Consider the following 61907-nt stretch of genomic DNA (forward strand, 5'->3'; position numbering starts at 1 on the left):
AAATATGTTAATATTGCATAATTTCGTCTTCTAAAAACAATGCCACCATTTTTGGTTTCAAATTCCGAAGTTGAGATTTTCAACCGATTTATTATGAATGAAGAAATATATATGACAACCTATATAATATGGGTATCAAAATTAATGTTTTGATGAGGAGTTACGTTAAAAAATATAAACTCTGCCGAATATTGAATCTCTGGCCCGATATCGATTTTTTAAATCCGCTGAAATGGGATTTTGTATGTCTGAGCGTAGAAAAAATGTCCAAAAGTACTGAAAATTGTTTATTATTACAACATTTTGTCTTCTTAATTCAACACAACCATTTTCGTCTTCAAATTCCAAAGTTGAGATTTTCAACCGATTTATTAGGAATGAAGAAATATAGATGATAACCTATACAATATGGGTATCAAACGTCATGTTTTGATGAGGAGTTAACATATGAAATATAAACTCATTGGAATATTCTGTCTGAGACCCTAAATCGATTTTTTTCACTCGGTTGATTGGAGATTTTTTATGCTATAACCCACAAAACTTCAACAAAATGTCCCAATTTGACATAATATTACATTATTTCGACTTATAAGTGCAACGCGACCATTTTTATATCCAAATTCTAAAGTTGAGATTTCATCCGATTTATTATGAATGAGGAAATATATAATATAACCTAGGCAAAATGGATATCAAATTTCATGAATTCTTATGGACATTCCATAAAAAATATAAACCCAATGATATATTACATCTGGAAGCCAAAATTACTTCATTAATGGAACGGATCTGAGTTTTTAGCCTACAATTCAGGAAAATGCATTTTAATGTCGTAATAGTCCAAATAAAATACCTTAAAACATGTCAATAATGTTTATTTTTAACATTAAAATTGATTTCCGGTTTATTTGAGCGTATATTCTAAAGTTGAGATTTCATCCGATTTATTAGGAATGAGGAACTATATAATAAAACCTATACAATATGGGTATTATTTTTCTTATAGAGCTTAAAGCAATCTAGGAAAAATATAAACCCAACGGAATGTTACACCTGGTGACAGTTTTAACTCCATATATGCAAACAACCACCTTTTTTAGCCTAAAATCTCGTTTAAAGTAAAAAGCAAGAACATAAACTACCTGAAAATATCGTAATATTGCTTATTTTCAATATTCAAATTAATTTTGATTATTTTTGTGGCTGTATTGTAAACTTGAGATTTCGCCCGATTTATCATGAATATGAAATTATATAATAAAACCCATGCAATATGGGTATCATTTTTCTTGTAATGTTGATGGGATTCTAGAAATAATATAAACCCGACAATATATTTCACTTGGAAGCAAAAATCGCTTCATAAATACAATTAAACATATTTGTTAGCCTAAAATCTATTAAAATGTCTCTTAAAGTCAAAACCGTAAACATAAAATACCTGAAAACATTGTAACATTGCTCCTTTTTGATTTTTTAATTATTATTGGGTATTTTTATGCTTATATTCTAAAGTTGAGATTTCATCCGATTTTTTATGAATACGAAACTATATAATAAAACCCATACAATATGGGTATCATTTTTCTTGTAATGTAGATGGGATTCTAGAAAAAATATAAACCCAACAAAATATTACACCTGAAAGCAAAAATTACTTGATAAATGCAATAAACTTAATTTTTGGGCCTGAGATCAAACAAATACCCGATTTATGCCCTCATAATGACTTTATTCACCTTAAAACACTTCCGTATTGCTTATGATTAATATTCAAATTAATTTTGAGTATTTTTGTGCCTGTATTGTAAAGTTGAGATTTCATCCGATTTATTATGAATACGAAACTATATAATAAAACCCATACAATATGGGTATCATTTTTCTTGTGGAGCTTAAAGCAATCTAGAAAAACTATAAACCCGACAAAACATTACACCTGGAAGCCAAAATTACATGATAAATGCAAATAAACAATTTTGTAGCCCCAAATCTTTAAAAATGCCTTTTAAAGTCAGAACCGTGCGCCTAAAATTCTTGAAAACATGTCAATGTTGTTTCTTTTTGCCGTTCTAATTAATTTTGAGTACTTTTGTGCCTGTATTCTAAAGTTGAGATTTCGTCCGATTTATTATGAATATGAAACTATATAATAAAACCCATTCAATATGGGTATCATTTTTCTTGTTATGCTCAAGGCATTCTAGAAATAATATAAACCTCATGAAATATTCGATGTGGAAGGCAAAATATGCTTTAATTTCCCCGCCAAGACTTAATCATATATTTTAATGATTATACCCTTTGTTATTTGTTTTGTTATACATCACTGTCAATGTTCTTGAATTGTCCTTGTCCTTACATTTTCCAAACCCTTTATTTTCATTCTTCAGGTCGTCTTCCTTTTGCCTTGCATTTATTTACCTTTGAACTTTAGTTGGTATTGTTTTTTTTTCTTTCTCTTTAGTTATTCAAACACGTTTTTCCTTTGCTTCCAATTTAGTTAACAATTTCCTTCCCATTTTTTCTTTTTTATTTTTGTTGGGTATTATATTTATTTACACTTGGCTTGGCTTTCAAGAAAAATAAAAAAATAAATAATGGATAGTTAGACGCCATCAAAGAATGGTTTGCTAACAACACAAAGCAATTTTCGTGTTGTTGTTATCGTCTTCTTCTATTTATTGTCAAATGACAACAACAACGACGACGGCATTAGTCTGTCATTTAAAGCTGTGTTGTTGTCTTCTGGCTTTGTCCTTCTCTTTATGACACTTTTTGTGCATTTCGTCGTTGGTAGAGATGATGACCCCATGAGTTTGTTTGGTTGGTGGAATGGTATGGGTTCGTCTGTTTGCTTCGAACTTCAAAGAGCGGCCACTCCCCAACCTCGATTGCTCTAAATCTCTTCTTCAATTTCTATGACAGACAAGCTTGTTAATATTGACAGTCAAAGCAAGTGTGGCGTATGGAGCTCATTGGTGGCCCTCTGGGCACCCAAAACTAACACGTACACCTCCCCTCCCCCGCTCCTCATCTTCTACCTCTACATTATTATATTTAGCTCTGGCCTGGTGGTTTTTCTGCTGTTGGGGTTTTGGAAACCATTCATGTGTATATAACACCTCTCGATTCTTTTTTAGATGTTATCCTTTTGTTCTGGTATCCGTTATATACCATATAATATGTGTTGGTATGTAAATATGTACATACCCGAGCTATTATGTACCGCAGTGTTGTGTACACATCAGTTACCGTATTGTGTGTTTGCATATTGTCAAATATATGTGGCGCCACTTGTAAAACTGTATTTTCCGCTAACATTTTAGTAATCTATTCATCCACCAGCACTACCAGTCGGGCTATTGTTGTTGCTGTTTGCATAGAGTCTCTGTGTGACAATTCCCCCTCGGATAAATCTCCATTTGACAATGGAAAATAACTGCGATGGAAATTGAAGCAATATTTGAAATACTCAACTGATAATGGCTAGCAACACCCTATTGTTTGAGGGGAAGAATGCAATTCCATTTCAAAATAAAGATAAATAAGATTTCATCAACCAGCTATTACTGGTAAAATCTGACGAAGGGTTTATCTTCAATAGTGATATACCTTAACAGCTGACATCATAGTTTGTTGGACAAACAAAATAATAAAAAAACTCAAATAAAAAAAGGTGTGAAAATTATGAATTTATTTGAATAGCCAAATAAAACTTTTATTTTTCAATTTTTTTTTTTTTAAATAAAATTTTATTTTTCAAAATTTTCGGACCTGCATTGCTACAAAAAATTCCAAAAAAAATATATTTTATCCCCTTTTAGATGAAAGATGCAATTTTGCCACATTTTGGGTCGCTATCGGCAAGTTGAGATTTTGCTCCGATTTATTATGAATGAAGCAATATACATCAAAACCCCTGCAATATGGGTATCAAACTTCATGTTACGATGAGTACAAAAAACCAAAATTATAAACCCGATGGAAATCGCAATCGGAAGAGCTATATACGATTTTTGGGGGAAATATACCAAATTTTTGGACTTATTCATATCAAAAAATTTCAAATTCATACAAATCATCTAATTTTTAATCCAAAATAAAAATTTGCCACTTTTTGGGTCTCTATCGCTACGTAGAGATTTGCTCCGATTTATTAAGAATGAAGTATTATACATCAAAACTCCTGCAATATGGGTATTAAACTTCATGTCACGATGAGTACAAAAAACCAAAATTATAAACCCGATGGAAATCGCAATCGGAAGAGCTATATATGATTTTTTGATTAAATTATCAAAATTTTTGCACATATTTCACTTCAAAAATTTTAATTTATTTATAATTTATCTTATTTTCGACGAAACATGCAATTTTGCCACTTTTTGGGTCTCTATCGGCAAGTTGAGATTTTGCTCCGATTTATTATGAATGAAGCAATATGCATGTTAACCCATGCAATATGGGTATTAAATTTCACGTTATGAGGAGTATAAAAAACCAAAATTATAAACCCGACACAAATCGCAATCGGAAGAGCTATAAATGATTTTTTTGGGGAAATTTTCAAATTTTTAAGACTTATTTTACTCAAGAAATGTTTAAATCTTAATGATACACCTCATTTTTGATAAAATATGCAAGTTTTCCACATTTTAGGTCTCTATCGCCAAGTTGAGATTTTGCTCCGATTTATTATGAATGAAGAATTATACATCAAAACCCCAGCAATATGGGTATCAAACTTCATGTTACGATGAGTACAAAAAACCGAAATTATAAACCCAAAAAAATTCGCATAATCAAAAGCTATATACGATTTTTGGGGGAAATTTACCAAATATTTGGATTTATTTGACATCAAAAAATTTCAAATTCATAGAAATCATCTAATTTTTAAACAAAAATTAAAATTTGCCACTTTTTGGGTCCCTATCGTAAAGATGAGATTTGGCCCGATTTATTATGAATGAAGCAATATGCATGTTAACCCATGCAATATGGGTATCAAACTTCATGTTACGATGAGTACAAAAAACCAAAATTATAAACCCAAGAAAATTCGCATAATCATAAAAATTATCTAATTTTTAATCAAAAATAAAAATTTGCCGGTTTTGGGTCCCTATCGTCAAGTTGAGATTTTGCTCCGATTTCTTATGAATGAAGCAATATGCATGTTAACCCGTGCAATATGGGTATCAAACTTCATGTTACGATGAGTACAAAAAACTAAAAATATAAACCAAAAGAAAAAATCATTTAGATTGGCAATATGAGATATTTTGTGCTCCAACTAACCTATTTTTAAGGAAATAATTTAAATTCGGCAAAAAAAAAAAGATTAAAAAAGTTACTGAAATACGTAACAGAGGCTTAATACACAAACCTGCAAACTTTTTTAAAATTTTCCGATCTGTTAAGAAAATTAACGATTTTTTATGAACGAAAAAATATATAGAAAAATGACATAATTAGTTTTATTTCTCATTATTTGACATATTTTCCATAAGAAAATCAAAATTTGAAGGTTTCGAGCATCTAGTGTCAAGTCGAGATTTTGCTCCGATTTATTATGAATGAAGTATTATCCATGGGAACCCATGCAATATGGGTATCAAACTGTTAGTTTTGATGAGTACAATAAAATAAAAATATAAACCAAAAGAAATAATCATTTATATAGCCTATACGTGATATTTTGTGATCTGCCATCACCGATTTTTAAGAAAAATAATTTAATTTCTGCAAATAATGCTTGAAAATGTTACCGAAATACCTAACAGAGGCTCAATGCTCAAATCTGCAACATTTTTAAAAATTTCCGATCTTTTGAGATATTAACCGATTTTATATGAAAGAAAATATATATAGAAAAACGTCATATTTATTTTTATTTCTCATTATTTGGCACATTTTTCGTAAGGAAATCAAATTTTGTAGGTTTTAAGCAACTAGTACCAAGTTGAGATTTTGCTCCGATTTATTATGAATGATGTATTATACATCGAAACCCAGGCAATATGGGTATCAAACTGTTAGTTTTAAAGAGTAGAACTATATAAAAATATAAACCCGGTTAAATAAATACTGATTTTCGATATATAACTCCAAATTCACAGAAAATCACAATTTAAATTGAATATTTATCTGTTTTTGTTGTAAATAGTTAGAAATGTGTGCTGAAAAATCTTGAACAATTCATTATATGAAATATTGGAGCTTGATAATTCGATTTTTATCACTTTTAGTTTAATATTACAATTTTTAGATTTCAACCAATTTCTCCGGAATGAAGAACTATATAACAAAACTATGCAATATGGGTATCATTCTTCAGGATTTAATGAGACACAACGTGGGAATGTATAAACCAAGCGGAAAATTTCAAGATTTTTCATATAATGTGATTTCTGATGCGAAGTGAATTCTGATGGGGGTTAATTTTAGAATGCCACTATTAGTCAATTATATTCATAGTAAACAATTACAAATGAGCTTATTTGTCTTATTTTTACTTCTTTAACACATTTTGTGTGTTTTTTCTTTAATATTCCCAACTTGAGATTTTCATCCGATTTATTAAGAATGAAGAAATATATAGTTTAGACCCCACAACATGGGTATCATATTAAAGGATTTCATTAGAAGAGTCTAGGAAAACTATAAACCCAATGGAAAACCTAACTGAATGTCATAAAAATTGAATTGTTAGTTTAAACCCTAGAATATGTGTATCATATTTTAGCTTTTCATGAAAGCATTGCAGGAAAAATCTAATCCCACCAGAATTACATATCTACCTTAACTACTTCACTCATTTAATTATTTTCGCAAATGCTTATTTTGCATATTAATTTTTTAATCTAAATTTAAATGTATATTGTCAAAGGAAATTGTTATGCTAATGAGTTGTTTTTCCTTATGGCATAACGTCATCTCTTAAACATTTATGGCTACTATTTTTTTTTTTTTGCAAACTATTAAATATGTCATTTTATATACTCCAGATACATTAGCAAATTTCTTTATAGGGTAAGGTATGTGTGTACGTACATATTCCGCACTTACATTTCCAGTTTGCATGTGGTGCTTAAGTATACAATTTAAATAAATTTATTTAGTGTCGGGAGGGGGGTAGGAAGGGGGATTCCATTTAGCCTAGCAGTGTATGGTGTTGACAGTTAAAAAGGATATTTGCCTGAAAATATTCATTTTCATTTTGTGAAATTGCAAAGAATGTGAAAATGTCACTCAATCATGTTTTATGACTTCAGCTAGCTATAGCTGGCCATAACGGTGCGATAACTTCAAAACTACGTAAATGTGTTGATGTCATTTGTATAATATATGTATATAATTGATGTCATTTTGAATATATGATGGGGTTGGTATATTACGCAGGATTGCAGGAAAATTAATTTATATTACAGTACACTTGAGGCTTAGGTCATTGTTTTTATAAAGGTCCGTTAATACTGCTCTATATTGCTCAAATTCCTTCAAGTTGTAATATATTGCAGGATTTTAGCTACTTAATCGAATTTTCACAAAATTTTGTCAATATTATAAAGTTGAGATTTTCAACCGATTTATTAGGAATGAAGAAATATACCTCCCAACCTATGCAATATAGGTATCATAGTTTAGCTTTTGATGAGGAGATTCTTAGAAAAATATAAACCTGCATATAAAAGTAATTTCGATCGGCAGAAAATGATAAAATTTAGTTTTTAATGTGAAAAATTGAAAATTTTGTATTTATTTTTTCAGTGATGATTTTTCGATTTTAAATGTTAAAAAATTGGTCAACATTCATAGTTTTTATCCGAAATCAAGTTTTTCGTGGTTTTCTGTTCATATTACAAAGTTGAGATTTTCCTCCGATTTGTTAGGAATCAAGATTTATATAGATAAACCCAAGCAATATGGGTATCAATGATTAGGTTTTGACGAGTACGACCATAGAAAAATATAAACCTCATTGAAAAAGTAACTCAATTTAAGAAAAATGTAAAAAATATTTTTGAGAAAGTAAAAAATATTTCCTGAGCTCTATGTATTGAAAATTATTAAAGAAAATAGGCGGAAAATGCATTTCTAAATCAATATTTGGCCATTAAATGAAATCCAAGTATTATTTCCCCGAAATTCTCAAGTTGAGATTTTCAAACGATTTATTATGAATGAAGATATATATATATATATATATTTGAAACCCTGCAATATGGGTATCATTGTTTAGGTTTTAACGAGGACATTCCCAGAAAAATATAAACCCAAATGAAAATGAATGTAGAAGTCACAAAAAACTCTAAAATCGCTATAGCCGAACATAATTACTTCAATTATAATTTTCTATAACAAATGGGCCATCAAAATACCGGAAATTTTTTATATAAATCAATATGTGTCCACTTATCAATGTCTGAGTGCTTTTTCGTCAAAATTCCCAAGTTGAGATTTTCATCCGATTTATTATGAATGAGATTATATAGTTGAAACCCCTACAATATGGGTATCATTATTTAGGTTTTAACGAGGACATTCCCAAAAAAATATAAACCCAAAGGAAAATGATTATGGATGCCACAAAACACCTCTAAAATCGCATTAGCCGACCATAATTACTTCAATTATAATTTTCTATTACAAATCGGTCATCAAAGTACTGGATATTTTGTTTTTGTTTCAATTTGTGGTTACTAATTAATGATTGCATGTTATTTTTCCAAAATTCCCAAGTTGAGATTTTCAGCCGATTTATTAAGAATGAGATTATATATAGTTAAAACCCAGCAATATGGGTATCATTGTTTGGCTTATAATGTGAATATTCCGGGAAAAATATAAACCACAATAAAAAATTAGTTTGACCACACAAAACTTCATAAAATAAAATCGGAAGATGGAAAAATGTTCATTAATCATTTAATATTGGGAATTAATTATAAAATTTCGTGAAAAATGTATTTTAAGGCCATGTTTCCATCACTTTACATAATCTGAGTATTTTTTTCGGGAAATTTCGAAGTTGAGATTTTCGCCCGATTTATTAAGAATGAAGAATTATATGATTTTACCCATGGAATATGGGTATCATATTAAAGCATTTTAAGAGGACATTCTCGGAGAAATATAAACCCAACCGAAAATTTAGCTATATAGCATAAAATCGCAGAAAATCCGTTCTGAAGGGAGTAAATTATAATTTTTCATTTTTTTATGGGAATTTTTCATAAAATTGTTCGAAAATTATATTTTTGTATCAGTTGCTGCCCATTTTATTCAACCTGAATGTTATTTTTTCGAAATTCAGAAGTTGAGATTTTCGACCGATTTATTATGAATAAAGAACTATATGGTTTAACCCATACAATATGGGTATCATATAAAAGGATTTTAAGAGGACCTTCTCAGAAAAATATAAACTCAACGGGAAATGTAACTAAATGGCATAAAACCGTACCAAATCGGTTCGGAAGGGAGTAAATTATAGAATATGCGTTTTTTCTCAGATATTTGTCATGAAAATGATTAAAAAATATATTTCTATATTACTTATTAGCCATTTATTGCAATCTGAGTGTTATTTCTGCTAAATTCCCAAATTAAGATTTTCGACCGATTTATTAGGAATCAAGAACTATATGATTTAACCCAGACAATATGGGTATCATATTAAAGGATTTTAAGAGGACATTCTCAGAAAAATATATACCCAACGGGAAATGTAACTAAATGGCATATTACCGTACCAAATCGATTCTAAAGGGAGTATATTGTAGAATAAGCGCTTTTTCTTAGATATTTGTCAGGAATATGATTAAAAAAAATGTTTTTATATTACTTATTAGCCATTTATTTCAATTTGAGTGTTATTTCTGCTGAATTCCCATGTTGAGATTTTCGACCGATTTATTAGGAATCAATAATTATATGGTTTAACCCATACAATATGGGTATCATATTAAAGGATTTTAAGGGGACATTCTCAGAAAAATATAAACCCAACAGAAAATATAAATAAATGACATAGAATCGTATAAAATTCGTTCTCAAGGGAATAATTATAAAAATATGAATTTTTATAGGAAATTCCTCACAATAATTTTTTAAAAAATCTATTTTTGTATTAGTTGTTGGCCATTTTTTGCAATCTGAGTGTTATTTCCACGAAATTGCCAACTTGAGATTTTCGCCCGATTTGTTAAGAATCAGGGTATATATGATTTAAGCCATACAATATGGGTATCATTGTTTAGCTTTCAATGAGAGCATTCTTAGAAAAATATAAACCACAAAAAATTCGTAATCTGATTGGCGTCATTTGGCAATATTTAATTTTTCCCAAACCAAATTTCGAATATTTTTTTATCTTTTATCTGATTTTTATCAATATTTAAGTATTTCTGCACTTAAAGAATTTGCTCTTTGAACTGATCATCGGGTCATTTGTTGTTCTATTTCCAAAGAAAACAAAATAAACACAGCTGTATATCTATCACTTGTCGCTCTTGGGTGTTTTGTTTACCCAAGAACTGAACCTCAACAATAAACAATTGATAAAAACAGAACGCTAAGTGATACTTCATGCGACTCTTGTAATCAATTCTCTATCTCTACTATCACTTTTCTTTGAATACGAAGCAAACACAACAGAAAAATCGAAACTAATGCCGAATATATAACATAGATTTGTTTTTGTTGTTAGATAATCGATGCATGTGACGACGACTGCGACAAAAATGTATCGAACTACTACGAAATGGTCTCGTAATATTTCGCGTTTTTTGTTTTTCGGATTTCGTGTGTGTGTGTGTTTGGAAAAACTTTCGCTTTTCATTTTTGGCTCCGATGATGGTCACTTTGCGGGGTTTCGTTTTCATTCGGTTCGATATGATTTTTCTATTTACAAATTCCCATTCTCAATTCTGAGAGGGTTGTAGAGAGCCCAAACAGTAGCAACATACTACACATGTTGAGAGTTAAGTGGCTCCTAGACACCATAATTACAACAATAGCAAATACACACATGATGGACTTTGACGGACAAACAGAGACCTATCGGACTCTTATCAAAGATAAGATGGGATGGACGAAGAAGACGACAATGTGTTTCTCCTTTCCTTTGGAATGAGTGTGTGTGTGAGTGGGTGTTTGCTTGGTGTGGGTTAATGTTTACTGTTCTGATTTTTGAGTATTTCTGTTCTTCACATGTACATAACAGAATTGGAACGCATCGTTTTCTTCTTCTTCGCAACATGTGTTCTCTGAAGGGTTGGTATGGAATTTTCAGGGATGCCATACTGGAAGGTAGTGTAGTTTGGATTTTGAGGGAAAAGTGACTGTTTCTTCACTTGAAATAATTAAAATCTTCATTTTATTTGTCTGTTAGATGCATTCTATAAATTCTGCCTGATTGGAGATCGATATTGCGAAGTTGAGATTTTCAACCGATTTGTTGGGAATCAGGGATTATATAAAATAACCTAGGCAATATGGGTATCATTGTTTAAGATTTTATGAGGACATTATGTAAAAAATATAAACCCCGCGGAATATTGAATTTGTGGACCCACTATATGGCTTAAGAAGTTCCGACATAAACAAAGTACAAGCTTAAGGCTTAGAAACATGTCTAAAATTATAGAAATGGGTTTGAATTTTCCCCAAAAAGGCTATGAAAGTAAAATTATAATCATTTTGGCAAAAAAAAAAATTAAATTAGGATCCTTTTGCAAAGTTTGAAATTTAAACCGATTTATAAAGAATGAAAAATTCATCAATTTTGACCATAACGCCTTAAAATTATTATATTTCTATTCCTTTACCTTTAAAAATTACAATTTCTGTGTTTTTGAGTCACTTTTCCAAACTTGAGATTTGCTCCGATTTATTATGAATGAAAGGTTATAACACAAAACCCCTGCAATATGGGTATCATTTTTTTAGTTTTGATGTGTACGATCAGAAAATAATATAAAACTAAGGGAAAAATCTTTCTTGAACCCTATATAGCGGGTTCGGAGACCTTCCACATGGAATACACTAAAATAAATTACCAAAATCCATCGTAACCACACCAAAATGTCCTAATATGGATGCACTAATTGTAATAATAAGGAATTTCTGGATTTTAGATCGGTTGCATATAGTTGAGATTTCAACCGATTTATTAGGAATCAAAAGTTATATAGTTAAACCCATGCAATATGGGTATCATTGTTTAGCATTCGATGGGAACATTACCAGGAAAATATAAACCCGCCCATAGAGTGATATATCCAGTTTAAAATTGTGTATACGATTCTTGAAAGGGTGTTTTTCATTTAATTTGACATTTACAAGACGAATATGCTTCCAAATAGCTTTTAATGTCGTTTATTTTACATGATTTTGTTTGATTTTGATTGTTTAACAAATTCTGTGTGTTTTTGTAACGATATCTAAAAGTTGAGATTTCGTCCGATTTATTAAGAATGAAGAGTTATATAGTTAAACCCATGCAATATGGGTATCATCTTTTAGGATTTTAACAGGACAATCTAAGAGAAATATAAACCAGCCTATCTAAATAACAGGGAAGGTTATATTCCTAAAAATCATTAAATAAAGAAGGGTGATTTTTATATTTCACCTTTTATTGTGGACGTTTTTTCTATAAAGTGTGAAACTTCTTGTTATATAACTCATATTTCACCAATAATTACAAATTTATGAAAATTTCTTCATTTTTCCAAAGTTGAGATTTCGCCCGATTTATTAAGAATGAAGAATTATATATATAAACCTATGCAATATGGGTATCAAATTTTGGGCTTTTAAGAGGACATTCTAGAAATACTATAAACCCTATGAAATACTAAAAACGGAACACGATTATCCTATAAATATCGCCGAAATTGAGGTTTGCTTGTGAAATTATATATTTAGCGGTGGTATATGTTACCAAAAATATTGCTAACAGTTATATTTGGGTTCATGCGATGCATCAATGAACGATTTTCTACTTTTTTCCTCATTATTCGAATGTTGAGATTTCGCCCGATTTATTATGAATGAAGAATTATATGTTTAAACCCATGCAATATGGGTATCATTGTGGAGGGTTTTGAGAGGACATTTTAGAAAAAATATAAACCTCAGGAAATAACTATCCTGCCTTCAGTTATTTCAGAAAAGCATTCCTAAGACACACTTGTATATCAAATTACACGGTTTTACTAGAAAATTTCACGTAAAATACTTAGAAATATATGTTATTGATCACATATTTTATTGTTTTTTGCAAAATTGTGAAAATTTTTTCATTTTTATAAAGTTGAGATTTCGCCCGATTTATTAAGAATGAAGAAATATATAGTTAAACCCATGCAATATGGGTATCATTTTTCATGGCTTTGAGAGTACATTGTAGAAAAAATATAAACCTTTGGAAATATCTCTTCTAAATTCATTTATTTAAAAAAATCTTGCCGAACGCAATCTTTTTATCAATTTACACCTTTAAACGTCGAAAATTTACTCAAAAGTGTTCGAAATACTTATTTTTGTTAACATATTTTGCTAATTATTCCAATTTTGTGGATTTTTCTTCCATATTCCAAAGTCGAGATTTCGCCCGATTTATTAGGAATGAAGAATTATATAGTTAAGCCCCTACAATATGGGTATCATCGTTTAGGGTTTGAGGAGGACATTCCAGAAAAAATATAAACCTTTAGAAAAATCTAAATTAAATTTATTTATTTAAAAAAAATATTGCCAAACGCATTCTTTTTATCAATTTACCAATTGAAACATAGAAATCACTCTAAAATGCTCGAAATACATTTTTTTGTTAACATATTTTTCTAATTATTTCAAATTTGTGAATTTTTGGGCATTATTCCAAAGTTGAGATTTCGCCCGATTTATTATGAATGAAGAATTATATAGATAAACCCTACAATATGGGTATCGTAGTTTAGGTTTTTAGGTGGACATTCTAGAAATACTATAAACCTTTAGAAATATCTCTCCTAAATTCATTTATTTCAAAAAATCCTCCAAAATGCACTTTTTTTAATTTACTCCTTTAAACATCTAAAATGCACTCCAAACTGCTCGAAATACTTGTTTTTGTTAACCTATTTTGTTACTTTTTCCAAAAATGTGGATTTTTCTTCATTAGTCCAAAGTTGAGATTTCAACCGATTTATTAAGAATGAAGAATTATATGGTTAAGCCCCTACAATATGGGTATCGTAGTTTAGGGTTTGAGGAGGACATTCCAGAAAAAATATAAACCTTTAGAAAAATCTCTTCTAAATTTATTTATTTCAAAAAAAATATTGCCAAACGCATTATTTTTATCAATTTACCAATTGAAACATAGAAATCACTCTAAAATGCTCGAAATACATTTTTTTGTTAACATATTTTGCTAATTATTTCAAATTTGTGAATTTTTGGGCATTATTCCAAAGTTGATATTTCGCCCGATTTATTAAGAATGAAGAATTATATAGTTAAACCCCTACAATATGGGTATCGTAGTTTAGGGTTTGAGGAGGACATTCGAGAAAAAATATAAACCTTTGAAAATATCTCTCCTAAATTCATATATTTCAAAAAATCCTCCAAAATGCGCTTTTTTTTAATTTACTCATTTAAACATCGAAAATGCACTCCAAACTGCTCGAAATACTTTTTTTGTTAATCTATTTTGTTACTTTTTCCAAAAATGTGGATTTTTCTTCATTAGTCCAAAGTTGAGATTTCAACCGATTTATTAAGAATGAAGAATTATATGGATAAACCTCTACAATATGGGTATCGTAGTTTGGGATTTTATGAGGGCACTACAGGAAAAATATAAACCTCAAGAAATAACCCTCCCAAAATCATTTATTTCAAAAAATATTTTTGAATTTTACATTTTTATTAATTTACCTCTGGAAACATGGAAATTTCACTCAAATCTGTTCGAAATACTTATTTTTGTTAACATAATCAGCTAATTATTCCAATTTTGTGGATTTTTCTTCCATATTCCAAAGTTGAGATTTCGCCCGATTTATTATGAATGACTTATTATATATGTAAACCCATACAATATGGGTATCGTAGTTTAGGTTTTTAGGTGGACATTCTAGAAATACTATAAACCTTTAGAAATATCTCTCCTAAATTCATTTATTTCAAAAAGATATTACCATACGCAACCTTTTTATTAATCTACCCCTTAAAACATGGAAATTTCACTCAAAACTGTTCGAAATACTTATTTTTGTTAACATATTTTGTTAATTATTCCAAAAATATAATTTTTTCTTCATTATTCCAAAGTTGAGATTTCGCCCGATTTATTAAGAATGAAGAATTATATAGTTAAACCCCTACAATATGGGTATCATTTTTTAGGGTTTTTAAAGGACATTCCAGAAATAATATAAACCTCCTAAAAATCCTGTTCAGATTACCCATACAACAAAATTTTATATTTTGTGTTATTTTTTTTATTTCATTCAATTGTATTATATTTTTCCCACCAATCTGGCATCCCTTTGTGTACCCCCTTGAAATCCCAATGACTTTAAGAGTTATTGTGTTTACATTAAGTGAGTGGTATTGGTTAGTTAGTGCTCCTCCACCAAGTAAATGATTGACAATATGATTGTTTGCATTTGCATTACCATTTTCTCTCCCTCTCTCACACACATATGAGAATATAAAATGTCTTTCTCTCTCCTTAAGCCATATTTCCATCATTTTCAAGATTTTTATGGGCCTTTCTTTAATAATTGCTTGCTCACTTGATTTAGGGCCTGTGTTTGGTGGGAGCAAGAAATATCTTCGTGAGAAACAGCGAGCATATTAATGGCAATTCATTCATGAGTTCACGTGTTTGTAATTAGATGTGTGCGAGTGCGAGCGGGTTTTTTGGGGCCAAAATTCGTTTGGGGGATACTTCGGAATCTCCCACCAACAAAAAATTACTCTTCTTGGCTAGTGTAGGCTGCTCTCCCTCTCATTTGTTACGCACACACACACACCCATTCGAAGACATTATTAGGGAATTGTCGGCACGACAATCTCCGGTTGGTTCTCCGATGTGTTTGTTTTCTGCTGTGTGCTCTTTTTGTTGTTGTTGTTTTTGCCGTTGATAACGAAGAAACACACCAACGACAAGAAAATTAAAACAAAAACAATTTCTACTTCTTCATTTTACCCAACTGAGTTCAGTACATTTGTGCACTTATGAGAGTCAACATGTTGTTTTGAATAAAATCCAACAACCAAACCAAAATTTAAAAAAAAAAACTCAACTCAACTAAAACCAAAAAAGCCTACACTCCAGAGAATTACAATAATACCACAAATTTTCAAAACACAAAAAAATAAATTAAACAGCAACAAAATCTATACAAAAAATTATTAAAAAAATAAATATTTTATGGAAAATTTTTTTAAATAAAATTCCAAAAAACCCGCAGTGCAATTTATTGCAAAAAAAAGATCTACAAAAAATCGTAAAAAAGTAATTAAACAACAACAAAAACAAGTGCAAAAATTCAAGGAATTTTTTTCATATAATGAATATATCTAACTACCAGACCTAACCAAAATCGGGGTCAAAACATATAACAGAAAAAAATCATGTGGAGGAATGACAAATGAACGAACGGGCGCGAGTCTCTATGTGTGTGTGGTGGTTTTCATAGATATTTAATTTTTTTGAAGGCAAATAGAAGAAAAAAAAAACGAAGAAAATATTGAAGAAGAATACCAACAAGAATACACAAAAAAAAATAATAATAGACCGCAAAATGTCGAAATAAAACCAAATTCTAATAAAAAATTGTTTTGAATTAGAAAGAAGAAGCAACAAAATAAAACAAAACTCACAAAAATGCAGTATTATTAAAAAAAACAAACAAATTTTGGGAATGCAAAAAAATGAACAAAAATAAATTATAGAAAAAAGTAAATGAAATAAAATGAATTAAAAATTTTAATAAAAAACAAGCAAATTAATTTTGGAAAAATATAGAAAAAAAATTAAAAAAAAAAATTAAATTCAAAAACAGAATCTTTATGGGCAAAAGAAAAAAGTTAAAACGAAATATGCCGACAACATGTGACATAAATATATAATAAAAAAAAAATTGAAAAAAGAACAACAAAAAATATATTTGATAAAGATGTGTACCCAAATTAAATTTTGGAATTTATAAGATTTGTGTGCTATATTAAATTTTAGAATTTATAAGGATTAATTGTGTGCTAAATTAAATTTTGGAATTTATAAAAATTATTTGAAAAAATCTTCAAATTTTTTTCTTCAAAAAATATTTTTTTTTTTCACTAAAAGATATGGCTTATAAGATCCTAATATTGTTGGAATTATATGTCATTTGATACCTATTGTGTCGTTAAATACAATTTTGGCAATTTTTCTTTGAAATTCTCAAGTTGAGATTTCAACCGATTTATTAAGAATGAAGAATTATATGTTGAAACACCAGCAATATGGGTATCAAAGTTTAGGTTTTTAAGTGTACATACCGAAAGAAATATAAACCCAAAGTTTTTACACACCCCAGCCCTTATATTTCAAAAAATTATTACCAAAGGAACTTATTTTTTTTACAAATGTGATTTTATTCTGTAAACTTTCATAAAAAAATACGAAATTTGATTTATTTATCTTGTAATTTGTCGTAAAATACGATTTTGCTAATTTTTCTTCAAAAATCCAAAGTTGAGATTTCGCCCGATTTATTAAGAATGAAGAATTATATAGTAAAACCCCTGCAATATGGGTATCAATATTTAAGGTTTTGAGAGTAGATGCAGGAAAAACATAAACCCAAAGATTTCACTCACCCGGTGCTTAAATTTTAAAAAATTATTATTTCAGGAAATTATTTTCTTTAAAAAGTCTTTTTTATTTGGTAAACATTCATAAAAAATTGCGAAATATGATTTTTTTGATTTGTATTTTGTTAATAATTACGATTTCACTAATTTTTCTTCAAAAATCTAAAGTTGAGATTTCATCCGATTTTTTAGGAATGAAGAAGTATATAGTGAAACCCCTGCAATATGGGTATCAAATTTTAGGATTTGAAGTGAACATACCATAAAAAATATAAACTCGAAGTTTTCACTTAACCCGGAACATTTATTTAAAAAAAAATAATACCAAAGGAAGTAATTTCCTTTAAAAAGTCGTTTTTAATTGGTAGACTTTCTTCAAAAATTTCGAAATTTTATTTATTGGCCTTGTAATTTGTTATTAAGCATGATTTTGCTAATTTTTCTTCAAAAATCCAAAGTTGAGATTTCACCCGATTTATTAAGAATGAAGAATTATATAGTAAAACCACAGCAATATGGGTATCAAAGTTTATGATTTTGAGAGGGCATTCCAAAAACCCTATAAACCATTCCTTAAACCCCACCAGATTGCTTATATCCTAGCAAATGTCTCCTAAATGAAGTTTATTTCCTTTTAAAGGCCGATAAGCGAAGTAAACTCAATTTTAATGTTACCAAATAGTTGCTATTTATCATCTATTTCACTCTTAAATAATTTTCTGTCGCTTTTTCTTCATTATTCCAAACTTGAGATTTCAACCGATTTATTAAGAACGAAGAGTTATATATGTAAACCCATGCAATATGGGCATCATAGTTTAAGTTTTGAGAGTAGATTTTAGAAAAACTATAAACCATCTATTATACACAGCCTGCAAGTTAATATTCCTCTAAATTATTATCGAAAGAGGATTAATTTGTATATTTCACCTTTTACGTTGAAAAATTGTCATATAAAGTTTGGAATAATTTGTTGTTTAACTTCTATTTTACCATTAATTATGAATTTGTGAAAATTTCTTCATTTTTCCAAAGTTGAGATTTCATCCGATGTATTAAGAATGAGGATTTATATAGTAAAACCCTAGGAATATGGGTATCATTTTTTAGGTTTTGATGAGAGTGTACAGGAAATAATATAAACCTCAAGAAATAATTAACCTGGTTAAATATTTACCAACATCATCTAATGCAATTTTTATCAGACTAATGCAATTAAATAAATTATTTTTTACTTGGAAATTGTTCATAAAAACTTTCGAAAAATATGCCATTGATCTCCTATTTTGCTGTAGATTAAAAAATTGCCATATTTTCTTCATTTTTCCAAAGTTGAGATTTCGCCCGATTTATTAGGAATGAAGAATTATATAGTTAAACCATAGCAATATGGGTATCCACGATTAGGGTTTTAAGAGGACATTCTAGATAAAATATAAACCAACACAAATATCCAACCTGTTTGAATATGTACCAACATATAATTATCAGATGAATGCAATTTAATAAATTATTTGTTTTTACATGGAAATTGTTAATAAAAACTTTCGAAATATATGCCATTGATCTTATATTTTGCTGTAGATTACAAAATTGCCATACTTTCTTCAGTTTTCCAAAGTTGAGATTTCGCCCGATTTATTAGGAATGAAGAATTATAGGGTTTAAGCCCAACAATATGGGTATCCACGATTAGGGTTTGAAGAGTAGATTCTAGAAATGATATAAACCTTTCATTAAAATGAAGAAAAAATACAAAAATTAAAAAAATTTAAATATATACAAAAAATAATCGAATAAAAAATGTACAAAATTAAGAAAAAATATATAAAAATAATAAAATTAAAAAATATTCAAAAAAATAATAATAAAATCAAAGAAAATATTTCATTAAATTTTATAAATATTAAAATATAAATAATTCTCCAAAACTTTTTCTACGAAAGTCACCGCCACCACCTAACCAGAACAAATAAAAAAATCTCCACAAGTGTTAAAAAAATCGATTCCAATTTTTTTTAATCCCCAAATTATTATTGATTTCCAGATTTTTTTGTGAATATTGAAATAAAAAAATAAAAATTATTTTTTTGCACAAAAAACGCTGTTGCAAAATAGCCTTAAGCAATGTGACTTAATTAAAGAGAAAAAATCGATACCAGTGTAAACAAAAAAAAAAAATATATAAAAATATAATATTGTGAAAGGAAAGAAAGTCCAGTGAAGAAGGAAGACCAAAATAAAAAAACAACAACAACTACAACAAAAACTAACGTGTTTTAAGCCAATTAAACGAACGGCAACTAAATAATTCAGAAAAAGAAAGGTTTATTTTTAAACCCACGAAAGCAAAAATAAGAACAACAACAAAACGAGAACTAACCCAGTGAAAAAAAACAATTACAAAAACAACAACAAGTTGAAAAGAACACCCGATGGCAACATTAGCAATTGAACAGCAGAATAACACCCACTTAACAGTAACGTCGACGTCGGCTAAAGGCAACCACGGTAACGCGGCTAACACCAAAGCTAACGTCAACGCTCTGTGTAGTAGACCCATTAAAATCCCCCTGCCAGCAGGTGCCGCCGGTTCCACTTCCTTTGCCACACAATTATCCACCGGTTCGGCTGATAGTGCCTGTGTGGTAGCAGCCAGAGGCAGTACCAGTAGCAGCAGTACCAACAATGATGATGATGTTGGTGGTGGCCACACACCCTGCTCCTCATTCGTTTCTCTAACAGGGGCCAGTGCAGAGGCACGTCGCAAAGACGACATCTTGGCAATTACTCAACGTAGTGCCAGTCTGAGTTTACATGGCGCCGCCCATCCCAAATCCCAATTACAAAAACTTAAACAGCCTGCCTATCGTCAGCTGTTGTCTCAGGACAGCGGGATTGATAATGATCGCGATTCAGCCGTAGGCTCTCAGCAACAATTAAAATCGGCTCATTGCTCCTCATCGAGTAATGAATCGATTGGAGCCAATTCCTCGGGAGATCTTTCCCATTCAAAATACTCAGAGGATGCCCTCGAATCGGAATCCTCTAGTGGCTATTCGGGTAGTACGCATAGCTTTGGGGCTTTGAGTTCGGGAAATAATGGTGGCGGCACACGAAGGATTAAATATAAATCCTGTAACAGTTCCACCACCCTAGGGTTGGGTGTGGAGGATCGCATTGATGAGGTAGAGGATCTACATTTGGATGATGAAGATGATGATGTGGACGTGGAGGAAGATGTGGTGGATGGCGAAAATCCTCATGATGAAGATCCCGATGATAGTGGTCTGCAAATGTGTGTTAGTCCCAACCCAGGCAAGGCCACAACCACCACCAAGACCGAATCGGAAGTTATTGAAAAAGAAATCAAAAAATCTTCCGAAAAATCTGCCGAAGATTTGAAAACACCCAAACTTAAAGGTCAGGTTTTGGCCACAGATGGTAATTACTATTTCCCCCTGCTGAACATCTCCGATGATCCCGTCATCAATCCCAAATTGATAAATAAAAAAGATGGCCTACAGGATTGCATGTATTATCTCGATGAATTCGGCAGCCCTAAGTTAAGAGAGAAATATGCTCGAAAACAAAAACTCAAAGAGTTGAAGCAGCAGCAAAAGGCCAAGAAAAAAGCGGCCAAGGAATTGGCAAATATGGCCGAGGCTGGCACAAGTGGTAACTCGAAAACCTGCTCCTCGACAGACAACAATACAACAACCACAACCAAAAAACGCCACTGCACATTTACCACCCAGGAATGTCAGGAAGCCAATGAAGCGGAATTACAGCCCCTGCAACCGCATACAGAAACTAACCCACCCGCCACAAATAAATCATCCAAAAACACATTAGAAACTCACTGTGATACTAAAGAGAAGAATAGTCATTTAAGTTATGCTAAGAAGAAGTCTACAACAACAACCACAACAACTACAACTACTGATAGCTGTAAGAAAAGTCTTTTGAAAAATGATGGTGGCGACCAAGAGGAGAGTACCGTGGTGGCCTCCGAAGTTAAAGCCGATGATGATCATATTGTCGATGTAGATCACAAATGTAATGATGATGACAACAACAATGGTCCCTGCCCCAATGATCCATGCAATTTGCGTAAAGCCTCAATGACAGCGTCCTGTGTTAGCTGGACCAAGGTTATGAAGAAATTCAAAAATATGTTGGGAGGTAAATTGAAAAAAAAAACAATTAAATAATGAAATGTATTTGTAAATATTTTTTAGGAATTTAAAAAAATATTAAAACTTTTTTTTAATTTTTTTTTTCAAAAATTTATAAAAAACAAATTTTTTTCATATATTTTTACCACAGAAATTTTCGAAATATGTCTTATTTAACCTATATTTTGTTTTAAATACAATTCCACCAATTTTTCTTCCAAAATCCAAAGTTGAGATTTCGCCCGATTTATTAAGAATGAAGAATTATATAGTTAAACCCCATCAATATGGGTATCAATGTTTAGGTTTTGAAGAGTAGATGCTGTTTGAACTATAAACCCGAAGTTTTCACGCACCCCCGTGCTTCTATATCAAAAAAATTATTATTAAAGACAGTTATTTTCTCTAAAAAGTCGATTTAATAAAGTAAACTTTCATAAAAAATTACGAAGTATGATTTATTTACCTTGTTATTTGTTATTAAGTACGATTCTACTAAATTTTCTGCAAAATTCCAAAGTTGAGATTTCAACCGATTTATTAAGAATGAAGAATTATAGGGTTAAACCCCATCAATATGGGTATCAAAGTTTAGGTTTTGAAGAGTAGATGATGTTAGAAATATAAACCCGAAGTTTTCACGCAACCCTGTGCTTATATATCAAAAAATTATTATTAATTGCAGTTATTTTCTCTAAAAAGTCGATTTTATTAAAAAAAAAAACTTTCATAAAAAATTACGAAATATGATTTTTTTCACTTATACTTTGTTTCTAAATAGAATTCTACCAATTTTTCTTAAAAAATCCCAAGTTGAGATTTCACCCGATTTATTAAGAATGAAGAATGATAGGGTTAAACCCCATCAACATGGGTATCAAAATTTAGGGGTTGAAGAGTATATGCTGTTAGAAATATAAACCCGCGGTTTTCACGTACCCGGTGCTTATATATCAAAAAATTATTATTAAAGGCAGTGATTTTCTCTAAAAAGTCGATTTTATTAAGTAAACTTTCATTACAAATTACGAAATATGATTTATTTACCTAGTTATTTGTTTTAAGTACGATTTTGGCAATTTTTCTTTAAAAATCCAAAGTTGAGATTTCGCCCGATTTGTTAAGAATGAAGAATTATAGGGTTTAACCCCTACAATATGGGTATCAATATTTAGGGTTTTGAGAGTAGATACTAATAAAAATATAAACCCAAAGTTTTTACGCACCCCGGTGCGTATATACCAATAAATTAATTACAAAAGGAAGTTATATTCTTTTAAAATCGATTTTATTAAGTAAACTTTCATAAAAAATTACGAAATATGATTTATTTAACTAACATTTGTTTTCTAAATAGAATTCTATAATTTTTTCTTTAAAAATCTCAAGTTGAGATTTCGTCCGATTTATTAAGAATGAGGAATTATATAGTAAAACCCCAACAATATGGGTATCAATGTTTAGGGTTTGAAGAGTAGATGATGTTAGAAATATAAACCCGAGGTTTTCACGCACCCCTCTGCTTATATTTCAAAAAATTATTTTAAAGTCCGTTATTTTCTCTAAAAAGTCGATTTTATTAAGAATTACGAAAGATTACGAAATTTGATTTATTTAACTTATATTTTGTTTCGGTATACAATTCTATCAATTTTTCTGCAAAAATCCGAAGTTGAGATTTCGCCCGATTTATTAAGAATGAAGAACTATATAGTTAAACCCCATCAATATGGGTATCAATGTTTAGGGTTTGAAGAGTAGATGCTCTTTGAAATATAAACCAGAAGTTTTCACGCACCCCTGTGTATATATTAAAAAAAAAATATTAAAGGTAGTGATTTTCTCTAAAAAGTCGATTTTATTAAGTAAATTTTCATAAAACATTACGAAATATGTCTTATTTAACTTATATTTTCTTTCTAAATACAATTCCGCCAATTTTTCTTCCAAAATCCAAATTTGAGATTTCGCCCGATTTATTAAGAATGAAGAATTATATGGTTAAACCCCATCAATATGGGTATCAATGTTTAGGTTTTTGAGAGGATATTCTAGAAATAATATAAACTTTTCGTTTAATAAAAATTTTGGGCTCTATATCGAAAAATGTCCCCTAATGGAACTTTATTTTATTAAAATGGGCATTTATCTAAAGAAAAATGTCTTCACTGTAACAAATTAGCTGTTAATTAACATATATTTTGTCTTTATAACGAATTTTATTAATTTCAAATTCCAAAGTTAAGATTTCGCCCGATTTATAAAGAATGGAGAATTATATATGCTGGGGTTTGTTAGTTTAGGTTTTTGAGAGGGTATACTAGAAAAAATATACACATGGATTTTTCGTCCCTACCTTTTCTTATATTTTGAAAAATTATTATTAAATACAGTTATTTCATTTAAAATACCGCCATATCATAATATTATATATATTATAATATTAGGTATTTAAAAAAATATTACCTTGCCACATTGTTGTCAGCTTAATCAAACATTTTTTTTATTATTATGGATTAGCCTTTATTTAATCTTATACATTTTTTCAATTTCCAAAATTTTAACTAAAATGTTCTTTATCTTCTTGTTTATTTTTAGGTAAGTGGCCCGTAATCTTTAAACACAAAATATAATCACTTTGATTAACAATATATTTGTTACCTTGATAAAGAAGGTATTCTTTGTTGTTGTTGAAATAACTTCTTGTTCGGCTGTCCTTCGTGTTATAAAGGTAAGGTGTTATATTATGGGGAAATTTTGAAAATCAAGGCAATAAAAATCAGAGCTCTTGGGTAATACTGTTTTGTAAAAAATATATTTTTTGTGAAAGTAAAAAAAAACTTGAAAAAAATTAAAAAAACAATAATTTTTTGCCACAAAATTGTTAACAAAAAAGGCATTATTTTAATTCTTTTTAAAAAAAAATATATATTTTTTTTCATTTTCTTCTTTTTGAAAAAAACTATTCTTAAAAAATTTTTTTTTGTTCGAAAAAAATGTTATTTTTTTTTGTTACCATGTCAGGGTTTTTATAAAGAAAGTACAATCATAAAGATAATATTTTTATAGAAGTCATGGCATTCTTACTTTCATTTCTATTTATTTAATTATTTTGTTTTTGTTGTATTGTTTTTATTGCCATTATTTAGAAATTAATCTAATCAGGCATCATTGCTGCTTATCATTGTTTACTATTTTTTTGGGTTATAAAAATTAATATTATTTTTTTCTTTATAAATGTAATTGAAATATGTTGACGTGGGAAGCAATCTATATTTTGGTTATTCAGTGCTGACACTGAATAAAAAAACCCTGGAGAAAAAACCCGTAGGAGGTAATGTATTTAAACAAACACCTTTTGTTGTAAAAAAATATAGGAATGAAAATGTATTCCGATTTTTTTAAATAAAAACAAATAGAAATTTATTTAAATTAAAAATAATTAAAATTAAAAAAATTAGTTTTTTTTTAAATTAAAAAATCTAGCCCATAGCCCAATATGCCTGATGAGCCGCTTAACCAACGGCGAAACGCGTCGCATAATGGTGGGTACGTAGGTTCTTCTCCTGGCTTTCCTTTTCATTGCTAAACTTAGATCATCAAGCTCGACTCGAAAAAGTATAAATAATCACTTAAAAATTACTTTCAAATGATCACTGCCCTTACAAGGCAAAATTCAAATAACAAAGATTTGCCGAAGAGATGAAAACAAAATTTCAATTGGTTTCTGAGATATGGCCATGAGAGGAAGACAATATATTAGAGAATTTTTAGGAAAAACTCAAAATTACGATTTTTCAAAACTTTAGCTATTTTGAGGCACTGAATACAGTTTTTCCAGGATGAACTGTTTAGAAGATTTATTATCCTAGTCAATAGTTACAATAGTGCCGAAGACTAAGAAACTAAATTCCAAATGGTTTTCAAAATATATTAAATTGTCCCAAAAAGAAGCCCCTTATATTCAATATACTCAATTTGCGACCGATATTTCCATGATATCATGGACCATGGCCTATAGTGAAATTCGATCTAGATTATTTTTTCTTTTAGAAGCAGAACCCTAAAATGCTGCACAATGGGAGATTTTTGCATAATTTGAAAATATATAAAAATGTCATCAAAAATTTAATTTTTATTTATATAGAGAAATTGAGGCCGATATTTCCCGGAAATGTATTGTATATAGTGATTTCCTTTGTATGGAGACCCATCGTGAAATTTGAGGTAGAATATATATTTCATTGGAAGTAGTCCACTAAAATGTCGCACAATGGGAGATTTTGGCATATTCTGAAAATATACAAAAATTTTAACAATAACATAAAATTTCAATTTGTTGTCGCAATTGGGGCCGATATTTCCAGGATATATATTATATATACCGCTTTCATTTGTTTGAAGGTCTTTACTGAAATTTGATGTAGATTATTTTTTCCTTTGAGAGCAATCACCTAAAATGTAGCACAATGGGTGATTTTTGCATAATTTGAAAACATTAAAAAGTCACATCAAAAAATAAAATATAATTTGTATATCCGGAATGCGACGGATATTTCCGGGTTATATATTCTGTATACCGATTTCTTTTGATTAAGGACCCATAGTGAAATTCGATGGAGAATATTTCTTTCATTGACATCATGCCTCTAAAATAGAATTTTATTAGAGATATAGCAATTTTTTAAATACACCCTAGTTCTCATTGGTTATTGAGACTCTGGACATTGTTCATAATTTTATTGTTGTTGTAATAATTCTTTTCTAAATAAAAAATTAGAGATTATTTAAATTACATATTAAATAAAATATACTATATATATATATATATATTTATAATGTGCCTTTGTTAGCAACAACAACAACAAACAGTTCAAAGTTTATTCAAATCTTTGTTGTTGTTCAGCAGAAAAATAAGTGAATTGAAACAAAGGAATATTTCAAAAAACAATGGCGGTCAGGCCAGATCGTCGGACAACGACTAGGCCACCATCAGCTCATTAAGTGATAATAGAAATTACAAATGAACTGTAAATGCTGGGTTCGGAATATTGTTTGATGGAGAAAAAATAACAAAAAAAAAAAATACAAAATAAAATAAAAATCTTAATAAGACAAAAACAGGCATAAGGAAATTATTTATCTTCTTTTTAATTTTTATTTATTTTTTTTCTGATTAAGGGAAAAATATGTCACTTTTAATGTTGACATTAATATTCAGTTACAGTAATTTGGAAAAATTTACATCATAAAAAGCACGCAGCAATGAGGAAACAATAAATGTGAGAGTACTCTTCCTTTGTTTTTTTTTTTTTTGGGAATTATTATTTTTTAATATTTAATTATTTTATTTTTTAATATTTAATTTTTTTACACATATCCAAAAATCGAAATTTATTCCTTTTTTTTGAATATGCAAATATAATTTTTTGTATATAAAAAATATAAAATTTTGTAGCAAAAAAAAAACCCAAGACTTCATTTAAAAATTTAGAAATTAATTTTTTTAATTAAAACAAATGGAAATTTACTTAAATTAAAAAATGTACATTAAAAAATTAGATTTTTTTTAATTTCAAAAAAATTTTATATCTTTTTTAATTTTAAAAAAATACTTAGTAATTTTTTTAAATTTAAAAAAAAATTGGAATATATTTTCATGTGTTAAGCAAATGCCCAAATGTTGAAAATCTTTATTTTGCCCATAAATTGATTTTTTTCGGCAAATTTTGCCAAATTCTCATGGTTATAACTATGTAACCCACAGGAAATTTATGATCCCGTCTTCGGCATAATTTTAGCCAAAGACCTGAAGAATATATTTGTAAAACATTTCATACTTGGAATACTTCATTTAGTACCTCAAAATCGCCAAAATGTTGAACATCGTTATTTTGCCTATAACATGATTTGTTACGAAAAAGTAGTACGACATTCTCATGGTTATAACTCTGAAACCCGCAGGAATTTTACTATCTCGTCTTGGACATAATTTTAGCCAAAGACCTCAAGATTATATTTGTAAAACATTTCAACTTGGAAATTTTCCATTTACTACCTCAAAATCGGCCAAATGTTGAAAACCTTCATATTGCCTATAACTTGATTTGTTTCGACAAATATTGCAGGATTCTCATGGTTATAACTCTGAAACTTCTAGAAATTTTAATATTCCGTCTCCGACATAATTTTAGCCAAGGACTTGAGGAATATGTTTGTAAAATATTTCAACCAGAAAATACTTCATCCAGTGCCTAAAAATCGCTAAAATATTAAAAATCTTATTGTATCTATAACATCATTTGCTTCGTCAAATATTGTGATATTCTCATGCTTATAACTCGGGAAGCTGTTAGAATTTTATTATCCCGTCTGGGACACAGTTTTAGCCAAACACTTGAGAAATATATTTGTAAAACTTTTCATCCTGGAAATACTTCATTCAAAATTTCGAAAATGTTGAAAATTTTTAATTTACCTATAACATGATTCGTTACGACAAACATTTCGATATTCTCATAGTTATAACTCGGAAACCTCAAGGAATTTTACTATCCCGTCTTCGACATAATTTTAGCCAAGATCTTGAAAAATATATTTATAAACATTGCAACCAGGAAATACTCCATCCAGTGCCTTAAAATCGACTAAATATTATATATCTTTATTTTGTATATAACTTGATTTGCTTCGACGAATATGGAGATTGTCTCATGGTTATAACTCAGAAACCAGAAGGAATTTCATTATCCCGTCAGGAAAATAATTTTAGCCAAAGACTTGAGGAATATATTTGTAAAACATTTTATCCCAGAAATACTTCATCCAGTGCCCCAAAATCGTCCACAAATTGAAACTCATTATTTTGTCTATAAATTAATTTTTTCGGCAAATTCTCATGGTTATAACTCAGAAATCAGAAGGAATTTCATTATCCCGTCAGGAACACAATTTTAGCCAAAGACCTGAGGAAAATATTGGTAAAACATTTCATCCTGGAAATACTTCGTCCAGTGCCTCAAAATCGCCCAAATGTGGAAAATCATTATTTTGCCAATAACTTGGTTTGTTTCGAGACAGATAAGCTTATTCTCGTGGTTATAACTCAGGAACGCGCAGGAATTTTGTTCCCGTGTCTTTGGTAAAATTTTAGCTAATGACTAGTAGAAAATATTTGCCAAACAAATTACCCTGAAAAATTACATTCAATGCCTCAAAATCGGTAAAATGTTAAAAATCTTAATTTTCCTATTTTTATATTTTTTTTCACAATTTAATCTCAACTAACGGCATTTGTTTATAAAAAAACAATTATTCTAAATATAAATATTTTGTTTTTTAATTAATTTGCACAAAGCAGATTAATATAAAACTCTTCCCGGAAATCGTTAATGATAAGTTTGGGATTATAAATTAAAAACAATACAACTTTCCACAGCTCAATGATGTGATGATGGGTTTCTGATGTCTGTCTGCTGTTTTTTTTTCTTCACTGTATTGTGGGGTGGTGTGTATTATGTATTTTAATCGTCATATTATTGTTTCACTTAATGCCTGGTACTATTATGATGCTCTGACTCTGGCATATGTCACTCAAAAATATTATCAATTGTTTTTTTTTTTTAATTTCTAGAGTAGTTACGCCTTTTTGACACAACAAACAAGTCCAGCCGCCATGCAGCGTCATCATCACCATGATTGATAACTCGACAACAAAGTTATAATAGGAATAACAATTTTTCGTTGTCTTCTTCTTTTTATTTATTTTTTTTTTTCAATATTTTTCCTCGAATGTGGATGAACAGATAATTATGGTACGAGTAATTATGGTACGAGTTTTTAAGCCTACAATATTTTTTTTTGCAAAAATATTATCAGCCAATTTTTTTCTTCTTGTTGCTGTTGTCACATTGTGCATTGTTTCACATGATTAATGTTGAATTTAAAATAATGGCATGTTGTTGTTTTCTATATAATTTTTTTTCTATTTTTTTCTATAAAAAATAATATATTTTGTTGTTGTTTTCAAAACAATATATATTTTTCGGATTTTAAAAATAACAATAATAATTATGTTTAATATATTTTAATATTATTATTGTTGTTGCTGTTTTTTCTCACATCTCATTTTGTTTTCTTGTCAAAAAAACCCCAACAAAATTCCATTTACTTTGTATATAAAAAAGACAGCAGAAAAAATCTTAACCTCCACCTTGCCAAAAAACAAAATCCACGACACATGTCATGTATTAATAATTTGACGTCAATGTTGTATAGTATATTCTGACAGATTAATTTCACAGAGACACACCCATTAAGGTGTTTTTTTTTAATTTTTTTTATCTCCCCTCGAAAATAGAAAAAATAAACCATTTGGCAAATGTCTAAATGCATATTCTTTACTCTAGCGCCTAAAAGTATGCTATGCATTTTAGGCATTCAATTCATTTTTCATTCTCTAATAGGGGAGAGGGGGAGAAAAAAATAATGAATGACCTTTTAATTTAATTCATTTGAATGGCAATGAAAATAAAATTGAGGTATTTTATTTTTTTTTTTTTGTTCTTCCCCCAACTTTCACCCCCCCCCCATGCCGAGGGGGGAAATTATTTTCTATAACCCTTCAAAAAAAAGTTCAAGGTGCATTTATTTCAATAATATGGTAATTTTCTCAGGGCCATAAATCGCATACCATTAGGAATTTTGTGTTACTTTCTTTGGCATTATTGTAGCAGGGGACTAGGAGAAGACATGTGTAAATGGGACCATCCAGGAAAAACGCCTTGCAGTGCCTCAAAATATTAAAAATCTTGAAAAATCTCTATTTAGATTTTTTCTTAATTTTTCCTTAATATAGTTTATTATTATCATGGCCATATGTCAGATACCAATAGCTATATTGTTTTCCAGTCTTTCGGAGTATTATAGCTATAGACTAGGAGAATACATATTTCAAACATGTCATACTGGTGAAACTTCATCCAGTGCCTCAAAATTGCAAAAATGTTGAAAAATATTCATTTCGATTTTTTCTGAAGGTTTTCTTAATATATTGTGTTATTATCATGGCCATATCTCAGAAACGAATTGAAATATTGTTTTCCAGTCTTTGGCATAATTATAGCTATGGACTAGTAGAATAAATGTTTCAACTATTTCATCCTGGAAAACCCTCATCCAGTGCCTCAAAATAGCAAATCGTAAACAATCTTAATTTTGATTTTTTTTCTTAAATTTTCTTTAATATAGTGTATTATTTTCACTGTTGTATCTCAGAAACCAATTGGAATTTTAATTTTCAGTCTGTGGCAGTACTGTAGTTAAAGACTAGGAGAATAAATTTTTCTAACATTTCATCCTGGAAAAACTGCATCCAGTGCCTCAAAATAGCTAAAATCTTATTTTTTTCTTAATATGGTGTATTATTCTCATGGCTATATCTCAGAAATTACTTAGAATATTGTTTCCCAGCCTTCGGCACAATTATAGCTCTGGACTAGGAGAATAAATGTTTCAACTATTTCCTCCTGGAAAAACCTCATCCAGTGCCTCAAAATATCTAAAATCTTGAATAATCTTAATATTGATTTTTTTCTTAATTTTTCCCTTTTTGGTGTATTATTCTCATGGTCATATCTCAGAAACCAATATGAATATTGTTTTCCAGTCTTCGGCATAATTATAGCTATGGAATAGCAGAATAAAAGTTCCCAACAATTTGACCTGGAAAAATTTCATCCAGTGCCTCAAAATAGTATAATTTAATGAAACAATTAAATATTGATTTTTTTCTTAATATATCCTTCATATGGCGTATTTCTTATCATGGCCATATCTCGAAAACCAATTGGAATTCTGTTTTCCGGTCTTTGGTAGTTTTGTAGTTATAGACCGAAGATAAATGTTTCAAATAATTCTTCCTGCAAAAACTTCACATACAGCCTCAAAATATCGGAAATCTTGAAAAGTCTTAAATAATTATTATTATAAAATTTTCACCTCTTATGAAAAATATTGCTATGTTCTAGGGCTTATATCTAGAAAACTATTGGGAACTCAGATTTCCTACTGCTAGCACACATTTAGCTATGGACTGGTAGAATATATATGTAGACTTGCATATTACGAAAAAACTACATCTAGAACCTCCAAATGGCCAAAATGTAAAAAATATCTCGTTTGTATAAATTTTGAGTTTTCTCAAAAAAAAAAAAAAAAAAATTAAGCTTATTTTTGTTTCTATATCTTGAAAATCAATAGAAATTTCATGTTACTTCCTTTGACAATAGTGTAGGCAGGGACTAGAAGAAGGCATGTGTCAAGGGAATCATTCAAGAAAAATTGCCGCCAGGACCTGAAAATACCAAAAATTTAAAAATAATTATTATTTTGAAAATTCCATATCATGCAGAAAAAAATTGCTATATTCTAAGGTCTATATCTTGAAAACTATTAGGAATTCAGATTTCCTACTGCGGGCACACTTTTAGGTATGGTCTAAATCGATTTATCCTTCAAAAACTGCTGCGAGTTGCTCAAAATCGGTAAAATGTTGAAAATCTGCATTTCATAAAATCTTGATTTTTCTTCAAGAAAATATCAGTTTTCATAGGCTTATATCTCTAACCCCATTTGGAATTTTGTTTCTCAGTGTTCAGCATTATTGTAGCTCAAGACTAGTAGAATAATTTTCCCGAATAACTTATCCTGAAAAATCTGCTGCAAGTCTCTATAAATCGCTAAAATGTTGAAAATCCTTATTTTATAAAGAACATAAATTTCTTGACAAAAGTATCAATTTTCATAGACTAATAACTCGAAGCCTATTTGAAATTTTGTTTCTCTGTGTTCAGCATTATTGTAGCTCTGGACTAGCAGAATAATTTTCCCGAACGATATATCCTGTAAAAACTGCTGGAAGTTGCTAAAAATAGCTAAATACGAAAATATTTTATTTTATCAACAACTTGATTTTCTTGATGAAATTACCAATATTCGTAGGACTAAATCTCAAAACCCATTTGAAATTTTCCTTCTCGGTGTTCAGCATAATTGTAGCTCTGGACTAGTAGAATAATTTTCTAAAATAACTTATCCTGCAATAGTTTCTTCTACTGTTTTAAAACTGTTAAAATTTTGAAAATCGTTATTTGGTCGAAAAAACACAATTTTTCCCCAAGCAAATAGATTTTGTCTGCGGGCTATAACTCAGAAACCGGTAGAAATTTTGTTTCGCTGTGTTCAGCAGTATTGCAGCTATGGACTAGCAGGATAATTTTTCAAACCAACATATCCTTCCAAAATTACGTCTATTGACTCAAAATCGCGAAAATAATGAAAATTGTTATTTTAAGAAAAATTTGATTTTCCCCTAAAAAAGAGATTTGTTATGAGGGCTATAACTCCGAAACCCGTTGGAATTTTGTTTCGCTGTGTTTAGCATTATTGTAGCTCTGGACTAGCAGGATAATTTGCCAAAATAACATATGCTGAAAAAATTGCGTTTTAGTGCCTCAAAATCGTGTTAGCATTGAAAATCGTTATTTAAAGGAATTGAATTTTCCGTAAGAAAGTTGATTTGGTCTGACTTGGCCATAACTTGGAAACCTGTCGAAATTTTGTTATGTTCCCCTTGGCAAAATTGTTGCCCACATCTAGCAGAAAAAATATGTTCCACAATCCATCTCCCAAAAACTTCGTATATGGCCTCAAAATCGTATATTTTCAAATACACGATTTTCCATCTGTCTTTATAAATTTTGGTTCATTTCCAAATTTTGGCAATTTTGAGGCATTTGTGTACATTTTTTTGAGTTAGTCTCTTTTAGAAATATTTTCTCCTAGTCTTTAACTACAATTATGTTCTTTATAGAAAAACAAAATTCCACTTAGTATCCAAGATAACGCCATGAGAATCCAGGCAAATTATTTTTTCTGAATGATTTTTTTTAATTCTTTCTCAGTTTTATTCCATATTTTTAATAGGTATTAACCTAGACATCACATGATAATGTTCTACATAATATAAAAAATAACAACAACAAAAAGTGTTTCTAAATTTCTTCACACGCGTTGTGCTTCTTGTTGTTGGATGTCCAAGATTTGTTGTTTTCTATTTGCCTGCATATTCTTGCCAATTTAACAAAACCATAAATTTCTTTTTTGCTTTTTTAAGAATCTCACGCGCTTTTTTTTTAATTCTAAAACAAAATAGCAATAATAACAACAAATTTAAAAAATTATTGCCAAAGAAAAATATTGTTCTGTTCTGTTTTGTTATTAACAATAACATTCTTTATGAAGTCATGACAACAAGTTTTTTCTTTTGTAAATATTAACACAAAATCATTTATCAAATAAAAAAATAAATGATCGGCACTGCTGTTTTTTCGTTTTCTTATAAGAAAAATAAAAAAAATTCACGAGTTGAAAATCAAATAATTAATAGCAAAGAAAAAAATGATTTCAATATAACATGGATCAATGATTCCGCCCCTTGGTTGGTGGTGATGAGATAGACAATCGCAGGAAATTGATGACGCACATTATAACGCTATTTTGACAAGCCTCCTCGCAGTGGGTCGGAATGATTTTTTGTTTTTATGTTTGTTATTGTTGTTTTCCAGTAAATGTTTGTTATTTTATGGGCAATATATTACTGTCGATTAATTTATGTTGCAAAAATAAAACCCAATGAATACAAATGTTTTTTTTTTTTAGAATGAAAAAAATCAGGTCAATGAAATTGAAGGTTGAGAATAAAAAATTAAATAAATTTAAAAAAATAACAGGAAGTAATATATTTAAAAAATTTAGAGAATTAAAAAACATATGTAGATGTCGTTATTCGTAACGAAAATATTCGGCTACTGTTCGGCCAGCCCATGGGAAATATTTTTAAAATTCCATTAATTTAACTTCGCTGAAGAAAATACACATATTTTCTCAGGCTCATATCTCAAAATCCAATTGGAATTTTGTTTCGATGTGTTCAGCATTATTGTAGCCATGGACTAGAAGAACAATTATCCAAAACAGGTTATCCTCCAATAACTACTCCTACTACCTCAAAATCATTAAAATTTTGAAAATCTGTGCTTTTATTAAAATTTTGATTTTTCTAAAGAAAATTGATTTATTCTGAGGGCCATAACTCGGAAACCCGTTGAAAATTTATTTCTGTTTTCAGTAATATTGTAGCTATGGACTAGCACAACAATTTTGTAAACCATCATATCCTCCCAAAACTGCTGCCAGCGGCTCAAAATCACCAACAATTTAAAAACGCTCATTTTTTTAAAAACCTGATTTTTCCTTAAGAAACTGATTTTTTCGGAGGTCTTTATCTCGAAAACCCCTTAGAATTTTGCTTCGCTATGTTTGGCATTATTGTAGCTAAGGACTAGCAGAATAATTTTGTAAACCAACTTATCCTGCCAAAAACGATGCTAGTACCTCAAAATTGCAAAAAAAATTGGAAATCGTTATTTTATCAAAAACCATTTTTTTCATAAGAAAGTAGTTTTGTTCTGAGGGCTATAACTCGGAAACCCATTAGAAATTTTGCTTCGCTGTGTTAGACAATATTGTAGCTATGGTCTAGCAGAACAATATTTCGGAACAACATATTCTGCTAAAACGGCTCCTACTAATTCAAAATCACTAAAATTTTGAAAAACGTTATTCCATGAAAAACTAAATTTTTCTTGAAGAAAGTCGATTTAATCTGAGGGCTATAACTCGGAAACCCTCTGGAATTTATTTTCTCGGTGTTCTGCATTATTGTAGCTAAGGACTAGCAGAACAATTTTCCAACCCAACATATCCCGCAAAAACTGCTAATAGTGCCCCAAAATCTATAAAATTTTAAACAATCTTACTTTGATCAAAAATTTTATTTTTCGTAAGAAACGGGATTTGTTCTAAGGGCTATAACTCTGAAACCCTTTGGAACTTGCTTTTTCGGCGTTCAGCATTATTGTAGCTATGGGCTAGTATAATAATTTTCCAAAACAACTTGTCCCGCAAAAACTCCTTCTAGTGGCTCAAAATCCCTAACATATTGAAAACCTTTATTTTATAAAAACATACTTTTTTTAAAAAATATATGTATTTTTCGGAGGGCTATAACTCCGAAACCCTTTGGAACTTGTTTTTACTGCTTTCAGCTTTGTTGTAGCTATGGTCTGGCAGAAAAAAATTCTGAAAGAACCTATCTCGCAAAAACTGCTCTTAGCATCTCAAAATCGATAAAATATTATAGATCTTTATTTTATAAAAAAATTAATTTTTCTTTAGAAAATATTTTTTTTCGGAGGGCTATAACTCCGAAATCCTTTGGAACTTTGTTTTAATGTATTCAGCATTATTGTAGCTATGAACTAGCAGAATAATTTTATTAAACAATTCAACCGGCAAACACTCCTCTTAGTGCCTCAAAATCGCGAAAATTTTGAAAATCTATATATTTTCAAGAATTTAATTTTTCCCAAGAGAAGGGAATTTCTTGGAAGGTCTGTAACTCGGAAACCCGTTGGAACTTTATTTTTCTGTCTTCAGCATTATTGTAGCTATGGTCTAGCTGAATAATTTTCTGAAGAACCTATTCCGCAAAAACTACTCCAACTGCCTCAAAATTGCTAAAATGTTGAAAATCTGAGTTTTATCAAAAATTCTGATTTCTCCTAAAAAAGTGATTTGTTCGGAGGGGCTATAGCTCCGAAACCCTTTGAAAATTGGTTTTACTGTCTTCAGCATTATTGTAGCTATGGTCTGGGAGAACAAATTTCCAAGACATGTTATCCAGCTAAAACTGCTGCTAGTGTTTCAAATCAATAAAATTTTGAAAATATGTGTTTTATCATAAATTAAAATTTTCCTAAGAAAATACATTTTTTCAAAGGGCTATAAGTCCGAAATCCTTTGGAACTTGGTTTTACTGTGTACAGCACTATTGCAGCTAAGGTCTAGGGGAACAATTTTCCAAAAAATTATATCCTGCAAAAACTTCATCTAATGCCTCAAATCGCTGTAGTTTTGAAAATCTTTATTTTATCAGAAATATAATTTGTTTTTCCTAAGAAAACGGATTTGTTCGGAGGTCTATAAATCGCCACCCCTATGGAACTTGGTTTTAAAGTGTTAAGCATTCTTGTAGCCATTGTCTAGGGGAACAATTCCTGCTAAAACTGCTGCTAGTGCCTCAAAATTACTATAATATTGAAAATCTCAATTTTTCTAAAAATTTGATTTTTCTTAATAAATTTTTCTGAGGGCTACAAATTGGAAGCCTGCTGGAAAAAAGTTATGTATTTAGTCTGCTAATTTTATATTATAATAAAAAATATTTTTTTATCATATCCATTTATTTACACACACACTAACACACAGATATTATAAACTTTTATAATGCCATCTAATTGTCTGGCTTTCCGCATAGCTGTTGGTGTTGTACACTCACTGACAGCGTGAAAATCATTTGCAACTTTTTTCACAGTTTTTTTTTTCGTTTTTGCAAAAAAAAACTTGGTGAAAAAACTCAATATTTAACAACGTTATGATAATTTGTTTTGTATTTTTACAATTAGCAAATTTATCAAAAATCCATGATATTATATTTTATAAATATTTGAAGAGGAAGAAGAAGCTCAGAGAGGTGGCGTGTTGTGTGGCGAGTTTTTGACAACTATATAATATTTTAATCAAACAATAACAACAACAAAAAACCGATTGTCCACCATTATGATGATAACATTTTGGTGACATTTGAGCGGTTCGGCGGCGGTGGCGACGGGCACGTGCCTGTAATTAGAGTGGGATTATTGTCGTGTCCGTCTGCCTTAATTTGTTTTTTTTTTTTTTATAGTCTAATTAGGAGCTTTTGTAAGGGAGATTAATTTCAGATTTTTATGATGTAAAGACGTTGGAGATTAGAATTGTTATTATTTTTTTGTAATTCTATATTTCTACAATGTGTTGAGAGGAGGAGATTTTATTTCCCCATATTTTTCTATTTTTAGATTGTTGCTTTATAAGGGTGTTTAAATTTATTTTAGTAAAATAATGAAACACGTGATAATTAATTCTAAGACACTTTGAAGATTTTTATTGATAAAAAATAAAATTGTTAAAAAAATTGTAAAAAAAATCATAAAGATTTTTAGTAGAATTTTTTAAATATTTTTTTTAAGAAATTTTGTTCAGTAGTGTTGGCGGTTTATTTGGGATACCATTTGTATTTTGTTTTTGCAAAATAGTCAGGCTGAATCCCAGTTTGTTGTTTTTATAAAAAAAACAACTATTTATTAGTGGGGAATGTATGGCATTGTTTGCCGAGGGGTAAGGCAGGGAAGACTATAGTTTCGGATCACGCCACTGATCCTCATCAGTTCCCTTAGTTTTTTGTTGGGATTTTCTCCCCAGAAGCTATTGCTTCTATACAAAAAACCTTTCATACCCAAATGTCTCTTGTAACAAAGCGAAGTACTTAGCTGACCAACAACCTAAACTGCATGAGAATTTCGCTGGAGCCTCACTTCGAGGTTAACAAGGCATATACAAACAAACTAAGGGAACTGATAAGGATCAGTGGCGTGATCCGAAACTATAGTCTTCCCTGCCTTACCCCTCGGCAAACAATGCCATACATTCCCCACTAATAAATAGTTGTTTTTTTTATAAAAACAACAAACTGGGATTCAGCCTGCTTTGACTACTTTGACTTTTATAATTTTTTTTCTGAAAAAATACCTATTTTGGAAATTTTATATTTTTTCTTAGAGGAGAAAAAAAAATATTAAAATTCATGACATTTGTTGACATTTGTTTCAGGAAACCCCCATTGTTTTGAACACTATGGTCAGTTTTTGCCAGTTGAATTGTTTTAAGAAATTGTTCTGCTAGTTTATAGCTACAATAATGCTGAACACAGTAAAACAAAGTTCCAAAGGATTTCCGAGCTATAGCCCTCCGAATTAATCCATGTTCTTAGTAAAAATATTTTTTTTTTATATAAAATAAAGATTTTCAATATTTTTTAACGATTTTGAGGTGCTACGAGCAGTTTTTGATGGATACATTGTTTTAGGAAAATGTTCTCCTTGTCCAAAGCTACAATATTGCTAAACATCGAAATTTAATATCCCAACTCGTTTCAGAGTTCCTGACCTCCGAATAAGTACTTTTTATTAAAAAAAGAACAATATATTTGATAAAACTCGGTTTTTCAATATTTTACCGATTTTCGAGGCAGAAGATGCGGTAATTGCAGAAAAAGTTGTTTTGGAAAATTGTTCTGCTAGTTTATAGCTACAATAATGCTGAACACAGCAGTAACAAGTTCGAATGGGTTTTCGAGTTATTGTCCTATATATACATACATATATCGGAAAAAATACATATATCAAAGAAAAAAATTTTAAATTCATGACATTGGTGGTCCATTTTTTGCACAATTAAAATACAGGAAAAAACTCACATTTTTCCTGTACTTTACATATATAACTATATATATATATATATATACCATTCTTCCTTCCTATATATATATATATATATAGAGAGAGAGGGCGCCTGCGTTGAATGCTGGCATATCATCATCATCCTTTGCCCCTTTTTCTCCATAATTTCCTTTTGTTTTATTACTGCCTCTTTTTTGCCATTGTTCATGTTATTTCTTATTGTTAATAATAATTACATTGTTGTGTGCAATTCTCAGAATAATTTATATTTTAATGAGTTTTTCTTTTTTTTCTGTGGAATTGCCTTTTAACAACCATTTCATGTTCTCTTTCCTCTTGTGATTTGTTTCAGGAAAATAAATCATTTTTTTAAATAAATTTGCCTTGAATTATTTGCTAGATTAAATAATAAATTATTCTGTTTTATTTATTTCATTCGATTTAAAAGATAAATTAAAATTAATTAAATTTTAGCACTTGACCATAAAATATTTACAAAACTATCTCGGGGCGCACACACACACGCCCTCGGCAATTAAAATGCAATATATTTTTGAAATTTGAAAATGCAAATTTCAAATACAAAGAAAAATAATTTATTGTTTAATTTGTTTTGGGGCCAGGCGACAATTATAATAGAACACCAAAAAACAACAACAACAACAATTATTATTAAATAATGCAATTAACAAATATGATGATGATGGTGGCGATCGCCAACAGGTATAAATAAAACACGAAGCAACAATTTCATTTCAATTGAATTAAAATCTCAAATCCGAAAAATATTTATGAAGAGAAAATTTAATTTGTTGCACAGTGGGTTCCACATTTTTTTTTTAAAAATAATAATTTTATGAAAAAAAAAATTCAAAAGAAAAAAGGGTACTTTTTTTTAATGATTTTGATTTTTTACAATTAAAAAATATTTAAAAAATTATCCTTCCACAAATTTTGTACCACTGTGCCTTTCATTAACACCTGTCGCATTTGTGGTTTTTATGAGGTTCTCTCCTCCCTCTCTCTGCGTAATTTATGTTAATGTTGTGGATCATCAAAGTGAATGTCAAATTGCCAAAAAAAAATTGAGAAATAAAATCAGTTTTGAAAACAACCAAACATGTTTTTTTTTCGTTATTTTTAGAGCCACTCAATTCCGATTTTTATTTATTTTTTTTTTCTTTTGGTAAATAGAAAAAAACAAAATTGTGATAAACAATTTTTTCATTTGAACAAATATTTTGGCTCTCAAATCAATATCCATCTCATGATGATGATTAGAAATGCAAATACCAAAAAAAAATCTCAACTACGTAAACATTGAAATCACCCAAAAACGTCAAATCATCATCATTCGAAAAAAACCCCTAACGACAACAACAAATGATAATAATCATCGAATGTCAATAAAAAGTCATCAACTGTTCTGATAGAACGAACGACAAAGCGATGCAACTAGAAAGAAAAAAAAAACGGGAAGCATTTCAAAGATTTGAACTTTGCCATGAAAAATTTCTTTTTTTTCGGTACCGAGAAGGACAAATAGAATTTCAAAAAAAAATAGAAGAAGTGATAAAGATTGCAGAAAGTGAGAGAAAGATGGGGGAAAAAGTAAGGACAAAAATGATGATGCACATATCAGCAGATGTCTAGAACTTATGTGCGGATCAGATAAGAAAAAATACCAAAAAACAAATTTCCAATACCTTTTATTAGAAAATCAAAGAAAAATATATGTTTTTAAATCAGATTTTTCTCTTTCGATCTATGATCGAAGTTTTGCAATGAAAAGAAAAACCAAGTCAGCCATTGGCAAAACTTCGACCATTAAGCAATTTCCACAGGGTTTCCGATCTAGAGCCCCTCCGAACAAATCCCTTTTTTAGGAAAAAAATCAATTTTTTGATAAAAAATCAAAATTTTAAGGATTTTGAGGCATTAGAAGGAGTTTTTACGGTATAAGTCATTTTGGAAAATTGTTCTGCCAGACCATAGCTACAATAATGCTAAATACAGTATAATCAATTTTTAAAGGGTTTCCGAGCTATAGCCCCCCTAACAAATCCCTTTTTTAGGAAAAAATCAATTTTTTGATAAAAAATCAAAATTTTAAGGATTTTGAGGCATTAGAAGGAGTTTTTACGGTATAATTTGTTTTGGAATATTGTTCTGCCAGACCATAGCTACAATAATGCTAAATACAGTATAACCAATTTTTAAAGGTTTCCGATCTATAGCTCCTCCGAATAAATCCCTTTTTGGGTAAAACAATTTTTTTATAAAAAAAAATTCAACATTTTAAGGATTTTGAGGTACTAGAAGGAGTTTTTACGGTATAAGTTGTTTTGGAAAATTGTTCTGCCAGACCATAGCTACAATAATGCTAAACACAGTAAAACCAATTTTCAAAGGGTTTCCGAGCTATAGCACCTCCGAACTAATTCCCTTTATTAGGAAAATATAAATTTTTTGATAAAAACACATATTTTTAAAATTTTAGGGATTTTGAGGCACTAGAAGGAGTTTTTACGGCATAAGTTGTTTTGGAAAATTGTTCTGCCAGACCATATCTACAATAATGCTGAACACAGTAAAACCAATTTCCAAGGGTTTCTGAGCTATAGCCCCTTGGAACAACATCCCTTTTTTAGAAAAAAAAATATTTTTTTGATCAAAGAAATATTAAAAAATATTTGCTATTTTAAGGTTCTTGCAGAAGTTTTGGGAGGATAAGTTGGTATACGAAATTATTCTTGTAGACCATAACAACAATAATGCTGAAGACAGTAAAACCAAGTTCCAAAGGATTTCCGAGTTATATGCCTCCAAAAAAATCTCTTAGAAAAAATTACATTTGTTATAAAATAAAGATTTTCAATATTTTAGCGATTTGGAGGTACTAAGAGCCGGTTTTGCTGGATGAATTGTTTTAGGTAAATGTTCTGCTAGTCCATAGCTGAAGACAATGATACCAAGTTCCAAAGGGTTTTGAATTTATAGCCCTCCGAAAAAATCTCTTTTCTTAGGAAAAACTAATTTTTTTTATAAAATAAAGATTTTCAATATTGTTTTAGCGATTTTGAGCAGTTTTTGCTGGAAGAATTGTTATGGAAAATGTTCTGATAGTCCATAGCTACAGTATTGCCAGACATCGAAATTTAATATTCCGATTCGTTTTAGAGTTCTAGACCTCCGAATAAGTACCTTTTTTAGAAAAAAAAATAATAATTGATAAAACTCGGTTTTTTAATATTTTACCGATTTTGAGGCAGAAGATGCGTATTTGCAGAAAAAGTTGTTTTGGAAAATTGTTCTGCTAGTTTATAGCTACAATAATGCTGAACACAGTAAAACCAAGTTCCAAAGGATTTCCAAGCTATATGCCTATGAAAAAATGTCTTTTCTTAGGAATAATTAATTTTTTTATAAAATTCTGAGGTACTCCGAGCTGTTTTTGCCGGTTGAATTGTTTTAGGAAAATGTTCTGCTTGTCCATAGCTACAATATTGCCGAACATCGAAATTAAATATTCCGACTCGTTTCATAGTTCTAGACCTCCGAATAAGTACCTTTTATTAGAAGAAATCAAATAATTGATAAAACTCGGTTTTTCATAATTTTTAGGAAATTTTTCGTAATTATTATGAATTTCTTACGTAATAATAGTTTTATCTATATATTAAGAAATAAGCTGAGACTTAAACAAATAGTTATTTAATAGCTATTATTATTAAAACACGCCATAAAAAATATATTTATTTTTATTTATGAATTATTTCATATATTTTAAGAATATGAATGAACTTATTCTTAAAATATAGGCCCATTTACGACATATAATCAATTAATTTATAAATATACAGATATTTATACATAGTTTTTCAAGTGAATTTCTCTGTGTGGATTTGTAATGTTTCCGTTTTTTAATTTATGAATTTATTTCATAAATTTCAGGAAAGTTGTCATATGATTTTTTTATGAATTCTTTACACAATTGAAATTTGGTTTATAATATATTAATAATATATAATATATTATATTTGTTTAATAATTATTATAAAAAAACTATAATAAAAATATTTCATTTTATTTATGAATTATTTCATATCTTTTAAGAAACTTTTCATTCTTTCTAGGTATTCTATGGATTTTAAAATAATATGATTTATTTTGAGTTCCACAAATATTAAAATATATATTTTTCTAATTACATTCTTTTTGAACAAGTTGTAACAATTATTTGCTTAATATTTTGAATTATTACATACATTTTAGGAAATGTTTCATTGTTTTTATGATTTTTAAACAATAGTAACAATAGTAATTTCTATATATTTTTAATTAAGTTTCCAATCTAAAGAAAATCTTTGTTTAATGATAATCATTATTAAACGTGAAAAAAAAACTTACAAAAAAAAAACGAAAAATATATTTATGAATAATTTCATACATTTTATGAAAGTGTTCATTTTTTTCCATGAATATTTAATATCAGCAAATATCAACAACTTTTATACATATTTCAGATCAATTATAAAACAAATTTTAATTTTTTTAATATTTGTTGTTCTAATTTTATTTTATTGCAATTTAAAAAATACAAAAAATATTTATCTTCTATATTTTTTCCTGAACATTCTCTCTCTCTCCTTGGGTTCTCAATTTATTTAATGAGTGCAAAGTCTTTATTTATTTATTTTTTGTTATCTTTTTGGCCTTATAATCTATTGTCATATATAATTATTACCCCTATCTATATTGAAAATGTCCACACACTTTTTTGTCATTCAAATATAATTATTATTATTTCTTTTGTTGTCCATCCATTTAACAACAAATCCATCATAGAAAAAAAAATAATTTCAACACATGTCATCCTCTAAATCTCTTGACATTTCTATAACAAATGTAATTTAAATAATTATCAGCTATAGAAATTTAATTTACGCCAATGATAAAAACGATAAAAGAATGTGTGGTGGTGCTAATTAGAACTAGCAGGTTGAAACATGATAGAGCAAAAAAATATATTAGAAAAATATTTGAATTTCTATATCGAATTCAATTCTGGAATCACATGATGGTAATTTGGTTTTGGAAAGAGAAGTCATTGAATTGAAATGATTAAGGGAAAATCGCCATGATTTTCTCACCGATTGGCAGCAGTTTTTTAAGAGAATGATTTAATTTAATGAGAAAATTTTGAAATTTTTTTCTTTAAATTGTTTTGCCGTTTTTCATGGCTACGCCACTGATTGATTTCCCCCAACTGTAATGTCTCGTAATTTTATTTTTTTCCACTTTTTCATTGATCGAAGGCGGCAACTACCTTAACATGAGTAAAATTAAATTGTTCAAGATGAAGACAGACAGACGAACGAACAATCTGACAGCCGAATAAAAATCTCACGAATAAAAAAAGACCATTGGCTGATGCCAATTACAAAGCAAAAAAATAAATAAAAAAATCGGAAGAAAATTTTGAAGCTAAACAACAGACACCTCCTTCTCCCTTCTCGGCGATTTTCTTCTTTAGAGGACCCAAAAACAACGATCACGAAGACGACGAACGGCGGACGGACGACGATGAACCTGCTGTTGTTGGTTGGAAAACATCTCGTGGTTTATCGAACATTTGCTTTGATTTTTACAATGTGACAAGTGATTCGATTTTTTTAGAATCCACTGCGAACGAGGTAAAGAAAATCGAAAAAATAAAAAACAAAAAATCTGCAACATAGCCATGCAATTTGTTGTAATACGCTTCAAATGAGGGTCTCATGCAAAATCTTTGGCTAATATTGAACTAGTTTCGTACAAACGTTAAAGCAATTAACCTCTCAGGCATTAACAAAAAACCCGAAGCAAAAAAAAAAAATATTGAAATTACATTAAAAAAAAACTATATAGAAAAAATAACAACTACAAAAAACCGTGAACGCATAATCTTTTGTAAAAAAAAATTACAAAAAAAAGAAAAACAAAAAATAAGTGAAGGTTTTCTCTAAAAAAAATCGGAATCACGTAACCTTTTTTTCATTATCTTACTTTGTTATTTTTTGTGCAAACTTCAACCTTTCAAAATTGTGGATCCATTCAATCTCACCGATTCGCAAACGTCCCCAAAAGTGATTCAATCAACGGGACGGCCGCGTAAAATAATTAAAATTGTCCGCAAGAAAAAGAAAAATGATAGTGGTGACGATTCCACCGTCAACACAACAACCTTGGATACTCGTAACAATTCCTTTAGCTCATTGGGTGCCTTTGATAACCAAAACGATATGACTACTACGGCCACCACCAAACCCACCTTCAATCGATCGGCATCGTGTAACAATGTCAAACGGATTATCACAAAACGTGTCGTCGTACGACGTAACAGCAGTGTAGTTCGTAAACCCAGCACCGGTGATATATTCGGCAATGATAATGACAAAAGTAATTCAACTCCGCCACCGAAATTTCAGGCTCAACCTGCTAAGCCATTGCCGGTATTTACCACTCAATCATTGTTCCATAAACCGCCAGCCTCAAACAGCAACAACAACAAACAAACGGAAACAAGTGTAAAACTTAAAATTGCCTCATCGTCGTCGTCCTCGGCGTCATCATCGGAAACGGGCTCAAAGAAATCGCATTCGTCTTCCTCCTCATCGTCGTCGTCGACAACGACAACAACTACTTCAAGTTCATCGTCGTCATCGTTGACATCGACCACAACAACGACCACCACGACGACGACAACAACTTCAAGTTCCAAAACGAAAAAGAAAAAAATCAATAAAAATGCTCTCACACGCAATCCGAGTAGTAATAAAAAATACGCAGATCCAAGTAGGGAAACATAGATTGAGTTATCAATACAAAAAGACGTCAAAGGAACCTAAATAGAAGTAAAAAAATTTAATGACCAGGACGAACGAAACGAGATTGCATAAAGAAAAATATAAAAAATCCTATAAAATAGTTATTTTATGAAAATATTCATAAAAGTAATTAAAATGTTCATTATAATTGTGAAATAGTTCATAAATATTTCTCCAAGCAATTGACAATTGTCGCTGAATTCAAAAATATATTATTATTCATGAAAAAATCCAATTATTTTTTATGAAAAAATACCTAAACGCAATGAAAATGCTCCTAATCATTATGAAATAATTCATAAATATTTCTTAAATCAAAAGAAAAATATTAAAATTCATATGAAATAGTTATCTTATGAAAATATTCAAAAAATTAATAAAAATTTTCATTATAATTGTGAAATAATTCATAAATTTTCTCAAAGCAAGCGATAATTGTCACTAAACTGAAAAATATATTATTTTTCATAAAAAAATCTAATTAATTTCTTATTTATGAAAATATAGATAAACGTAATGAAAATGTTCATTATCATTATGAAATAATTCATAAATACTTCTTAAATCAAAAGTGATAAATTACATTAAACGCAAAAATTTAATTAATTATTAATTTTATGAAAATATTCCTTAAAAGTGATGAAAAGGTTCATAATTACAATGAAATAAATGCTTTTATGAAAAATTTTTTGTGTTTCATAAAAATTTTGTGTTTCATAAAAATAAGTTCATTGTACTTTAAAAAAATCATAAAATTATCCTAAAGCAAATTGTGAATGCCGTTATGTGCAACAAAATATTCTGTTTTATAGGAAATTCTTATAAATTAGTAGCTTTATGAAAATACTTCTAAAAGTAATGAAAAAATTCGTTATAATTATAAAATAAATCATTAAATATTCCTGAATAAATTTTTAAAACTAATGACGAATATAATAATTTTCAAATAATGTTTAAAATGTTCCCAAAGGAAATGAAGAAAGTTCTTATGTTCAGAAATATATTATGTTTCCTAAAAAAATAATTTTTCTATATTAAAGATTCATAATAATAATGAAATAATTCATAAATCTTTTCTAAAGCATGTTGGCTTTATGAACTGGCATATGTATTTCGCATTTATCGCTTAATAAAATGATTATTGCCACAAAAAATCGTTTTCAAAACCAATTATTTAAAATTTAATATTCTGTTTAATCGTGTAAAAAAGAAATCTCAAATATTCATAGAAACAATGAAATAATTCATAATATATATGTATAAAGTTTAATATTTTTAAGCAGAGAATTTCATTTCATATTAACTATGAAATAAACTTCATAAAATAATAAAAAACCCCAAACAGGATAATTCAAAGAAAAATATCTTAATATTTTTGGAAATATTTCAAAGAACATTAGAAGTAATGATTTTTTCTAAAGTAACAAAAAATCGTTATTAGGAAAATATTGTTGCAAATAATGAAAATAGTTCAAAATATCTATGAATCATTTAATTCGATGACTAAAATTGGTTACAAATAATAAATGTTTTATAAAAAGATATCCCTGAACATTACGAAAAATTCTAATATTTATGAATAACATTATCAATTTTTTAAATAATTCAAAAATGGAGAATGCAATAGATAATTTCCAAATCTATTTCCACAAAATATGAAGAAGTTCATAACATTTAGAAAAGAATTTCTTGAAAGTTTTCAAATTATTGGTCATAATATTTACCAACCTTTATAAACCCTTTCAAAAATTTAATTTCCCGACAGCCATCAGAATATGTGCAGAAAAATCATACATTTTCTTCTTATATTTAATTGTAGTCCTGGTAGATTTTTTACAAACATACCTTTAAAATTTATTTTAATCTACAAAAACATAAAATATTTCTCATAAAATTATTTAAGATGATTTCCGTGCAATAAAAACAGAATATTCTATTGCTATGAACAAATACATATCAAATTCATACAATTTATGAAAAGATTTCCTCTGAAGTCTGAATTTAATTACAAAGTCATTCTCTAAGAATATAACGCGAATAATTCGTTAATAAATACACAGTGCTTCATATAATATTCTTTTGGAAAAACATGGACAGATTTCCGAATGAATATTTTCTTGTTTCCTCTGAACAAATACATAAAAAGCAAGAACAATTTCATACAATTTGTGAAAAGAGCTACTTCGAAGTACATGTAATCAATTAAAAAAATTATTCGTTAAGATAGAAAATATATAAACAAGTTCCAAATAAAAATTGTTGACAATATTGCTGTGAATTTATGCACAAAATAATGAACAAATTCATAAAATATAAAGTGCTCTTCCGAGTTCTGCAATTAATGAACATATTCATACAATTTATGTAACGTAACTCTCCGATGTTTATAATCAATTGAAAGTTGCATTCGCTATAGTTATAGCGAATATATTTGGTTAATATATACGCCGTACATTGTTTAGTATTCCTTTGGAATAAAATGAAAAAAATTCCAAATAGAAACTAATGAAAAATTCAAACAATTTATGAAAAGAGCGGCTCCTAAGTTTATAATTAATTCAAAAATTAATTTTCCAAGATTATATCGCAGTTATTTTGTTAATTAAGAATAAAGCTCCGATAGTTCTTTGAGAAATAGTTATCATTGTGTGCACTTTTATATGATTTTGAACTATGAACAAATTCATAAAACCAATGAAAAAGATGTGCAACAAAAAATATGAAAGCCTGTGGCGGTTTTTCAAATTATATATGCAATCAGTATAGCTCGGTTAGTTCTTAGAGGAATGAACATACTTTCCTATCATAGTAACGACACAATTAAAAAAATACGCATCTCATTATGAAAAAATATTTATCGAATATGAACTAGTTCATACAATGTATGTAATGTAATTTCATGCAATTAATATTTGTTTTCTATAGAATTTTTTGAATTCGTCTCCCAGGTGTATCTTTCACATGACTCTGCATTTGAGTTCCATTATTACTTTGTATAATATAGTATAGGATATTCTAAAATCGTGAACGTCAAAACAAAGCGAAAATTCTGATTTTAAAATAGCACTACACGCCCCTTCATCTAGCCAAAAAGTCAGACAATGAAAACAATGATTTTAGCCAAATCGTTTTTTTTTAATTTTCTAAAAAAAATGCAAACGTATTTTTTATACAAAAATTGTTTATGCCAATTTTAATTATAATTAATTTCCTAAAATCAGAGAAGTAGAAGAAAAAAATAGTTCATCAGATTCTATTTTCCCTCTTCAACTTGTTGCCATCGCATCATGGGAAATAGAAAACTGTTATATACAGTTTTTTTTTTTTTCAAATTCACTTTAACTTTGAACACCTGTCTGTGCTAGAGAAAAAATGTTAAAGAAGATGGGGGGATATAAAAATGAAAAAAAAAAAAAAACAAAAGAAAATCCAATAAACGAAAATGTCATTGTGTCTCCTCAACGAAGTGCATTTTGCTTACGACAAAATTTAATTACACAAAATAAATATGTCAAATCTCTCATTTATTATCAATTATAAAGAGAAGAATTTTTGACCTGCATTATTGTTATTATTTGTTATCAATTATTTAGAATTACTTCGTTTTGTGGGCTTTGTTCCCGTTTGAAAAAATATAACAATAATTATTTTGCGATAAGAGTTTAAATACCCCCTAATCCATTTCTGATGCATTCTCCTCCTTTCCTTTATTTCCACTTATCGCATAATTTTTATTTTTCTTTTGTTCTCTTTGAAGACGAGGTAAAAACAATTATTTATCTACAATTCTTGGCATTATTTTCAAAACAAAAAATTGTTGTTTTATTTCTTCTCTATTGCTTAATTATTCGAATTAAACAATGAGTTAAACAAATTTCAATTTTTTGTTTGTTGAAAATTATTTTTCAAATTTGTCTTTTGTGTTAATAATTTAAGTGCTTTCTCAAATTTTTGTAATTCTCCACGGTCGTCGGGTTCCTTTGACGTTTTTTTTTTTTTTTTTTAATTTTTGAATCGCATTCGCCATGTGTTCGGAAATCAATTTAATATTTGAATTCATCTTAGGCATGAAACAATTAATTGGCAAACTAAATGATTTATGGCCCGAACATAGTGTGGCCCTTTCCATTCCAAAGGAAATCGACAAGACAAAAGAGAAAATCCAGGGTGTGGAAGAAGTTGAAGGTAAATATTTAATGAAATTAAATATTTAATGAAATTCATTATGAAAAACAACAAACCAAAAAAGTAATTTTGGAACAACAACAATCAATTTGAAAATCTTGGTCGCATAACAGCTGACTGGGTATAACAGCTGATTTGCCTAAATATAGGCAACAAATTACAACTTTATGACGACAATTTTGGGAAATCTCAATCTAGTTTGCAATATTTCAGATAGAGTATTGAACTTTTGCAAAAATATTGTGTAATACTTCCTGGATATTGGATATTGAAAATGAAAATATGTTGGTACGCATTTTGGAATAGCCCCGCTAACCCAAAATATTCATAATTAGGCGAACTTTTTAAAGCGAATTTGCTGTATTTTGGATTCTCCTAGTGTAAAATATCTTCCAACGACAAATTTTTACTATTGGTCCACTTTTAAGGGTAGTCGCCACATTATGGTGCCACAAAATATTCGATATTTTGGGGATCATGGACCCATATTTCTACCTACTTGGTTGTAATTTAGTTTGGGTGACACATCTTTCTACCAACAATTTTTACTATTGATCCACTTTTTTGGATAGCGGCAAAGGTTGTTATAGCCCCCATATAACAGTACCCCTAAATATTCGGTATATTGGGTAGTATATCCACGTTTCTCATCCGAATTGGGTGTATTTTTTTATAAAAATATAAAATCTCCTACCAAATATTATTACTTTCGAATTGTCATTGGGTAGAGAATCCACCTTCCAAAAACTATAAATATTGGCTTAACTTTATTCGGTATTTTGGGCGCGTTTTTCAGCCATATTGGCTATTTTAGGGGTTTTATTGGATGTCAAAAAGTCCTACCATAACCTCAATATTAAAGATCCGATAATTTCTATTTATTTATTTTATTATTATTATTTTTTGAATGGTGGAGGGCAGAAAAGTTGAAGTCCGATCAACTTTAACCACGGTTTCATTTGTTTTAATTTCATTTGAATTTTTAAGTTTTGCTCAGATCAGCTGATTTCTGTTTACATTATGTTGCCTAAAAGTATGCAATAGAACTGGAAAGTAATTGTAGCAGCAGAATACTTCATCCAAAAAATTTGTGTAATCTTGGACCCGAACTATGAAGATAAAAAGCCGAGAAATATTAAAATATCATTTTTTTCTACTCATCAGGTGATTTCTGTTTCATATACCCTAAATGTAGGCACCATAATTTAAAATTAATTGTGACCCTTAAAAACCAATGTGGGAACGGTAGAAAAATAATAAAAAAATAGAAAAATGTTAATTTCCTGCATAGCTAAAAAAGGTAAAATAAATTAAATAAAAATCAGCTAATATGGCTCATTAATAACGGATAAAACGTGTGTTTGAAGTCCTCGTAAACTTTGGGCTCTATAATTAAAATAATAATAAAATAAAAATCAGCTGTTGTGCCTAAGGGTAATATGGTGCCAAAATATATCTAGTTACCGTAGTGATTTTGGTATCAAAAAAATAAAAACCACTTAAAATATTAAAATTACCAATATTTCCTAATTGTGTGAATGGTGTTAACGCTAAAATATAATTAGCTGCCATCGTAATCATTTTCTTTGTCGTAGTTCTTTTTTTGTCCTAAGGGGAAAGTTTTCTGCAATTAAAAAAAAAAAAATAATAAAATGAAAATCAGCTGATGGGGAAATATGGTGCCGAAATATAATTAGTTACTTTAGTAAATTTTGGTCTCGAAAAATTCAATCTACTTGAAATATTAATATTTTCAAAACTTCTTATCAATCAGCTGAAGTCTTTACAGCCTGAAATTAGGCACTATAATTTTAAATTAATTGTGCCTACGAGAAACCCAATGAATCAGAATGATGAATGTTGGTGCTAAAGCCAAAATATAAATAACCGCTCTTCTGGTAATTTTTTGCCATCCTTGATTTTTTAGTACAAAACAGATAATTCCTGAAAATTAAAAAAGAAAATAAAATTAAACAGATTTAGTAGTTTTTTTTTTTTTTTTTTTTTTGATTTTGAAGCCGAAATATAAATAGCTAGCCTAGTATAGTTATATTTTTTTTTATTATTTATCATATTTAACTTTGTTAAACCACTTAAAATATTGAAAAATATTATTTTTCTATAATTTTATAGCATATCAGCTGATTTTAATATTTTACTAATGTTTTTATCCTTAATGTAGGCAATGATATCTGAAATTTAATCTAGATACTTAAAACCATATTAGGAAACTCAAGTGGGTGATTCAAATGGAAGTTGCAGCTTTTAATCAAGAGATCAAGACACGCAAATCCCATTTGAAAAATATTATTTGCCAAAAAAATTTTATATCTGATCAGCTGATCATATTTTGTTTCCTAAATGCAGGCAATTATATTTGAAATTTAATCTAGACACTCAAAACCTTTTTTAAGAAACTCAATTGGTTGATTCAAATGGGAGTTGCAGCTCTAGATCTCTCAATTAATACATTTGAAAAATATTATTTCCCTGTAATTTTATAGCTGATCAGCTGATGTCTGCTAATATTTGTCTCCTAAATGTAGGCAATGATATTCGAAATGTTATCTAGACACTCAAAATCTTTTTAAGAAATTTAAGCGGGCGATTCAAATCGAATTTGAAGTTTAACTTAGAGATTTTATTTGATTTAAAAACAGCTGACTGGTGTAACAGCTGATTTGCCTAATAATAGGCAATAAATTAAAAATATTCAGCTTAGAATAGAGGTTCTAAGTCTTTTCCAAAAATGGAATGGGTTCTAATATTTTTTTTTTTTTTTTTTTTTGCAATAAACGCTTTTAGTTCTGTTGGAACTGAAACAGTTTTTTTTTTCAAATTAAGTCGTTATATATATATTTATTTTCCCCAATATCCGACTTAAACAATTGTAAGAATTTTTAACTCTTTAACTCTTCTAGTCCAGATTTTTATGCACCAAATATTCCCATATAATTATTATATTTAAAAGTTTAATAAAAAAAATGTTTGTAAGTTTTCTATTTTTTTAATCAAAAAAAAAAAAAAAATTGAAAAAATGGGAATTAAAAATATAATAAATCTTCTCAATTGATGATTCTGACTTCATTCTACCATCTCAATTTTCAAATAAATCAAAATGATGCTCTTCAAAGCGACCCAAGAGCTATGTGGTCGTCAATATTACTATTATTATAAAATAAGATAGTTAGAATTTGATCCTAAAAGTATGCAATGTTTTTTTTTAATAGAAAATAAACACATAATATTTTTCTAAGATTATGATAATATAAATTATTTTGCCTAAAAGTAGTCAATGTTTTTTGTATTAAAATATAATAAAAATACCTAATAAATTTTCTTTTTTTTCTTCTTCTAACATCTCAAGCTTAAAATCTTATAAAAAAAATATATTTTCAATTCACATCCCTAGGCTATGATGCAGTCCTCAGTTTTTTTGTTTTTTGTGGGCGGTATTATTATTAAAATTGTTCGACTAGACCACATTTATCCTTCTTTTCAATTTTTATTACAATTTCTTAATTTTAAATTATTTTGCCTAAAAGTAGGCAATGGTTTTTATGTTCTCCCTCATTTCCTTAGAATTGGGAGTAAATAAAGTACCAAATATATAATTGAAATTAAATATATTAAAATAAACAAATTATTTTCTACATTTTACACAGCCAACAAGAACAACAACAACAAAAATATTTTCTTTTTCAGGGTATAGCATTGAAAAAATCAAAAAAAAAAAAATATATATATATAAATAAAATACTAAACTCAAAATTCTTTTCCTTCTTTTGCACCCTAACAGGCAGAGATGGTTCCAAAATTACCACAGTTGTTGCCACTCCGGGCCAAGGTACCGATCGTGTACAAGAAGTTTCCTACACAGATACAAAGGTGATTGGCAATGGTAGTTTTGGCGTTGTCTTTCAGGCCAAATTATGCGATACCGGTGAACTGGTGGCAATTAAAAAAGTTTTACAAGACAGACGATTTAAGGTAAGGGCTGGTATTTTTTAAATTTATTATGAAAAACTAATTTCATTTGTTTTGTTGTTTCTTTGCAGAATCGTGAATTGCAAATTATGCGCAAATTGGAACATTGTAATATTGTAAAACTTTTGTATTTCTTCTATTCGAGTGGTGAAAAGGTAGGTTTGCAGCTCAAATATTTTCCTTTGTTGTGTTTTTTCTCTTAGATATATACAAATTTATTGTATGGCTACACAACACAACCAATTAACCCCCCTAACAAACAACCAATTCATCAACAAAAAAAGAAGAGAAATGTCCGTTGTTTTTTTGTTCGTCTGATGTTGATGAAAAAGCAGATCCACAAGATGAACAAAATATTGTCTTAGCATGCTTTTGTTTGATAACTTACATTTTTTGGTTTCTTTACATTTTTTTTAAATAGGTTCTTAGTTTCCCACTATTTTTTCCCATATTCCTTAAAAAGAACTTGCAACAGAAAAATACTGGGGGACATTGAAGAAGATTTCGTTTTCAATTTTTGTTTTTTCATTCACATTTTCCAAAAAATACAAATCCTCTTGTCGCCTTTTTTTATTGTCTCTTTTACCTTTTGTTTCTTTTCTGTAAATTTTGTGTTTAATATTTGTTTTTTTTTTTAATTTTTTTCTAATTTATATGTATTAACCACAAAAATTATCAACAAATTAACATGATTTGTAAACAACGCGTCCTATATATATATACGTGTCTGTGTGTGTGCTCAAACACCCAACACCAACATCTTTAATGCAAAAAATAAATCAACAACTAAAATACAAATGTGATGAAATTGTTTTGTAAAAATGTTCAAACAAAAAATTAACACAATCCCCATTGCTTACAAATCAAAAAACAAAATTTCCGTATAAAAAAACTTCCCCCCAAAAAATAAAAAAATACAAAGTTAGCGGAATTTCCCATTGATGTGGGAATATTAGCTTCGGTTCTAAAACCTCAGGTAGCTATAAAGCCATTACTTATTAACATAAGTAAAAACAACAAACAATCACATTCACACCAATATCAATTCCCAAAAAAAAACTCATCAAATTTTCAAACCAATCATCACCAATGGAAATAATTCCAAACTCAAAACGTTTCCGTTTTCATACCAAACAAAAAAAACTTCCTTTAATTCTGTGTATATTGCTCCTCCAAAAAAAATCAAATTAATCAAATATTTGTTGTTGTGTCGTTCGTTTAGAGAGTATGCCAGTGACAAAGTGTCTAAGAACTCAATTCCTTCACCGCAACAGCATCTGAGCATTACTTTGTTTTCTTTTTCGTTTTTTTTTATATCCTGTAAATGGCTTATTTTTTAATCTTATTTCAAATCATTCCTTTTTTAATTATTCATTACATTGCGGAAGTCAATCACACACAGTTTTATATGTAGTAAATTGAAAAAAAAATTGAAATTTATGGGATCATTGTCGTCATCATTAAAAAAATGCTACCATTTTGAATTATTATTTTTAAAAAAAAAAATCCTATGTTCCTTTTTTTCTTATTTTATTTTTTTATAGCTCCGCCCTTGTTAGCATGTTTCAACACTTTACTAAGCATGTTGTTTTTCTTATGACCTATAATAGCCACAAAGGCCCTCTTATAGAGGGAGAAATAAGAAAGGGAAATGAAGAGGGAGAATATTTCGCAAATCAGAATCACTTGGTTTATTATAAGAATAAAAACCATATTTCCGTACAAAAGACCAAACATATTATTCTTAAACTAGACTGATTTATCTTTTATAGAGATCACACTTCATAAGAACATTCTAAGTGGGTCTTAGAGGACAATTTTTCTCAAAGAACAATTATAAGGAATTCCCCTTTCTTTCATAGAAAGGGAAACATTTTCAACACAAAATACTGCCTAGTTTATCTTCTAAAGACGCCCTTCACAGGGTATACCCACAGAATTCTTATAGGGCCTTGGAAGGCCATTACTTTTATAAAGAAATCCGTTTGTATTACATTTTTTTAGAGAAAGAAGTGTATTCTCAAAGAAATCCTAGGCGTCTTTTTTTTACAGAGTCCACACTATATTCTTCTATATAAAGATCACGTCCTGTAATGGGAATAACCAGACATATCCAAACTAACCTTAAAATACCAACAATGCCTCTTTAAAATTATGATAAAGAAGAAGAATAGGAAAATCTCTATTTTTGTAGACTGGCGAATCTACACCACACTGTCCTTCATCTGCTTTATAAAGACCATCTTAAGCTGGTCGTCTGGCTATAAAGAGTACCATCAGCTGGTCTATGAAATAAAATCTAAATTGGTCTATAAAATCATCATCTCATCTATAAATTGGTACGCCCTTCACCTGATTTATAAAGACCACCTTAAATTGGTCATCTAGCTATAAAGACTGGCATCAGCTGGTCCATAAAGACTGCGATCAGATGGTCTATAAAAACGATCTGCAGTAGATATATAAATACCGTCTTAAGCTGTTCTCTTCGCCTGGTCTATTAAGAAAGGTTTCATTTCAGGTGGTCTATAAAAAAGATGTTCAGCATGCGTATAGTTTGTTAAGATCGTCATCAGACTGGTCTATAAAGACAGCCTTAACCTGGAATTCAAATAAAACCTTTAAGTTGTTCTATAAAATTCGCTTTTAACTAGTCTATATAGAACGGCTTCAATTGGTCTATAAAGGCCGACAGCAGTTTATCTATAAAGACCACAAAGACCTGCTTCATCTAGTTTATTAAGTCCACTATCAGCTGGTCGACAAAAACCGCCATCATCTGGCCTATATACATTGTCATCAGCTGGTCTATAACTGGAATACAAATAAAACCTTTAGGTAGCCTATAAAGAATGCCTTCAGTTGGTCTATAAAATCCGCTTTTAACTTTTCTATATAGAACAGCTTCAGTTGGTCTATAAACACCGCCATCAAATTGTCTGTTTTCAGGTGGTTGATAAAGACCGCTTTCATATTCTAAAAAGACACCCTCCAGATGGTCCTTAAAAATCACCTACATGTGGTCTATAAATAAAGCCAACCGCTGATCTATAAAGACTCGCCTAGGCCCTCGTATGATTTGTCGGATTATCTATAAAGACTTCCTTTAATTCGTCTATAAATACACCATTCAGCTCGTTTTTAATGACTCCCTTCAACTTGTCTTCAAATACTGTAAGCACTCCACTCAACTCGTCTACATCTAAACCTTCAGTTCGTCTATAGATAATCACTTCAATTCTTCTAAAAATAGTAATCTGGGCTCGTATTTAAATACTTCCCTCGATTCGTCAATTGATACCAATCTAAGCTGGTCTATAGACTCTCTTCAGCTGGTCCATAATAATTGCCTCGGTTTGTCTATAAAGATTCACATCCGTTCGTATATAAAGACTAAGCTCGTCGAAAAATACTAATCTCGCGCCGTCTGTAAAAATTGCTCTTCATTCACCTATAAATACTCCTCTAAGCTCGTCTATAAAGACTCTCATCAGCTTGTCCATCATGATTCCATCGGTTTGTCTTTAAAGACATTCTCTATACCGGCTATACATATTAATAAAAAAAAATCCTTAAGAAGTCTTTTCCTCTTAAAATTCTTATGTTTTTTTTGAGAGCCTAAAAGTAGGCAATTAATTTTTGTTGTTTAAAAACTCTTCTTTTAATAAGGATCAGAAGGCTGCTCATCCTTCAAAAACACAGAAGGATCTGAGCAGCCTATAAAATAAAATTTCAAAAAATAAAATGATTTAGGCAGCCTATAAATTAACATTTTAAAATGCAGAAGGATTTTAGCATCCTTAAAAAACATTAAAAACACCAAACATTGAAGCCTTCATTATTTGTTAACAAAAAAATATATTGCTATATTTAATGAAGCTATTGGCATGCAAAATAAATGTTTTTAAATTTCCTATTTTATTTTATATATTTTTATTAAATAAAATAAATTCATATTCATTATTTTTCTGTTTTCATATATATTTTAAAATTCTTTCAAAAATGTTACTAATTTCAATATTTGTTCCTTGTTTTCTCTTTTTTCCTTATAGCGCGATGAAGTGTTCTTGAATTTAGTACTCGAATATATACCAGAAACGGTTTATAAAGTGGCGCGTCAATATGCTAAAACTAAGCAAACAATACCCATTAACTTTATAAGGGTAAGTAAATCGAGTATTTTTATATTTTAAATATAATTTTAATTAATGTATATATATTTTTTTTGTTTTCCCTTTTAGCTTTACATGTATCAACTATTCAGAAGTTTGGCTTACATACATTCATTGGGTATTTGTCATCGTGATATTAAACCACAAAATTTATTATTGGATCCAGAGACCGCTGTATTGAAATTATGCGATTTTGGCAGTGCTAAACAATTGTTGCATGGCGAACCGAATGTATCATATATATGTTCACGATACTATCGTGCACCCGAATTGATATTTGGCGCTATAAATTATACCACAAAAATTGGTAAGTAAGGGAGGAATATGAAATTGACAATTAATACAAAAGTATAATGGTGACTCAAAATGAATAATAATAAATACAAATAATTTGTTCCAACATTTAAGCGACTTATTAGTCTTCATAAAATTAACAAAGTGGGCTATTATTGTACACTTGCGAATCTTAATACTGTCTGTCCTTCCTCCCATCTATAATTTCATCAACTTCAGTTGGTCTATTAATACACCCTTTACTTGCTTTATCAAGACCACCTAAAGCTGGTCTACTAATACACCCTTCATCTGGCTTTAAAGACTGCCATCATCTGGTCAATAAAGACCGACACCAACTGGTCCATTAAGACCCACATCAGGTGACCTATAAAACCGTCATCAGCTGGTCTGTAAAAAGAGATTTCAATTTGTCTATAAATGTGATCTTCAGTAGGTCCATAAATACCGCTATAAAGACCTACTTCATCATTTTATTAAGACCGCTATCAGCGAGTCTATTAAAACCGGCATCATACACTGCCATCAACTGGTCGATAAATACCACCTTCACATGGCATACAAAAAAAACCTTTGGGAGACCTATAAATGCTGCCTTCGGTTGGTCTATAAAATCCGCCTTTAACTGGTCTATATAGAACGGCTTAAATTTATCAATACAGAAAGCCATAAGTTTATTTATAAAGAGCGACTTCAGGTTGAAAAAACAAAAAAACACCTTCAGTTGGCCTACAGATGTCCTATAAATATAGTCAATTAAAGCAAAAAATATTGGTAGAACCCCCTTCAGCTCGTCTATAAGACTCCCTTCAGCTCGTCTATAAGACTACCTTCAGTTCGTCTATAAAGACTACCTTCAGTTCTTCTATAAAGACTCCCTTCAGCTCATCTATAAAGACTCACTTTAGTTCTTCAATAAAGACGCACTTCAGTCGTCTATAATGGCGCCCTTCAGACGCCGCCTTTAGCTGGTCTTGAATACCCTCTATAATCTATAAAGACACTCTAAAGTCTATAAAGAATCCTTGTAATATATTCGTCCCATCAAATCGTCTTCAGCTAATCAGTAATGATCACCTTCTGTTGGTAAAAATCGTCTTCATCTAATCAATAAATACTCCTTACAGATCCTCTATAAAGACCACCTTCAGCTCGCTTTTAAATACCTCCATTAGTCTATGAAGGCTCCCTAGCTGGTCTATAAAGGTCCACTTCATTTGATCTATTAAGTCTTCCTACAGCTCTTCTATAAAACCTCCCTTATTTGATAATTTTTATTGATTCGATTTTTTAATATTTTGTTTATTTTTATTAATATTTCATTGACTATTTTTTTCCAGATGTGTGGAGCGCCGGTTGTGTATTAGCTGAATTACTTTTGGGCCAACCCATATTCCCTGGTGATTCGGGCGTTGATCAATTGGTTGAGGTTATCAAAGTTTTGGGCACACCTACACGAGAACAAATTCGTGAAATGAATCCCAATTATACGGAATTCAAATTTCCACAAATTAAAAGTCATCCATGGCAAAAAGTAAGTAATACCACTCCCATTCTCTTACTCTTTCTCTTACAACATCTAAGCCTATATTCCCTACTATCATTTCCTTAAACCTATCCTGCCTTTTTTGAAAATCATAAGTCAATATATTGCAATAGTCTTCACTTTGTAACCCTTCAGTGCTGTTTATTGTTCTGTAAACTGCTGGCTTTCTCTATATTTAGTTATATTATTTTTGTAATATGTCTTCTTCTATTGTCTAATCTGTTATTATTTTTTCTTTATTATTGTTATACGAAAAAAATCAAAACGAAAAAACATCCACTATTTACAGTCTTTACTTGAACGTTCCCAATTTCCAAATGCCCTAAGCCAGAAACAACGTTTAAGAGTAAGCTTCTTCGTCAATGTGTCACGACGACGTACACTACTACCACTAGTTTTAACACGAACACGAAAGGCTTACACCAACCTCCCTTATTAGTAATGTGTGGGGGCCAGAAGAAGAGGGGAGGACAAAAGAAAAAACGCAGTGAATTGAGAAAACAAAAAAATTGAAAAAAAAAAATTTAAAAAAATTCTTTAATTGGCCTTACCTAACCTATAAAATTAATTTGCGTTTTTTTCTAATAATTGGCCAAACAACACAAAGCCCTAAACTCAAAACACTCATCATTTACAAAATATTTTTTCTAACCCTTTCTCCACTTTTTTTTGGGAAACACAAATCATTGACAACATTTTTTGAAATTTTAAAATGCTTATCAAATTTTATTTTCGATATAAAAATCGTTGTTTTCTTCTGGTAAATAAATCAAAATTAGAAACGAAAGAGTTTTTTGGTAGAAGAATGGAAAAGAAGGAAGAGATCTGAGGAAAGAAAAAAGAAATAATAATAAATAAATTAATCTGTGATTAATACCATTAGCTCGTCTATAGAGACTGCCTTCAGATGGTCCATAAAGGCTTCCTTTAGCTCGTCTATTGAGACTAATTTCAGCTCGTCTATAAAGACTCACTATTCAGCTCGTTTTTAGTTGCCGCCTTCAGCTAGTCCATAGACTCCCTTCAGCTCGCCCACAGAGATTTCCTTCAGCTCGTCTAGACTCCTGTAAGCTCGTCTATAGAGACTCCTTTCTGTTCGTCTATAGAGACTGCCTTGAGTTGGTCTATAAAGGCTTCCTTCATCTCGTCTATAGAGAGTCCTTTCAGATCTCTCTTATTATGAGATTCCCTTCAGCCTGCATTTAGAGGCAATATTCAGCTCGTCTATAGTGGCTGCCTTCACCTCGTGTGTAGAAACTCCTTTCAACTCGTCTATAGAAACTCCTTTCAAATTGTCTACAAAGACTCTCTTCAGTTCGTCTATAAAGACTCACTTTCAGGAG

At 29.5% G+C, this 61907-nt stretch overlaps 1 protein-coding gene across 1 annotated transcript; it reads left to right on the plus strand.

Annotated features, from left to right (window-relative positions):
• Positions 1-20309: 20309 nt before the first annotated feature.
• Positions 20310-60556, plus strand: LOC133321324 (probable serine/threonine-protein kinase dyrk1; the record flags this gene model as incomplete). Its single annotated transcript, XM_061530417.1, has 6 exons — positions 20310-22059; positions 54365-54555; positions 54624-54707; positions 58605-58715; positions 58794-59031; positions 60359-60556. Coding segments are annotated over exons 1-6 (2572 nt in total), but the record flags the coding sequence as incomplete, so codon positions are not given.
• Positions 60557-61907: the final 1351 nt, after the last annotated feature.

This window comes from Musca vetustissima, unplaced genomic scaffold (genome assembly GCF_032173495.1).
Source record: "Musca vetustissima isolate MV318-11 ecotype Yass unplaced genomic scaffold, APGP_CSIRO_Mvet_v1 utg5916, whole genome shotgun sequence".
Lineage (NCBI taxonomy): Eukaryota > Metazoa > Arthropoda > Insecta > Diptera > Muscidae > Musca > Musca vetustissima.